The sequence below is a fragment of the Vipera berus genome (assembly GCF_964194415.1).
Source record: "Vipera berus genome assembly, chromosome: 8".
NCBI lineage: Eukaryota > Metazoa > Chordata > Lepidosauria > Squamata > Viperidae > Vipera > Vipera berus.
Genome location: NC_138211.1, coordinates 9586206 through 9655855, shown reverse-complemented (window position 1 = coordinate 9655855; position 69650 = coordinate 9586206). Strand labels below are relative to the sequence as shown.

The following is a 69650-nucleotide window of genomic DNA, read 5'->3' as shown; positions in this document are numbered from 1 at the left end:
TAGCTGTAGTAGGGGTTTCTGAAGTCCATGATTTAGATGGGTTATTTGCTAAATTAGGAAGCAAGTAGGAGGTGTGTCAGAGAATTTCAGTTGTGATTCTAAAAACAAATCCCTAAGTTGAACGTTCATTTAAAATGTTTTCAAGTGCTGTGCCTATATTTTTGAGCCCTTGTATGGCTCTTTTCTTTAACAAATTTAAGAGTTGGAATGAAAACGCACAGTGTTAACATTCCCTATAATTACATGGCTGTTGAGACAGGCAGGGCAAATATGGCAATTTAACTGCAAATGAAAGGATATGGAGTGTTTGCATGTAATATCCATTCTATTTTTAAAAAAAAAACAAGTCATGCTTAATTTAATGGAAATTTTTACCCTAGATAAAAATACCTACTTTAAAATGAAATCTGTAGACAGCAGCAAGATACATGTTTGTCTACATAATCATTCTTTGAAAATGAATCCATAAGCCTCTGGCGGGCATTTCAAATTAATCCTCAAATTTCTATGCAGAACAACTTCCAATGGAAAAAATTATTCATCATTTGAATTCATTCATTCAAAAGTATGCAATTATTCAGCACAGACTTATGTTTAAGTTAATATGCAAGGAGTGATGATTTAATAAATATTTGTATAAATATAATTTATAAATATAAATATTTAGAAATATATATAAAGTATAAATATTTGCCTAGCAGTTAAAATCACATAACATGAGCATTGTCACTTGTCCTGAACTTCCTAGCCATTCGTGTGTGTACCTGGCAGAAAGTATACTGTACAAAAAGTGCCAGACAAAAATTCTTGATTTACAGTTGTTCCTCTTTCATAGTTCCAGAAATCCATGGGTGTTTGGATTGTTGTAGATTGTGTAGGTAAATATTTTGGATAATGGTCTTGTATGATTTAAAAATGAATGAGTTATACTTTCGTTATTGTGTCAGTCAGTGTGTTTTTGTTGTTGTTGAGGAAATGATCTGCAATGTTGTTGTTAGCTGCGAAGTTGTGTCCGACCCATCGCGACCCCATGGACAATGTTACTCCAGGCCTTCCTGTCCTCTACCATCTTCTGGAGTCCATTTAATCTGCAATAGCAAAGTGGAAGTATGATTTCCACCCATGATTTAAAAAGTCCAATTTTTTTTCTGATTTAAGAGGTCTCAATTAAAACAACCCCCTCTTGCCTAGAAAATTGAATGTTCAATCATTCACCCTGGCAGGAATTGTGTAAAGGAATTTAAGACCACTGATTTAAGTTTCAGTCTTTCCTTTAATTATGTGAAGGCTCTAAGAAATAAGAAACATTTTGGATCAGCTTAGTCCAGCATCTTTTTTCTCACAAGATCTAGGTTAAATGCAGATGGCTTCAGAATGCTTCTAGTTAGAGCTACATATTTGCAAAAGAGAAAAGATTCCTGCAGTTAGATACAAGGCTGACAATCCTGACACTGCATTGCCTACTCTGCAGGTTTTTTCCCTTCTCTAAATACACTCATCTTTGTCATAAATAATATTCTTCTGTTTTTTTTTCCTTTTGCATTCTTCTAAGCCCAAGATCTTATTTGGTATATGAAAAAAGAGTAAACAAACCATGGTGAATTTTGTCAGTTGATAATACATTCTTTTGCTTACATCATTTCAGTGTCTTTATGCTGGGGATGTAATTAATACAAGCTCTCAAATGTTGTCAACGTTGGTTTACATTTTGCCTTTCCACTGAGCACTGAAAGCTGTTCGATTTAATTACTAGGAGATTCTATATGGGTTTGCTAGGCCATTGATCTCCCTTGTTAAAAGTTATTTGTGCCTGCTAGAATTCACAATCATTATGTAACAATCTGCATATGTGGCTGTTTATAAAAACAGGAACTATCCATCTAAAACACAGAACAGATGCTGCTACTGAATGCCAAAGCATTAGCTTAATTTGTATTGGATTTCTGTCTTCACTTCTTTCCAGGAACAAACAGTTTAAAAGGCTGGTCTTAAACTTTAAGAAAGCCCATTCTGGGTCACAGTTAAAGGCACTGGGTTAGAAGTTGGGAGATCATGAGTTTTAGCCCCACGTTAGGAACAATGCCAGCTGGGGGGGGGCAGACGGTGTGTGTGTGTACTTTGGACCAGTCGCTTTTTGTGAGACCTGGGAAGAAGACAAAGAGGAAATCACTTCCAAAAACGGGGCAAAGAAAACATTTTCAGGAAGAAGACACTGCAGTCTCCCAAGATTCAAGTCTGACCTGAAGGCACAAACTACAGACTCCCCCAAATCCACAGCCCTTAATTTTTAATTAAAACCATAAATTATTTAAAACCAGAGCATTTTCTTTGAAGACTTTGCTTTTTTTTTTGAGCCTGTTGCTCAGCTCTGAGAAGTCAAGTACTTAAATCATCAAAGTTCAGCTTTGGCTCAGCATGTTTTTAACACTAACCTTTTTTTAAAAAAGGGGAGCTTATCTAGCTGTTTTTAGTTTTACACAGTAAACAATGAATAAGGACCTGTGAACCTACTTACTGGTCTTTATGTTGATCGTGCCAAGTTTAAAGAATTTTTTTTTTAATTCCATTTATATCCCGCCCTTCTCTGAAGACTCAGGGCGGCTTACAAACTTAGCAGTAGCCTTCATTCTATGGATATGCCTGCTTATTAGGGCTTTCACACACACACCCCAAGCAGCATTATTACAAAGTCAGCTTAATTGCCCCCAACAATCTGGGTCCTCATTTTACCTACCTCGGAAGGATGGAAGGCTGAGTCAACCTTGAGCCTGGTGGGATGCGAACCTGCACTAATTGCAGGCAGCTGGTGTTACTTAAGAAGGCATTAGCCCACTGCTCCACCAAGGCTGATTTTAAATCAATTATCCAATTTTTTTTAACGTTGGAAAGATGATCCAGCTTATCAATTTCATCTAGCTTTTAAGCTTCACTTTATTGTGTAAAGCAATTAAGGTGTATTTCGAACTGTCCCCTCCAAGGATTTTGTGCACCCGCTCTTAAAACTGCATGAGGTTTATTTTTTATATATAAACTGCTTAGTGACTTCAAAGTAGAAAATGCGAGGTAACAAAAGTCCACTTTTAAAATGAAGATTTTAAAAGTATCTGATCAAAGCTTAAGGAAAGTGGCAGAGATTTTTAGGGCCAGAAGTGCTGAAGTTACCATAAAGGAAATAACAATCTAGCTTTATAAGAAAGTCAGACTATAAAACAATGCAGAAGTTAGGGTTCAGTTGGAAAACTGGTGCATTTATATTTATTATAAGGGTGAAATCCATGGATGTAACAGCAGAAAACAAAAGTATTAATGGACAAACAGTGGGGTCCAACAAAAAGAAAGAATAAAAATGACCCAAAGTACACAGGGAAAAGTCCTTTTTTGCGTTCAGTGCTCTTCACCAGTTTGAATTTTTCTATTTGGTGCAGTATTGAATCCATCCCTGAGTCAGTTTTCCTTGGCTTCCAAACCAGGTTTCGTTTCTGGTATAAGAAAAAAAAGAACTGTATTAAAAAGATGCAGCAGTTCCTAGATTGGAATTGGCTATTGTAATTCAGATAGCTGAACTATTTTCCTCCTGGAGTTTAAGATGGAATATAATTTATTATTTATTAATCAAATTTATATAGCTTCCTATCTCATGGGAAATGACTCTGGTAGCATATAAAAACCCAATAAAGTAGTACAGCTAGTCCTTGACTTATGGCCAGCCACATAGCAACTGTTCATAGTTATGATCAGGGGTCTTCAAACTTGGCCCTTTTATGACTTGTGGACTTCAAGTCCCAGAATTTCTGAGCCAGGCACTCTGGCTGAGGAATTCTGGGAGTTGAAGTCCACAAGTCATAACAGGGCCAGGTTTGAAGACCCCTGGTTATGATGAATCCCCCACAAAAGGTACTTACGACCCAACTCCAAAGTTCCAACAGCCCCCCCCCCCGCTCCCTGCAGTCACATGACTTCATTTTGGGCACTTGGCAACTGACTGATTCACAACATTTTTGCTGAAAACCAGTGTTTACTTCTGGCTTTTGGCAAAAACTCCCCATAGCAAGCAATTGGTTTGCTTAATGACTGCAGTGATTTGTTTAGCAACCGACACAAAAAAGTCAAAAAATAAGGTCAAGTCGTGGGAAATAAATGATTCCACCCCCAGCCCTCTCGTGGAGTTATAGAAAGTGTAATTGCACAAGATTTTTCCTTCCCACTTCCAAGGAAAGAAAATTCCCAGAGCTTTCCACAAAAGTAGAACTTGTGAGGTCTACTCAGTTACAACAAGTGTTGATTAAAATAACACCTTGGCTTATATATAAAAAAGTGCACAACCTCAGACTACAATAGTTTGGGTTGTATTTGGTTATATTCCAAACAAAGACCCACCACAAAGACTCAGTGGGGATTTTTGGATATCTGGAATGGAGCAGCCAAAGAGGCCGCAGAGTATTGGAGCAACAATTTACATGGTTGCCCTTTGCTCCCTTGTAACGAAAGAGAAGATAACAGATATCAAAAGAATATACCTTGAGCATGAACTAGAGAAACAAGAACTATGTTTTGTGCAGTAAAAAAAAAACCACTCTGGGAAAGCAGCAGATTTCAGCACAGCTTTCAGTGGGAGTTACTTACCAACTTCATTCTCACGATGGAGCAAGTTCTCATTGGCATTGGAATTATGCTTTGGCTTTGCTAGCTGCAGGCCCGCAAGAAGAGTCATAAAATCTACAACTGTGTCTATGCTTTCCTTGTTGGGTGAAATATCCTTGAGAGTACTCAATACGCTCAGTCTACTGAAAGATTTGACCTCCGAGATGTTGGCTCGCAGGAAGAGCAAGATGATGTTGAGATCATTAAACGGGCAAGTCAGCATTTTCTTGCTGAGGAGATCAAATGCCGGCAGCATTTCATAAATGGACAGAAGCCGCTTGTCCCACTGACACAGCTGAAGCAGGTGGTAGAGGACAACTGGGCCCAGAAGGATGTACACAGAGCCAAGAGAGATGCTGGTAACTTGGAAAACGGAGAAGAAAACCAGCTTGCAAGGAATCCAATCTGGAATATCAGATTCTTCTCCCAGGAGCCCTGCCTTGATTGAACATCTGAATTTATCGTGAAAAAAGACCTGCAGGTGACAGTAACCCAAGTAGAGGCAGCTGACAGCCAGAAGAAAGAGGAGGAAGAGGTTCCTCAATACATAAATGATGATCAAATAGTGAGAACGTTGCTTGCAAATCAGGTACCTCTCCAGGAGAGGGAACTCAAAGTATCTCTCACTGCGAGCCCTTGGGAGGGAAAGAAAAAAGAAAAAATAATAATAAACTAGAACTCTTCTTTTCCACCTGCGGGGCTTAAAAACAACCAAACCAGAAGAGGACAGTCCTAGAGATTAAGGAGGAATAGTCCCAAGAATAGCCACTGGTATATATTATGAATGCAGGGAGAAATTTGCAATGCAATGCTTTCCTGTTAACCTGTGATTTTGTAAGTGAAAATTCTGGGAAGAGAGAGAGAGAAATTTAGCACGCAGATCACCTATCCGTCTGCCACTTACAGGTCAAGCTCCTCCCAAAAATCCTCTGGATCCTCTTCAGATTGCTGGAGCTTCACCATGTATTGCACCAAGCGGATGGAACGGTTATAGGATTTATCTAGTTCATCGATGATGAAGAACAGATCACAGTTGAGTGAGGGGACGGCTGCATATTTCCACAGCAGATAAGGCAGGTACATGGCAACTGCAATGACCAGCAAAGAATATGGGAAGATCTAGGAAAAACAGAACAAAAAAAGAGTACTGTGGTCAGTTGAAGGGCAGAACAGTGTTTCTCAACCGTGGCCACTTTAAGAGGGGTGGAGTTGAAGTTGAGAAACACTGGGGTAGAAGACTACAAATTAGACCCTGGGTTCCACATGGTGCGCACCCAAGAGAGAATGGATGGTGTTCTTCTCCACCCCAATACCTTGAAGACCCAGAGGGAATTGGATGTAGCATCTCCTGCAGGTTCAGAATTGTAGCGAAGCAAAGAGTCCCAACATACGGCATCAACAAAATGAGACTGCTCTGCTGTGAAGTTGCTAGGAGAGAAGCAGCTGATCTGGGATCCTATGACAGAGAAAGAGAACCGTATTTATCTCCACCCTTCTTTCCAGCCCTGCAGCATCCATCAGCTTCCTCTACCATAGTAAAAATAGACAGCTGCTCTGTTATGTTTTGAACCATCTCTAGCAAGGATTGTCTTTGTAGTCAAATCAAGATGAGATCTGTGCCCAACCTTAATCCCTCCAAGCCAGCATTCAGGATCAAACTGCTTCCCCACCCCCCAATTTTTTGTTGTTGCTGTTAACTGATTAAGAGATTGGGCCCATTATGCTGTCACGGTGCTATGGCAGTTGTAAACTCTTTCTGTTCATCATCTCTGTAGGCTGGGTGTGCTAAAAAAATTAATAATCATTCCCTAAACATATTTTACAAGATTTTGAGACAAGCTAAAGAGAGAAATAAGTTTTGTTTATTCCATCTGGATCAACTAAAATCTCACACAGGCATCCATTTCCAGAAATAAATTCCTGGGGCAGGCTGTGAATTGCAGCCATGAAACCTCATCTAACCAATGTCAGACTTGTGCAAAGCCACACACAGCTCAGCCTGGTTTTGGTACACTTTATCAAATGAGACACTGTTGCTTCTGGAATGGGTACCTTTGTATCCTCCCTTATTCAGTGTAGTGCTGGCTATGCTGAATTATCCTTTTTGTGGTGTTTCATGGGGCTTGTTTCCAAGGAAAAATACCTAGAATTGCAGCTGCCACACTTAACGGGAATTATTTTGAGAAAACATCTGGATGTATTCCAGTGTCTCTTTTCCAAGATACATATATGGATTCAGCCCTTGCGTCACAAACATCCCACTGGTAGTGACTGTCTGATCATTTGAAGGCCATGAACTTCATGGCTGGGTGAAAATTTGAAGCTGGGTTTGATACTCGAACTCTTGTCATCTCTGAACCTCCCTTTTGTTAGTTGGAGAACGCTACCGACTGCTATGTAATCCTGTATATGGAATAATTTTTAACAGTGTCTGAAACAAAACATCCAATTTTTCCTGTATAGAAGCATCACTCAGTCGGAAGATTGACACGTTTTCTCAATCACCGTCTACTAGAAAAGGTCTAAGGCCACCATTCAGCTCAGGGGAAATTTTGCATTTTATGTGTTAAAATTGTAAGGTGTGGTTTGACTGCACTTTACAGTTCAATGTCATATTTATTGAAGTCCCAGGGAATCCAGAGAGGCTAATTGCAAGGCTTCCGATATGAAAAAACCCCGGATTGATTTTGCAAATGCTAAATTCAATATCAAAGTCTGTTTCAAGTTAGCATACTGGGCTTGCAGTAAATTCATTTTTTAAAAAAGGAACATTTTGTCCTTGCCCCTTCTGCTGGCATCTCCCTATCGGTGGCCACATCTCCTCAGCCCCACGGAAGGCCTCAAGAAACAACGGCCACCCCCAGCCCCCCCTTCAAAGAATAATAAATTGACCTACCGGTGGAAAATTCCTGTGCAAACATGAGAGATACCAAGAAGAGCGGCAGCCCCACTGTGACAAACTTCATGATGCGATCACACGGCAGCTCCAGGTAAAGCCCTTTTGCTCCGGACCGGTTTGGGTCTGGAAGCAGCGCATCAGAGAGCATGTAATTGCCAGCTGTGTGCGCGATCGACATGGTTCCTTTCTGAAGGGGCCAAGCATGCAGGCACAGAAGAGGCGGCTTTTCCAAGGGCTCAGCTACATCTAAAGGGGGAGGTGGCTTGACGATGGATGCCTTTTCTCCGTGGGGAATTAAGCATCAGGCGGTTGTAAATGACCACCTTGGCTGTTTTGCTAAACAGAACGATAATTACAGGGCAACCTGTTCCCTGCAACTACCCTCAGCCCAGAAATAGAGCAGTTGACCCGGGTATGCTGTGATTGGTAAAGGCTCCGCTGTCTTTGGCCAACAGCTGTCTTAACATGGCAAGGCTGGGCCGTGTGGTTTTAGCTCCCTCTTTCATAAGCAGATGTTATTTCTAGCCGCCACTGGTAAGGAGGTAGGCCAGTGTATTTGCTTTTCAGATCCAGGAATCTCCAGGGGTGGATATTAAATGACTGGCCGAGAGTTCACATTTTCAGAGGTGAAGCGGGCAGAAAGAAACCCTCTCAGAACTCCTACGAATTTTATTTCTGTGGTTTAGTGACGTGAGTGTGCGACGCTTTCTTCTGCATTTGCTATTAAAAGCCAGATGAAGAATTTCAAAAATTTCATAGCATTTTCCCCCAACTCCCTCCCCATCAAATTAAATGCAGCCCAGTTCTAAAACATAGCTTTAAGCATCCACAATTTAGATAATCCACAACTTGCATGTGGCCATCAGGCAAATTGCTGCCGCTCCTAGAGCATATTGCTTAAATTGGTGGCAAAACCAAGTCCCAGCTGTGTGATTTTCCTTGCTAAAATAAGAAGCAAAATAACATGTTAAGTCTCCAAAGCTTAACATATGGGAAGATTTCAGGGAACCTCAAAAAGCTTGAGTGGGTTAATGCACATTTTTAGCACACTACAAGTGATAAGGTTACCTATCTCACACATACTGTCTCTCCCCCCCACACACACTATCCCAATTAAAATCCTATGTCAGTTTAGCCATTCCAAGCATCTGAAGAAGTGAGGTGTAATTCACAAAGATTTATGTTTTGATCATAGACTCTCCTCCTGTAAACTACAGTGGCTGAATTCACATATATGTGGCTTTCTAAGGCTACCAAGACCTCCAGTTTTCTTTACACATAAATCAGTGTCCTGTTTTTTCCCCTGAAATACTTTTGATTTGTATACAGTACTAATCCTTTAGCAGTTTCTTTAGTAGGTCTCAAAAATATTTTTGCAGTAAACAGCCAATCAACCCCAACACGTTATTCTAATTTTTGTAAGAACCATTCTAAATTATTTTTAATAACAATGCTTATCTGTAATTTCTACAATGCCTATACTTGCAGCGTTAGGGAAATAATTGAGAAAATTCAGTGGAAGAACACAATTTGCGTGCAAAAAGCATGCTCAATCCGGGCCCTCTCCAGCTACCCATTCAGAGTTGGTAAGACAGCAGTAGTCAGACTTGGGACAAAACAGCCACATGCTGTCAGGACCCACCCCAAACCACGTCTTAGGAAGACAAAATTCTTGGAGTCAAATCTATTCCAAAAAGAATCTTTACTATGACATGCTTGGTTGTAGGAAACGAGACAGGACTTAACATTATTCCACGAAGTAAACCCTTATAAAGAGTTCCCGGTTTAACCCCCCTTAACCCCATTTGGTCAGTCCCCCATCCTTTATCTCGTATCATCCCTCTCGTGGGAAAAAGGAACTTAGGACCCTTCATGTTTATTGCTCTCTTCCGTGACAAAAGCCAGATGCTAGCCCCTCCTTTTGTTTCCCCAGTTCAAAAGGCTTCTCCTTTCCTTTGAAATGCCTAATACCGGTTCAATACACATCTATTCTCTTCTCTTCGGGAGATGGCAGAATCCATGGAATAATGTTTGAAACATTCCATTTATGAATATGATATAAATGGATTCTGACACATGCGCTATCACAGTTGCGAAAGAAAAGTTGAGGCTGACTTTCCTAAGGCTGTTCTGAAAGCTCACGGCAGAAGCAAGATGTGAACCAAGAACTCCCCAATTGATAGCTCCATCAACTATTGTATACCCCAATCATAAGAAACCTCTTGAGAGTTCCTCTCCTCTCCCCAGTGTCCCAGTTACATCACATTCAGCACAGCACAGGCCACATCCTTTATTTAAGTAGAATAGTTCGGCTGAGCGTTCGGCTGAGCGTCAGCCAATACTGAAAAAAATGTGCCCAATTCTTATTCCAGACGTAGCAGCTCATATAAACCACTGAATTCTTCCAAATCTCCCAGTTTCCTCTGAAACCAGCATACAAGGCCCTGGGAGATTTGTGACTGTTCCTCAGTTTGGTTTTCAGCTGCTAGGCAGGAGTTTCCTCTGAAAGGCTGCAAGCTTCCAGAGACGCATATTTGTGATTTCCCAGCTCAGAACGTGAGGTTCCAGGTGCTTCACCTTTCACAAGATCCCCCCGTGGCTTTAGAAAGTCGGGAAAAGGCATTCCATTAACGAAGTAGCATAGCTAATCACTCTGAGTTTCTTTTTGTTCTGATTCTGGAAATTCTAGCTTTAACCGTTTTAAGGAGCGCTTGAAGAAGACGGGTGGCTTGCAAAACAAGTGGATCTTCTGTTCCTCACCACTGTTTATTGGAGGCAGGGTGAGCTCGCAGGCATGTAGGTGGAGAGGGAGGTAACGTACTTTGACTTGTTCCAAACCCAGTTTCTTCAATGTACCTGGAGAGAGTTTCTATGTATGCATAAAAAAAAAGAAAATAAACAATGATCCACTTGCGTTTCTAATTATGTTGAATCCAACAAAATATACGATTTGGCAATCCTAACTACCCTGAAGCCCACCCTACCATTTTCTTGGATTTTAGTTCATGGCCATATCCACCCAGGTTCGTCTTAATACCCCACTTACCTGTGGCGCTAGCTTGCTCCAGTGAGAATACTTGTGATCCCCAAGGACTGGGCAACCTAAACCATAAGCCAAGTGGACTCTGAGTTGATGCTTCACTCCTGCATAATGAACAACGCGTGGGGAAAAAAAAGAGGCGTAACCATTAAATATTGGTGGTTTGGGGCAAGTTATATAGAATCATTTTCATATGCAATTTATCTTGAAGGGAAATTTTAAGCTTTGCTTGATTCAAACAGCTTAATATACACATTTTAGCAGAAAAAAGCAGAAAGGGATATCAATAGCTTAACAGTACAAGAGACATGCCGAGTATAATGCTATTTCTCTTCCACCAGGCACTTTTGCCGAGTATAACGCTATTTCTCTTCCACCAGGCACTTTTGCCTATTAGCTTTGGCCTTAAGTGTTATGTTATACCAGGATAATAGCCTTTACATTTCCTTGTTTTACTGTTCTTCTCAATTCTTTTAATCCTTTCCGCAATAGCTATCCCTTTTATTGTTCTAACGACGCAAATCTTTGGTTATTGCATACATCAAAAAATAATTAAGGTTTCAATCTAGATTCATTTAGATTCAGTGGAAAAAAACCAGGAAGATAAAAAAATGTCATTTTCAGATGCTTGAGAAGGTTTATGGGTATTGACATGATATTTTTTAACCCCAATTGTTAGAGAACAGGAAAGGCAATGAGAAGCATCGAAGAAAGGGGCATGTAATTGCTTACCTGTGATTGGTTCCAATTCAAGGAGAGAACAGGCGGACCAGGTGCTTAGCACACGATACCGGGTCACTGCCAAGTGAGCATCTTTGTTCCGGCGCACTTTGCGCAACTTTTTGTCTTCTAAAGATAGACGATAATTTGGTGCCAGTGTCATCTAAGTCAAAGATACACATGACTCAAAATCAATTCTTCATAACATCCAAAAAGCCAATAGGACAACAGTTGAGAAGATTAATAGGTTACATAGAATGGAGAAAACTGTTGAATTGCTCCACTATTAATCCAGACTTACATCATTTAGGTGCTGCAGCTAGAGAGGAACAGGTAACATAAGAACTTTTAGAGGCCAACACTTGCTCTCAATTTCAAGTGCGCCCACCACTTATAAATATTATAGGTGTAACAAGAGAGCCACTTTGGTGTATGGGGAAGGCATCAGGCTAGAACAGGGATAGGCAACCTTGGCTCTTTTATGACTTGTGGAGTTCAATACCCAGAATTCCTGAACCAGCCATGCTGACTGAAGTCCACAAGTCATAAAAGAGCCAAGGTTGCCTACCCCTGGGCCAAAAACTAGGAGACAGAGAATTCTATTCCTACTTTAGACATGAAGCCAAAGGAGAGATCTTAGATCTGTCATCTCTCTCAGCCCTAGGATAAAGGCCATGGCAAACCACTTTTGAAAATGTTATCTAGAAGACTGCAAGGATTTGTCAAGCCAGTTGCTAAGAATCAAGACTGATTTGAAGGCACTAACACACACACACACCATCCCATAAAGCACCCCACAACTAAGTGCAATTATGATACAGTAGTGATACTTAAGGTAAAAGTTGTTTAGCATTTCTTTCAAGAACTGGTATTCATGTTGGTAAAGATGCTGGCGAGTTTCCTGAATTGAGTGTGCTAATCCTAAATCTGCCTAACTGGTAAGCAATAACTAAAACAGAGGTCTCCAAGTGAAATGCTGTGGCCAGAATCGGCAAATCTCTGCTGCCAGGAATACTCACTTTGAAGTGCGACTGGTGGCTCTCCACTTCTTTCTCCAGAATGGGAATGTCCACCAGCCCCTCTTCCGGCTCTGGTTTTCCAATACAAATCGTCCTATGAAAAGAACGGGGGGATTTCAGTCCTCTCCAATAGTAGTCCACACACTGCGTGAAGACCAAGGGCTGCTGGGTTCTCCTTATACTATAACTCATACTGCAGAAGGGCGGTCCTTAGTAGATTCTTGGCTTACTGAAAGTCAATGTTTCTTATCAAGTCGCAATAACAACTTACTTATCACTTGTAAGATTTCTCCTACCAGTATTTCTTTTCCACCTGACGGGTTTTGAACATCTCTTGGACCCGGTGTGCAATCATCTCATCTTTTGCTAGGACCATCACTCCAGTAGTTTCTTTGTCCAGCCGGTGACATAAATGCAGGGGTTGAGCTTTCATGCCCTCTAACATCTTTGCCAGTATTGGCAGCACATCTGTAATGCATGTCTTCACCCGAGGGCCCCCTTGAAGTAGAGAGAGACTAGATTTATTTATAATGCCAAGGCATAAAACCTGGCTTACAAATAATTGTTAGGTGCATTTATTCAACCAAGCTTAACCAAACTACTTTATGCTTAACACAAAACACCTAATTTCCAAAGCTATGTTTTTTTATTGGTGCTACAGCATTTCCAAATATCAAACTCAAGCTGGACCAGTTTCAGGAAAAATATTTTTATGTTGAGCTACCTGTGAAAACACACATTATTGTAATCTGACAGTTGGGTGTTCTTTTTGCTGCTCCTCCAATATTTACCATCAAGACATACATGCTCAGACATACGATGAAGCCAGTTGATTTTCATCAGTTTTAATACCAGTCTATGCAGTATGCAAAAAGAAAAAAAAACCTGACGGCAGGGTTTGCTTAGAGAATCCACAATATAAAGCATCTGCCACATATTAACTAGGAAGTCTCGTGCTACATTCTGAGAGCAAAATAAGACTTGGTTCCACAGGATGAATTCCTATAAAGCCTCAGAAACCGACGCAAAATCATTTGACTTCTCAGCAAGACTTTTATTACCCATCTAGTCTGAAACATTTTTTATCAACATTGATAGAAAGCCAGCATTGTATTACACTTACCATGGACAGGAAGTCCATAAGGCTTGTTTATTACTACAATATCTTTGTTCGTGTAGAGGATCCCCTGTTTCAGAACCTTGGCTAGGACGTTAGGATGGAGCTGCTGGAAGCATCTGGTCTGTTGAACATATTCTTGCACTCGCCTCTGTACTCGGTCTTTTGGAACCTTTGAACAGTCAGTGAAGAACAAGTCACGTGGTTAGTCTCTTTACTGCACAGCTTTGGCAGCAACAGCATATAACAAAGCAGAAATGCATATCAGACAAGGTGCCAAAGAAGGTGCTACATAGAAAGTACATATGTTAGGGGGATTTTTGCTTTTGGGGCAGGGTGAAAATTGATGCGAAGGTGCTACAGGAAAAATGATAGTATGGCTGAGAGAGATAGAAGGGAGGGGGGAGAAGGAAGGGTGGGGAAGAGAGAGAGCAGTTTTCCCATCTCATTTATTAAAAAGTCTGCTTTTCCAAGTTCGGAGAATCCACTAATTGTTATTCAACGATAGATTCAAATAGATCTGATGGAACAAAACTGAACAGCTAAAGAGAATGTATACTCCAGCCATGCTTCTTTTTTTTTGGAAGATTATTGCAGCTTGCTTTGATGCAAACCTTTTTATTAATTAATTAATTAATTAATTAATTAATTAATTAATTAATTATTGGGACTTATATGCCGCCCTATCTCCCGAAGGACTCAGGGCGGCTAACAACAGTAACATATAATAAATACAGAAGTTAAGATAAAAAATTAAAATTAAAGGCCTCTGTACAATAAATTAAAATTAAAATAAATTAAAAGTTAGAGTTAAAAATTAAAAACATAATTAAAATCCCTGTCAGTCCAGGTCAGCCAGGTGGAAAAGGAGTGTTTTGAGGCTGCGGCGAAAGGACCGGAGATCTTGGGCCATCCGAAGCTCATGGGGGAGCTGGTTCCACAGGGCTGGCGCTCCCACAGAGAAGGCCCTCCCCCTGGGGGTCGCCAGCCAACATTGTCTAGCCGACGGTACCCTGAGGAGGCCTTCTCTGTGTGAGCGTACTGGGCGATGGGAATTTGTTCCTGGCAGCAGATGGTCCTGCAAGTATCCCGGTCCTAAGCCATGTAGGGCTTTAAAGGTAAGTACCAGCACCTTAAATCTCACCCGGAGGGCAACCGGTAACCAATGCAGCTCACGCAGGAGGAGTGTAATATGGGAGTATCGGGGTGCTCCCATCACTACCCGTGCAGCCGCATTCTGCACCAGCTGAAGGCTCCGGGTGGTCTTTAAGGGCAGCCCCATGTAGAGAGCATTGCAGTAATCTATACGGGAGGTAACAAGTGCGTGGGTGACTGTGCGGGGTAGCCTAAAATATAAATATTCATATAAATATAAAATATGAACGATTTTATTGGAAAGCTAACAGGATGGCCGACAAAGAAATGCCATGAATAGGAAGGATAGTCGCATCTGTCCAGAGCCAGGGTCAGATCACTTACTGGTCAAGCTGTGTCTGTAAATTGTCTACCCAATAGAATCCTTCACAATGAACAGGGAGGGTAACACACGTCATTATTCCTGCGTCTAGGATTCTGCACATCACAAAACTTCCATTGCCGCATCATACGTAGCTGGGAGACCCAGCTCGCTTAATTTTCAAAGTTCTAGCCACCAATGCACGCTGGGAAGTGTAGTTTCTCCGTGGTGCATGCTGGGAAAAACCAACAAACCTGCCCCCCTCCTCCAAACTCACGATTCCCAATCAAACCCACAGATTCACCTCCGGGACCACTTTCGGCTTCTTCTGCTCCCGCAGCTTCTCCGCAATCTGCTCAGCTGTCACCGAAGCGGCCGCGGCTGGACTGTGGGAAAAACTCCTCCGAAGAGCGGCGGCTCGCAGAACACAGCAAGGAACATTATGGGCAGCCATTTTCTTTCGGGCCCACGTGACGTCAGAAAGGGGGTGGACTCAACTCTTCCAGGGCACGCCCCTTTCCCTCGCGGGCTATCCTCGCGCCTTGCCCGGAGAAGGCCCACCAATCGCGACGTTCGGGAGAAGCGCACTCTCCATCCAATGAGACGTCGGTGCGACGCTCAATGCCCTCCCTCTCTCTCTCTCCGCCCAATAGCCTACCGCGGGAGGCGGTGCCAAGCTGGGCAGACCAGTGAGAAAGATAAGAAGTGGAACGTTTACAGCCAATAGGAAGGCGCCGGCGGCTGGGTGGGTCTTGGGGTTTCAAGAACGGCAGTTGAGAAGCGGCGTTAACGGTTGTCGGGCAGCCGGGAAGGCAGCGCGAGCGGGGCTGGCCAGGTACTCGCGGTGGGACCGGCTCGGGGAAGCCGGGAGAGCGTCGCGAGGCTCAACCCGCTCAGGAAGAGAAGCGGGTGGATTCGGAGCCGGCCGGAGAGGCGGTTAGAAGAAGGGGAGGCGAGGCTGAGGAGGAAATCCCACCCTTTGGTGGCGTTTAGCCTTTGCTCGCCAGCCTCGGAAAGCAGCGCTTCAACCCTCAGCATGCTGAGCGGGGGGATTCTGGGAGTTGAAGCCCCCACTGAGTTGCTGAGGTTGAGAAACCCCGTCCCTGGGGATGGGAAAGTTACAAAGCAGCAGCCTCGGAAGCCTGCTCGGCTGATGTTCGTTTTTAACACGTATGATTTAGAACTTTTAATAACTAATCCTGTCCCTGATATCAACGGTGTGACCACAAAATAATATTAAATAAATAAATAAATAAATAAATTTTATTCTGAGGGGCTGCTTGCTAGAGATGGGTCAGAGAATTAGACCGAAATGGGTTCTGTCAGGGCTAGAACTTGAAACGCAATATTTTTTGCTATAAATATTAGCAAAACCTCCTTCCGCTACAGAATTTTTTTCATTTGGTGATTCACCCCAATAAGTGTAGGTTTTAATATTTATATTTATTGTTGCTTCTTTTCCAGGTAAATTTCACGAACGTTTTCAACGAATAGTAGTTGCTAGAAGATATCACGGGTATGAGAGCCCTATTTAATTTTTGTAAACAAAATAACATCAGTTTTGTGATATGAAGAGCTTGATTGCTGCATTCAGTTAGGGGTGTAGTTACTAGATTTGAAGACTGCACAATTTCTCTTCATTGGGAACTATTCGCAGACACTAAATCATGATGTACTTTGATTGATTCAAATAACTCATCACTGACTCTCTTGGGTAAAAATGTAAATGCTAAATCATGGTACAATAATTACGTTGTCTAGTTTACATATTAGGCTAAGCCACAAGCCACTTTTGGCTTAGTGTGTCAACCCAACCAAAGTAATGGTGTAGGGATGTACAACTGTTTATAGCTGCATATGAAAAGTATCTAAAGGTTAAACAAATATGTAATAGGATCTGATTCAGGTTTTTTTTAATAATTGGACATCTGCGTGTTAGTTATATAACAAAATATTTATTTCTTGAAGGTTAAAGGCAATGTATGAAAGTCTATGTAATGTAATTACCATTATAATTTTAGATATCTGTTTAAGGTAATTTCATTTGTTTAAAGATAGCAAGATAGCATCAATAAACTTCAGTCTGTACTAATACATATCCTTTTTGCAGCTTGTTCTGGAATTTCCTTGTCGAATTCAATAGAATCCACCTGGTTGCTCATTTCCATTTGCTCATCAAATTCCCTTTCAGGATGCTTTGTTTTGTTCAAATTTGGTTGTTCAATGCGTCCTCTGCGCACAAAATGACTGATACGAGATTCTAGACCTTCACATTTGGGCCGATCCATTAACGGTTTGTAATTGCGGGCTTTCACTCCCTCGATTAAAGCACTAATCTGGTTGTGGACTGGTGGTGTTACCTCTTTCCAAAGTATTGTGCTGTTGCTTGAAGCTGTAACCAACAATTAGTCATCATCAGAACAAAAAAAGAAAAATCATAGCATTTAATTCACTAGTTGCTTCTGACCTTTGGAGTAGTTCTAAATATATTGGAACTTGTTAAAACCACTCCACTTAATACAGTTTTAACATATTGCCAGATGTATTAGTTAAATAAAAGGAAATGGTTCTTTCAAAACAAAATGCTCATTATATATGAAAAGAGTTGTACATGGGTATAAAATGACAAAATTGAATTTTACAGATAGACCAAAGTACACAGTATACCAACAGATTTTATCTACCACATGTTAAATTGAAGGTTCATTTCAATACAGTTTAAAAATATCATTCTTCCTACCTGGCTCTGTAGGTATCTTTGCAAAATCCAGGCCCCATAACATGCTGTACAGCATCTGAGTTTTAATAGCGTGGTTCGTCCAAAGCTGCTGAAAGCGTGTAACGTTAAATTCCTGGACTTGATGATCATAGATCCATTGGATGTTTTCAAACTCGCAGTCATATAAAACTAGAGGAAATTCCACTGCCATGCTGCAAGGTAATCAACTTAAATTAGTACAAATCACGTAATTCCAGCAGAGTGCACATTGCTTTGAAAATGCTATGTATAGCTTTTGACAAGAGATCCAAATTATAAAGTATAATTTTAACAAGGCACGCTCAAATATAGAGAGCCATTGCCAGTGCAGTAAGAGTGTGCATGCTCACAGGAATTCCTACCTGTATTGTGGTTTCCTAGGATTGGCTTCTATATCGAACAATTCATCAATAATCTCAGGCTTCTCCATCCTTTGTCCGATCAGGAAGAGGATGGCCATCATGCAGCGGACTTGGTGATAGAGGAATGCTTGTCCCGTTACTTGAAACTCGTACATTTGGAAAGGGTTTCCTTGTTCCACTTTCCTTTCTTGATCTGCAAGCTTCACTTCTGCAGACAGGATTGTCCTCTGAAAGTTGGTCACACCGTTGGCTACATCCATTTTGCAGAGATTACGAAAATCATGGTTCCCTACAAATCTTTGAGCTGCAGTATTCATAAGAGCGACATCCAGATCAGCACAGGGGAAAAAATAGCGATAGGTCCTCTTCAGGCAACTGAATCTAGCACTGAAGCTAGGATCTACTGGGGCCCATGCTAATACTCTTATGTCAGGAGGGAGCACCTGATTCAAAATATGGGTGTAGCGGATCTCCTCTGAAATAGGACTTTTACCTTCTGTTGCAACCCCAGATTTATTCTCTGAAAGGTTTGACCGGAGATCCAAAGAGATCACCTGAAACATTTGCAAAAAAAGTTGTGATTCTAGAGTTAGATACACATTTTTCAGTTGAATTATCATTGAACAATTCTGTTTATCCAGTGGTGAAGAGCTTTCAACTAAATGGCTGAGGTATAATTTTTTTTTTATATCCTGTTGTTTTCATAATTTTCCTGTTTATAATATATTCAGAAGTGCCTCTTGTGCCAATAAAATATAATTACAACCAGAACCTTAATGCTGAAATACCACTATCATTGGGATTGCACTAGAAATAATTTTGACAGTAGGGCTTTATAAGATTCTGCATGCAATGGACTACAGTTCCATGACAATGTAGGTCATTTGCATAATGGTGTTAGGCACAGAATACATTTTGGCCTAAATGACATTACTGTAATGGAAATGACACCGTTTAGCAAATTATATAAAGTGTTTTTGCATTTAACATGTTAGTTTTGCATTTAACAGACATTTATGTATAACAAAAGTTTCCCATTGTCCACGAAAGCATTTTACTGCATAAATGTTTTGCAGTAGTTTTTCTTGGGGACTCTGGATCTTAATTACTTTGATTAAACAAATGTTTGTTATTTGTAATAATAGATCTTTTCTAAATAGCTAAATATTTGCAGAAATAGATTGTCATCAGTTGCAGATCAATTCTCAGGCTCATCTCCTAATTTCATAATAGATGCACTCTTAACTGTCTACTTACAAATGTTATAATTTAAACCACTCGTCCCAGCTTCTGCCAACCTAGCAGTTCGAAAGCACGTAAAAATGCAAGTAGAAAAATAGGGACCACTCCGGTGGGAAGGTAACAGCGTTCCGTGCGCCTTTGGCGTCTAGTCATGCCGGCCACATGACCACGGAGACGTCCTCGGACAAGCGCTGGCTCTTCGGCTTTGAAACGGAGATGAGCACCGGCCCCTAGAGTCGGAAACGACTAGCACGCATGTGCGGGGGAACCTTTACCTTTACCTTTAATGCATTAATAATAGATCAGTAGTTTTTGTTCTTATGTTCAGAGTTTTCTAACTGTTCAGTTTTCATGCTGTATAACAATATTACTGAGTTCCAACTTGATTGTGCAGTTGACTAAATATTGGCTTATAAGATGGGAAAATAGCCCAAATCTTTAACAAAGCACATTAAATTATATGGGTTGTAGGAAGAGCTCTGTGGTGGCCAAAAAAATCAGGATTTTGAAAGCACCCTTTATTGTTTAAACATGTTATTAACAGTTGTAAGCTTTTACCAGGTGAATATGATCAAATGAGCTGTACTTCACAAAAGCTTATTTTATATTTACTAATTGGAAAAGGCCCTATCATCAAGTTACAGAATAGATTGTTAATGAAGTTCACTGAAGCATTTTTGCACAATTAATGTTGTAGTCTTTTAAAAAGTTGAGGGGGGGAGCATTATTTGTTGCAATAACGCACGGTCTGTGTTCACCCCATCCTCGTTTTAGTGTAAATTAAATATTAGTCTTACTTGTCCAAAAGCGCTGACTCCCTTGTCAGTGCGTCCACAGCGATGATAATTAGAAGTCTGTCTGTTGACCACCAACCGAGTTTTTCCCAGAGCTTCAAACAGTTTCTCTTCTATTGTATTGTGGGTGTTCTCCTGGCTGGCAAAGCCCTGATATCCCCACCCCAGGTAGGCGATCTTTAGTGCCACATGCCTCTGGGCATACGCACTGAAATTGAATGGCCGCTGTGGACGTTTCTTCCCTTTTCCTGATGCCGGGAGGTCATTCCCCTCGCCTGTGCTTTTCCTGTTTTCCAAGATGCCTTGTAGCCTTTGCACCGTCTCTTCCAGCTCCTGGATTCTCTTCAGTAGCCTTTCTGTTTCTTCTGTGCCTTTGGCCATTGGTGGAATGCTATTTAAAAAAAAAAAAGAATCGTGCAATGTGAAAATGCAACAGAAGTGGAAAAATATCTTTCTGGGAATAGCCAAACTTAATGCAATCTGTATATGCTGCTAGAAGCTATTCCGCTGGAGAAAATTAATTTGCTGCTTGCTTGCCAACTGTTGTTTGGTTTCTGTAGAGAAAGCGTGTTGGGATTTTATGATTTTAATTACCGAGAACTGAGTGTCTGCTTTTGTTCACTTACAGAAGAATCGGTTTTAAACCACCTTTCTACTAGCATCCTCCATTTCTAAGTTGGCTAAAGAAGAACAAAAGGTACCTTTCCCAGGTAGGCGTATTAATATATGAACAAATAAACCCCTGCTGGCATCCTGAAGGCATTCAGAGCACGCCGCCTAATGCCATTTATCGGGACCCCCAAAGCATTCCTTCTACATCGTGGTGTTTGCCTTCTGGAATGAGATCCGAGGGGCTTCAATCCTAATGGTGTTCCAGAGAGCTTTAAAGGCCTGATCCTTCTCCTAGTCACTGAGTTAGGCTGGCAGGTATATGACATGTTTAACTTGGAAAATCTTGCCATCTTGTTATTGTTGTCTTTTCTGTATATCTGTTATTTATTTTTATATTGTGAACTGCCCAGAGTTGATTGGAGTCAGGCAGCATGAAGTTAAACAAATAAGATTTTTTTAAGCTGCTCTAAGTTGTTAAGCGAGAAGGTGGTTTAAAAGAAAAAGGAAGCAAATTGGTTTCACTGGAAAGTGCACCGTTTTACTACTAGTATTTAGAAAAGGATTCTAGGTATTGCAAAGTCACAAGTTATTTTAAAGGAAAACTCAAATGCCGATAATTACTGAGTTTGCAGAGGGGGGAAAAGGGACTTAAAGAGCATTGAGAAATAAATAACAAAGCACTACTGTACATTCCTTCTTAGGCTTATATATTCAGAAATAAAACTCCATCCTTGTCCCCTAGAATAATCACAGGCACTAATCAAGCTGTTGCGAGAGTTACTACACTCCCCCAAATCATTTCTAGGAGAGGAAGGGATTGGGTGAATATGCCTTTGCCTGAAAAAGTTGGGATGTGCACTAGGTGTGTCTCAGCCTATCTGTCCAAAGGAGCTGGGGAGGGGCAGCCTTCACAACGGTCACAAAAGCCCCGCTTATTTATAAATCATTAAGATAGGCTGAGAGAAGTGGGGTTGGGCAATACGCACGAGTTGTAAGACTTAGCAGACTGTACAAACCCAGCTTGGCGTTTCTTTTCCAGAACTGCTAACTTACCCCGACTGAGAGAAGCAATGCAAGCCCTGATACGACCCGACCGATGCCGATGGAACTCTATGAGCAGGGAAGAACGGCTCAAAGAAGCCGCCGTGGACTTTATTCGCATGTGTGCAGAACAGGGTGACGGTGATAGCCCGAGGCAGCTTCGAGTGGCCTCTCAGCTGGACCCCTACCCAAGAGCCTCGGTGGCCTCAGTGGCCAGACCAATGCTTCCCACGGTGATCAGGCAAGGTCAGGCAGAATCCAGCTTCCAGTCAGACGGCCCCGAGAATTCCAGAGTTTCCCAGAAACCTGTGATGAAAAGGAAAGTTCTGAGGCGAACGCCTGACGGAGAGGTGCAAGTGACCGACGAATCCATCGCTAGCGAGACCGAATCGAATAATCCAAGCGTCCAACAATCCAGTCCTGAATGTGAGAACTTGAATCAGAGAATGTACCTTCTGAACGCTCAGGAAGAGGAGGAAGAGTGTGTGGAGGGGAACCAGCCCCAAAGTCCCCCCGGGTCAGTCTATTCCTGGAGCCCTTCGGAGGAAAGCCAGCATCGGTGTTGCCGAAGAGGGAGCCAGAGCCTTAGCTCTTCATCCTTTGAGCAGGACTTCATCCTAACTGGCCACCCCAAGTCCTTCATCTTGCCAAAGCTGGAGCAGCACAGTCGGAACAGAACGAAGACCGATCGGGTTGCCCGCTACCTGGAACATAAGCACGACTGGGAATCCCTGCGGCTTCCGGGAGAAGATCCCAGGAAAGATGTGCGCTGGAGCATTCGGGAACAGATGCTCTACAAGTCAGAGTTGCCTCCTAAGGCTCAGTCTGTTTATATCCCCAACAATTACCTGGTGCCTACAGAGAAGAAGAGATCTGCCCTGCGCTGGGGAATCCGCTGCGACTTAGCCAACGGCGTGGTGCCTAGAAAGGTCTATTCCTCCTAAGAACCTGGAATCTTTTAAAACGTCACACGCAGGATGACTTAGTAGATCCCAAAGATGTGCAGCTAAGCTATTTTTATTTCTTTCCAATTCCAAACCCTACTCATTTAATCTTAAAAGCGTATTTTGGATCTGAATGGCTACTTTCTGGCAAAAGATTGTTTTAAAACCTATCGTTGTTTCCGATCATATTATTTGAATGTAAATATTACCTTATAAAAAGGCAGGCAGAAGATGAATCAAAACCTACTGAAGTACAGTCAAGGAAAAGGACCCTTGTTCCCTCCCCTCCCCCCCAAGATACTTCACACACATTCCCTCTTTGAACTCCTGTAATTTTAAAAAGTTTTAACTTCTGGATGTATAGATTAAATTAAATGTATGAAGTGATACGATTATTTTATTCTTTTCAAGGGCAAACCTCATTTCCCCTGCTTTTCATCGTGCATTAGTTCAGTGTTTTTCAACCTTTTTTGGGCAAAGGCACACTTGTTTCATGAAAAAAATCACGAGGCACTCCACCATTAGAAAATGTTAAAAAATTTAACTCTGTGCCTATATTGACTATATATAAAGTAATTCTCTTGAATAGGAATCAAATAAACACAAAGAAAGTATTTTATAATTACTTTTCAATTTTTCCCACGGCACACCAGGCAACATCTCGCGGCACACTAGTGTGCCGCGGAACAGTGGTTGAAAAACACTGCATTAGTTTGCTGTTCAGAGCTACAGAAGCAAACCTTTGGAATGAGACACAGGTTAACAGGTATACTTCCTTGTATATGAAAGTGCTGTTTCACAGAGAGATGTCAGAATATTTTCTTCGCTGATTTAAGCAATACACTTCCTACACGCGGAAGCTTTTATCTTTTGAAAAAAAAAATAATGTAGTTTGCCTACTGAAAAAAATACAAAGAGCCAAGAAATAAATAATTCGGATATGTGGGTTTAAGAAGAAAGAGACGGTACAAAACCATTTCTAATCGGGATGTCTTGCAAGTGTCAGATGAGAGAGTGCAAGTAATTCAGAGGGTGCTTTCCGAGCGCGGTGGTTTCCTTGCAGACCTCAGTGGTAGCGAGGACGTCACCTAGCTTTGATAATGAAGTGTTTGCAAGCAAAGGACCAAGCTCAAGAACACCCGGGGCCCTTCATTTCAACCCTGATCTACGACTATTCTTCGTCAATTCGCATAACTATGAGTAAACAAAACCGTTGCCTACTACAAGGCGCACGTTTTGCGGTGGTGCGTGCTCCACTCTGCGCGCACTGTGGGGAAAACCCTGCACACACAGCACGTTCCTTTATAAGGCAGCGTGCAGGCCGTTAACCGCGCTTAGTCTAGGGCAGGGGTAGGCAACCTCGGCTCTTTTATGACTCGTGGACTTCAACTCCCAGAATTCCTGAGCCAGCTAAGCTATGCTATGCTGACTCAGGAATTCTGGGAGTTGAAGTCCATGAGTCATAAGGCGGACCCAGATTGTTGGGGGCAATAAGCTGACTTTGTAAAAATGCCACTTGGGTGTGAAAGCCCTAATAAGCAGGCATATACATAGAATGAAGGCTACTGCTAAGCTTGTAAGCCGCCCTGAGTCTTCGGAGAAGGGCGGGATATAAATGGAATTAAAATAAAAAAATAAAAGCCAAGGTTGCCTACCCCTGGTATAGGCCCTAGACCAGAGGTAGGCAACCTCGGCTCTTTTATGACTCGTGGACTTCAACTCCCAGAATTCCTGAGCCAGCATGGCTAAGCATGAAAACCTCTCCCTTTCCCCTCAGCATGGCTGGCTCAGGAATTCTGGGAGTTGAAGTCCACGAATCAAAAGAGCCGAGGTTGCCTATCCCTGGCTCAAGTCGATCTCGCGGGTGCCAGCCAGCCCAGCCCACCGTCTCTTAAAAGCGGCCAAGTCGAAGCAGCTGCTTTAAATGAGTTTCCCCTCCCCCAAGAGATCCTCCGGCGCCACCCCCAAGATACCAGGAGCCAAGCGGTCCCTCCGTCAACCCCGCAGAGGCGTGCGGGGAATCCTCGGCCAGGCGCAGCGCCAGAGCCCGCTCCCACCCAGGCGGGCCGGAGGCGAAGAGCACCGAGCGCCCTTCCACGGGCAGCTTCCAGACAGGAAATGACGCGCCCCGTCCCGAGGTTTCTGGGAAGTGGAGTCTTTCTGGTTCCAGAAGAACTGCCGCAGGACGTCAAGAGTTGTTACGTCATCAGCGTTTCCCTCACCCAGCCTAAAACGGCAACTTCGGGGCGGGGCGGGCCACGCGTGAGGAGGCCGCCGAGACCCCGCCCCTCTGCTCGGTTTCCATAGCAACGGTGGTTCCGCCCCATTCCAGCGTTTATAAATAGCGAGTTGTCGGGCCCGCTTCGTTCCCTCAGCGTGTGACTGTCGTTGCCGGTCTGGGTGGCGCTCGGGGAGAGGGGGAGATGTGGGCGAAGCCGCACTGCTTAGCCATGGGGCTTGGGGGGCGGCCCGAGGGAGACGCCGGGCACGTGGAGCACAACGTAAGAGCCAGGCGGGGGACGAGCTCCCTGAGGGGGCTTCTCGTTTCCCCCCACCCCCGTCTCCCTCTCCTCCGAAGGCGCCCCAAACCCCCATCTTGAATAATGGTGGTGGTGGGGGGAATAAAGGGATGTTTGCACATGCCCAGAGGCTCTGCTGCTGCTTCTGTGTGTGCTTTTAACGTTATGCTCCCTGCTGGTGGGGTGAAAGGATAAAAGCAACTGGCTGGATTTGGGCTAAATTTGTTTTTATTATTATTATTATTATTATTATTATTATTATTATTATTATTATTATTATTATTATTATTATTATTATTATTATTATTATTATTAAAGTTGGAAGGGACCTTGGAGGTCGTCTAGTCCAACCCCCTGCTCAGGCAGGAAACCCTATACCATTTCAGACAAATGGCTGTCCAGTCTCTTCTTAAAAACTTCCAGTGTTGGAGCATTCAGCACTTCTGGAGGCAGGTTGTTCCACTGGTTAATTGTTCTAACTGTCAGGAAGTTTCTCCTTAGTTCTAGGTTGCTTCTCTCCTTGACTCGTTTCCCTCCGTTGCTTCTTATCCTACCTTCAGGAGCTTTGGAGAATAGCTTGGATCCCTCTTCTTTGGGGCAGCCCCTGTGGCAGTTTTTTTTTCCAGTTTTTCCATACAAACGTTTGCTGCTGCTCAGCTTCAGTTGCTGGCAGGGGGTTCAAATTGGCCACTTGGAAGACTTTCTCAGTCATTTTATCCATGTATAGTTTTTCACCAAAGCATTCCCAGTGAGGATGATTCTTCCTCTCTTTATATTGCCTCTTCGACTTTAATTCTGCCTTGCTCTATACTTAGCAATTATTTAAAATATAGCATACATTTTCATTATGTTCTGCAGATTGATTACACCAGGGGTCTTCAAACTTGGCCCTTTTATGACTAGTGGACTTCAACTCCCAGAATTCTTCAGCCAGCATGGCTGGCTGAGGAATTCTGGGAGTTGAATTCCACAAGTCATAAAAGGGCCAAGTTTGAAGACCCCTGGATTACAGGTAGTCCTTGTTTAGCTTCGGTTTCGTTGAGCCTCTGTTTACTGTTATGACTGTGATGAAAAAGTAACTTTTCGACCAATCCTCCCGTTTATGACCTTTGTGGGTCTGTAAAGCAAAACTGAAGTCATCATAAGCACACTTAGCAGCTTAATGATGGAGCTGCTGGTCATAATTGTGGTAGCTAAATAAGGACTGCCTGTAATTCTGTGGCTGATGCCTCTGAGGGCAAGTCACTGTTCCTCTTCAAAATCTCTCTATTGGGGCCAATATGTCAACATCCTTGGACAGTTCAGTGCTTACCAATAAAGACCCTAAATGGAATGCAGTGTGTTACAGTAAGAAAAAGCATCAAAAACAATGGTCAATAAATGATGTTTGAATATTAAAAGTCATTGGATTTGTTCATAAAAAAAGGATGAGGATCAAATTGCAAAGCCCATATATGAAGGGACGATTATTAACTTTATTTGAATTTTATTGGCTGCCCATGTCCAGTGGACAATGAATGAATGAGTCAAGAAAAATGGTATTCTTTGTTGTGATATTTGTCTTCTAAAGCAATATCCCCGCAGAGATTCATATGGCCCCAACCCTGATATTATAAAGATCTTGGGATTAAGGCAAATAATAATGAAAAACCTGGCTGTTTTTTTTAAAATCCCATTTATATCCCGCCCTTCTCCGAAGACTCAGGGCGGTTTACAATCTAAAGCACAAATCAATGTGCTTAGCAATAGCCTTCATTCTATGTATATGCCTGCTTATTAGGGCTTTCACACACACACCCCAAGCGGCATTATTACAAAGTCAGCTGAATTGCCCCCAACAATCTGGGTCCTCATTTTACCTACCTCGGAAGGATGGAAGGCTGAGTCAACCTTGAGCTTGGTGGGACTCGAAGCTGTTTTCTGGCCTTGGGGTAGAATAGGCATTGAGCTCTTGTGGGAAGTTCTATAGAGTATCGTGTATGTGATTTCCACACTCCCTGACATACACAAAATCTTTTATTCTGCTTTTTAAAGTGTAAGCCACTCAGAGCTGCTTTCTGAACTCAAATAAATAAACATCAAGAAAATTGTAGTTGATGATCAAATCCTGAACAAAAAAGAGGAGAAAAGTTTAAAAACAAGAGGCGGTGAAGGAAGGTATTGAGAGCGTTACATCATTGGTCCAGTATAAACTAGATTTGGCCGCATTTCTTTCTTTTTCTTATCTCATTCCTTAATTCCTTAACTTTGGTGTAATATTACTTCTCCCTCTCCAAGGCAATTATGTGATGGATATGTATTTATGGAGTAATGTTTATCTGCCTTTTTTGTTATTATATATTTAACTGTTGCGTGTACTATTTTGTTCGTGAATGTATTTTTTGAAAGGACAGCTATTCCAAAGTAGATGTGATCCAACATTTCTTCCCCAGTTGCCCAAACCTTCTTTTGAGCTCTACTTCTCTTTGCTCAGTTTCATGTCCGTCAATACTTGAACTCTCCTTTATCTGCTTCTTTCCGGTCATCTCTCATAATAATAATAATAATAATAATAATAATAATAATAATAATAATAATAATAATAATAATCCTTTATTGTCAAAGTACAACATGTGTACATTGAGATTAGCTGAGCCTCCCCCCCTGCTCTCTCCCTCAACACACAGTGACAACAAACCCTCATCAAGTGCCCACACCTGTTCCTCCATTGTTGGCATAAGTAGATATTTTTCTCTTTGCCTATACCCTCTATTATACACAGCTTGGTACTTTTCCAATCCCTTCATATCATTCCTACTTTTCTTGTATTTTACTTGTGGTTTTTCTTATCTTTACCTCCATTTGATTTCTTGGGCTTAGATGTACAAAACTTTCCATTATTCACCCAATACCTTAACCCCCCTAACCCTGCCAATTCTTTATCTCATCCATGTATTCATCCATCTACACCCACTTACCATCTATTGATTATCTATTGCCCAGATTTGTTGAGAACCGGATAGCATACAGGTTTAATTAAATTATTAACCCTTGTTAGATTACACTGTGGCACATGGGTGTTGGACTGGCTGCGTAGAACTACTGAGTCTCAGATGGTTTGTTGTCTTTTGTGCTCATAGCTTTGCAGGTCAAGTATTGTTGGAAAACCTTCCCCAAATCCTCAGACTTTCTCAGGGACAGGTAAGAGGTGAGCTTTGGTACATTGTTTAAAGACCACAACAGTACTGTTTTCTATGTTTTCTAAGCCCTAATATGCGTACAAGAGATACTTGAATTGCTGAGCTATAAGACATAAATTTATAAATCATCATACCACTATTTGCAAGGAACATTATTCATTCCTTGCGAATATTGGTATGAGGGTCTAAGTTAGTGGTCCCCAATCTTTCTGGCACCAAGGACATGTTTTGGAAGAAAAATTGTCTTCCAAAGAGCCGGGAAGGGATGGAGGTGGGGGAGAGAATGGCTCCATGTGCAACTAGATCCCGCTCATGCACCTGCCACTTGTACAGCCTCGTTCCTAACAGGCCATGGACCGGTACTCGTATCCAGGGTTTTTTTTGTCATAGAACGCTGAGAACGGAGTTCCGGCACCTTTTTTGGATGGAACCTTATAGGGTAGGCAAGGCGGGTTGTATGACGTGTGAGTTCCGCCACCTTTTTCTTTTATAAAAAAAGCACTGCTCGTATCTGTCCACAGATGGTTGGGGACCCCTGTGTATTTATCTGTGATGTGTGTATATCCTATCTCTTGATATCTGGAGCTCATTGCTTATTACTTACAGCAGTCATTCTCAACCTGTGGTCCGCAGACCCCTCGGGACGGCTGTGACATCACGGGTTCCACCAAGGCTTGAAGAAATGTTATGATTTAAATCTTGAATTAGGTCTGGGTGGTCTGTGGCCCTAAAAGGTATTTAAAACAGGGCTGTGTGAAGAAAATGTTGAGAACCACTGATTTACAGTGTTAACAGAAACTTATACTGTATTCATATTTTTTGTATTGATCTGCCTGGTCCAAATCTGTGGGTCTCAGCCTGTGGTCTGGGAACTATTGGTCGTCCATCTAAGTATTATAGATGGTTTCTAATAGGTGTGTATGTGTTTGTATAATTTCAAATGCTGCAGAGCCATAAGCCCCTGAATTGTACTTCAAATGTTTCTTAGTGGTATTTAAGTTTTTTAAAAATAGCACAGACCAATCTAAAAATGTTCGGAAAATCCCTTTTAAGGATGCCAGTTCAGGAAGAACAACGTGAACTTGGAGACACAGGACAAGAAGGATGATGACAGAGGTAGGATTGTGGATGATGTACTTAGCTGTACTTAGCCCTAGCTATGGCTGAAATAATACACCAGGGGTCTTCAAACCTGGCCCTTTTATGACTTGTGGACTTCAACTCCCAGAATTCTGGCTTTAGGAAATAAGTTGAAATGGTTTCAATCCAGTCTTCCCCAATTTAGGCAAAGCCAGTTTTTATTCACCAGGCTGACTTTTCTACTGTGGCACTTAAGGCACCTGCATACATGGCTTAGTGCCGTGGTGATGAACCTATGGCATGCGTGCCACAGGTGGCACGCAGAGCCCTCTCTGTGTACACACGCACCGTTGCCCCAGTCAGCTGGGTTTCATAAAACCTTTTCGCTTTTAGGCCACCACCGTGTGCAAAAAAAAAAAAGGTTCAATCAATCAATCAATTTCAACTTCTCGCTGGAAAAAAAAGAATCTTGCAAAGTTGGAATTGATTGATTGAACTTTTTAATCTCACCCAGTCGGCCATTACCACCACAGCCACGCCCACTCAATGGGCCACACCCACCCAGTGGGCCATGCCCACCCAACACCCAACGATGCATAAGTGGGTTTTGGGTTACAGTTTGGGCACACGGTCTCTAAAACGTTCGCCATCACTGGTGGGAAAGGAGCCTTGGTGGAGCAGTGGGCTAATGCCTCCTTAAGTAACACCAGCTGCCTGCAGTTAGTGCAGGTTCGAGTCCCACCAGGCTCAAGGTTGACTCAGCCTTCCATCCTTCCGAGGTAGGTAAAATGAGGACCCAGATTGTTGGGGGCAATTAAGCTGACTTTGTAATAATGCCGCTTGGGGTGTGTGTGTGTGAAAGCCCTAATAAGCAGGCATATACATAGAATGAAGGCTACTGCTAAGCTTGTAAGCCGCCCTGAGTCTTCGGAGAAGGGCGGGATATAAATGGAATTAAAATAAATAAAATAAATAAATATAAACTGGAGCAGGGCAAGAAATATCAGACACCAGATGTCAAGTTTCCGACGTATGGGCTTTTCAAGTGACTCTGAGGCATTGTTTACCTTAAAAGTCCTTTATTAATAATAATAATAATAATAAACCTTTATTGTCAAAGTACAACATGTGTACATTGAGATTAGCTGAGCCTCCCCCTGTGCTCTCTCCCCCCAACACACAGTGACAACAAACCCTCCATCCCACCACACCGTGTGGACCAACTACACCACACACCGGCCTCCCAAGTCAATTCTGCATAAGATTATGTCCCATTTAAAAGCCTAACAGCCCACGGATAAAAGCTATTTTTCAGCCTGTTGGTACGGCTGGCTATATTCCTATATCTCCTACCGAATGGTAGGAGAGTAAAGAGATACCGTCCAGGGTGTGAGTCATCCCTGAGAATCTTCCTCACTCTTCCAAGGCAACGAGCCCTGGCGATGTCATCCAGTGGTGTCAGGGAACAGCCCACAATGTCTTGTGCTGTGCTCACTACCCTCTGCAATACTTTCCTATCCGCGTGTATTAGCCTATGTTTGCTCGAAAGAAGCTGGAATCTGAAATCTCCACCCCTTGCACAATATATTAAAACACAATTCTCCACCTTTCTAATTTTGTCATTAATCATATTCTCCAGTTAATTTAAAGAATCAGTTTCCCTTCCGTTAGAAGACCCTGAAGGCCTTATCTTCTTAGAGGGAGAAATAGCCTTGAAAGTGCATTCCTACTCATTCCCCCTCCTAACCTTAAACTAAAGCAATACACTAGTCTTAAAGCAATACACAAGTTTAACATATGAAACGGCTACTTCTTCATCTCTTGTCAAGCAATAACATTAGATGTTAGCAGCGTTGACACCAGTACTTTTCTTTGGTACAATCATGCCTATAGCCTGGTGGGGGGGAAAAACCACTGTCCAGGCAGTTTTGAAAAGAAAGGTCTATCAGTATATAGTAGCAGCGCCCTCTTCCATGCCCGTTTCTTCCAGACGGAATGCTTAACTGGTTTATTTTTCTCCCTTTACCCAGTGAGTTTGGCAGAAATGTCTCTCCTGAATAAGCTGATCCGGAAGTCTCTTGTGGAATCGAGTCATCATGTAGAGATTCTACAACGAGATCCCAAGTCACCACTGTTTTCTGTAACAACCTTTGAAAAGCTGCATTTGTGAGTAACCGAATGTCCAAGTCATTCTATTTAGCACGTCGAAAGTCCACAAACGGTTTCCAGTCGCTTATAAAGCTGGCTGTAATATATAATAACAGATGGTTAACAGAGGGATCTGAAGATGAGTGTATTGTTCAGCTTAACCAGTTGACTGCTTTTTCTTCTTTTATGTATATATACTTGTAAAACGAAAGGGACGCGGTGGCTCAGTGGGTTAGGATGCTGAGCTTGTCGATCAGATGGTCGGCAGTTTGGCGGATCGAATCCCGAGTGCCGCGTAACAGAGTGAGCTCCTGTTACTCGTCCCAGCTTCTGCCAACCTAGCAGTTCGAAAGCACGTAAAAAATGCAAGTAGAAAAATAGGGACCAGTATGGTGGGAAGGTAACAGCGTTCCGTGCGCCTTTGGCGTCTAGTCATTCCGGCCACATGACCACGGAGACGTCCTCGGACAAGCGCTGGCTCTTCGGCTTTGAAACGGAGATGAGCACCGGCCCCTAGAGTCAGAAATGACTAGCACGCATGTGCGGGGGAACCTTTACCTTTACCTTACTTGTAAAATGGGGAGAGAATTTTCTGTTTTTTCTTTTCGTTCAACAACCAGGCATAGTAAATTGTAGGATCTATTTTTTTTACCCCTGTTGTGAGGGTTGAATGTATGCTTTTGTTTTGTTTCATTTTGTTTGTTTGCTTTGCCATTTTGTATTTTATTTTTTATGACAAAACAACAAATACCGTATATATACTTGAGTATAAGCCGACTCGAGTATAAGCCGAGACCCCCAATTTCACCCCCAAAAACTGGAAAAAGTTATTGACTCGAGTATAAGCCGATCCGCCGTTCTGCAAGCCTCTGCCGCCAGCAGAGGCTCGATCCGCCATTTTGCAAGCCTGAATACACAGGAATACCCTGTGTGGCCGCGGCTCGTCGGCAGGTCTCCGTTCCTCCTGCCGACCTTTGGGGAGGTTTGGGCGCCTCCCCAAACCTCCCCAAACCTCGGCAGGTCTCCGTTCCTCCTGCCGACCTTTGGGGAGGTTTGGGCGCCTCCCCAAACCTCCCCAAACCTCGGCAGGTCTCCGTTCCTCCTGCCGACCTTTGGGGAGGTTTGGGCGCCTCCCCAAACCTCCCCAAACCTCGGCAGGTCTCCGTTCCTCCTGCCGACCTTTGGGGAGGTTTGGGCGCCTCCCCAAACCTCAGCAGGTCTCCGTTCCTCCTGCCGACCTTTGGGGAGGTTTGGGCGCCTCCCCAAACCTCCCCAAACCTCGGCAGGTCTCCGTTCCTCCTGCCGACCTTTGGGGAGGTTTGGGCGCCTCCCCAAACCTCGGCAGGTCTCCGTTCCTCCTGCCGACCTTTGGGGAGGTTTGGGCGCCTCCCCAAACCTCCCCAAACCTCGGCAGGTCTCCGTTCCTCCTGCCGACCTTTGGGGAGGTTTGGGCGCCTCCCCAAACCTCGGCAGGTCTCCGTTCCTCCTGCCGACCTTTGGGGAGGTTTGGGCGCCTCCCCAAACCTCCCCAAACCTCGGCAGGTCTCCGTTCCTCCTGCCGACCTTTGGGGAGGTTTGGGCGCCTCCCCAAACCTCGGCAGGTCTCCGTTCCTCCTGCCGACCTTTGGGGAGGTTTGGGCGCCTCCCCAAACCTCGGCAGGTCTCCGTTCCTCCTGCCGACCTTTGGGGAGGTTTGGGCGCCTCCCCAAACCTCGGCAGGTCTCCGTTCCTCCTGCCGACCTTTGGGGAGGTTTGGGCGCCTCCCCAAACCTCCCCAAACCTCGGCAGGTCTCCGTTCCTCCTGCCGACCTTTGGGGAGGTTTGGGCGCCTCCCCAAACCTCGGCAGGTCTCCGTTCCTCCGCGCAGACCTGCCGACCTTTGGGGAGGTTTGGGCGCCTCCCCAAACCTCCCCAAACCTCGGCAGGTCTCCGTTCTTCCTGCCGACCTTTGGGGAGGTTTGGGCGCCTCCCCAAACCTCGGCAGGTCTCCGTTCCTCCTGCCGACCTTTGGGGAGGTTTGGGCGCCTCCCCAAACCTCCCCAAACCTCGGCAGGTCTCCGTTCTTCCTGCCGACCTTTGGGGAGGTTTGGGCGCCTCCCCAAACCTCGGCAGGTCTCCGTTCCTCCGCGCAGACCTGCCGACCTTTGGGGAGGTTTGGGCGCCTCCCCAAACCTCCCCAAACCTCGGCAGGTCTCCGTTCCTGTTTGGGGAGGTTTGGGCGCCTCCCCAAACCTCCCCAAACCTCGGCAGGTCTCCGTTCCTCCGCGCAGACCTGCCGACGTTTGGGGAGGTTTGGGGAGGCGCCCAAACCTCCCCAAAGGTCGGCAGGAGGAACGGAGACCTGCCGAGGTTTGGGGACGTTTGGGGAGGCGCCCAAACCTCCCCAAAGGTCGGCAGGTCTGCGCGGAGGAACGGAGACCTGCCGAGGTTTGGGGAGGTTTGGGGAGGCGCCCAAACCTCCCCAAACAGGAACGGAGACCTGCCGAGGTTTGGGGACGTTTGGGGAGGCGCCCAAACCTCCCCAAAGGTCGGCAGGTCTGCGCGGAGGAACGGAGACCTGCCGAGGTTTGGGGAGGTTTGGGGAGGCGCCCAAACCTCCCCAAACAGGAACGGAGACCTGCCGAGGTTTGGGGACGTTTGGGGAGGCGCCCAAACCTCCCCAAAGGTCGGCAGGTCTGCGCGGAGGAACGGAGACCTGCCGAGGTTTGGGGAGGTTTGGGGAGGCGCCCAAACCTCCCCAAACAGGAACGGAGACCTGCCGAGGTTTGGGGACGTTTGGGGAGGCGCCCAAACCTCCCCAAAGGTCGGCAGGTCTGCGCGGAGGAACGGAGACCTGCCGAGGTTTGGGGAGGTTTGGGGAGGCGCCCAAACCTCCCCAAACAGGAACGGAGACCTGCCGAGGTTTGGGGACGTTTGGGGAGGCGCCCAAACCTCCCCAAAGGTCGGCAGGTCTGCGCGGAGGAACGGAGACCTGCCGAGGTTTGGGGAGGTTTGGGGAGGCGCCCAAACCTCCCCAAACAGGAACGGAGACCTGCCGAGGTTTGGGGACGTTTGGGGAGGCGCCCAAACCTCCCCAAAGGTCGGCAGGTCTGCGCGGAGGAACGGAGACCTGCCGAGGTTTGGGGACGTTTGGGGAGGCGCCCAAACCTCCCCAAACAGGAACGGAGACCTGCCGAGGTTTGGGGACGTTTGGGGAGGCGCCCAAACCTCCCCAAAGGTCGGCAGGTCTGCGCGGAGGAACGGAGACCTGCCGAGGTTTGGGGACGTTTGGGGAGGCGCCCAAACCTCCCCAAAGGTCGGCAGGTCTGCGCGGAGGAACGGAGACCTGCCGAGGTTTGGGGAGGTTTGGGGAGGCGCCCAAACCTCCCCAAACGTCGGCAGGTCTGCGCGGAGGAACGGAGACCTGCCGAGGTTTGGGGAGGTTTGGGGAGGCGCCCAAACCTCCCCAAACAGGAACGGAGACCTGCCGAGGTTTGGGGACGTTTGGGGAGGCGCCCAAACCTCCCCAAAGGTCGGCAGGTCTGCGCGGAGGAACGGAGACCTGCCGAGGTTTGGGGAGGCGCCCAAACCTCCCCAAACAGGAACGGAGACCTGCCGAGGTTTGGGGAGGTTTGGGGAGGCGCCCAAACCTCCCCAAACGTCGGCAGGTCTGCGCGGAGGAACGGAGACCTGCCGAGGTTTGGGGAGGCGCCCAAACCTCCCCAAACAGGAACGGAGACCTGCCGAGGTTTGGGGAGGTTTGGGGAGGCGCCCAAACCTCCCCAAAGGTCGGCAGGAAGAACGGAGACCTGCCGAGGTTTGGGGAGGTTTGGGGAGGCGCCCAAACCTCCCCAAACAGGAACGGAGACCTGCCGAGGTTTGGGGAGGCGCCCAAACCTCCCCAAAGGTCGGCAGGAGGAACGGAGACCTGCCGAGGTTTGGGGAGGTTTGGGGAGGCGCCCAAACCTCCCCAAACGTCGGCAGGTCTGCGCGGAGGAACGGAGACCTGCCGAGGTTTGGGGAGGTGCCCAAACCTCCCCAAACGTCGGCAAGTCTCCGTTCCTCCGCGCCCTGCCTGCCTGCTTCTTTCCGCTGCGGAAAGAAGCAGGCAGGCAAGGCGCGGAGTTTGGGGAGGTGCGCGCGCACCTCCCCAAACCTCCCCAAACTTCGGCAGGTCTCGGACGGCGGTGGCTTGGGAGAGGTGCGGGCGATCCCGGAAGCACCAAAGCCTCGGCCGCGCACAAGTCCTCGGTAAGTTTTTTTGTTGACTGGAGTATAAGCCGAAGTGGAATTTTTCAGCCCAAAAAGTGGGCTGAAAAATTCGGCTTATACTCAAGTATATACGGTATTTAAAAAAAAACAATTCCAAATCATTCACCTTGATGCATTTGTTAATTATTGTTTCTAATAACAATAGCAATTGATAGCCATTCTTATAAATGGTTATTAATTGTTCACCAGTACATTTGTACCCTTTGGTGTTTTAACAGAAAGCCAGAACTGCTCCGTGGTATTTACTGCATGGGTTTTAACAGGCCATCCAAGATACAGGAAACCGCACTGCCAATTATGCTTGCTGATCCGTAAGTTGGTTTAAAAGAAATGAGAAGGACCTTGCTTGACTTTGTAGCCCAGGAAAACCCTATATATCAATTAGGCAGTGACTTCTATTAGCTGACTTGAATGTAAGGGAATCTCACTTTCTTTTCTTTTTCCTTTTTTATTTTTTTGCCTTTGAAGCTGAACTTACTGCATTTCTTATTTGGGGTTTCAAAGATGGTAATTGTGGAAAAAAGAATGCTGAACTGGTCCACGGGACTTTGGGGTTCTTGTGACCTAAGATAAAAGCAAAACAGCTTTTTTCTCTTTTTTTTTTGATGGGGCTGAGGTGATAATGGGGTATTGTTCCCAAAACAATTGATGGACTTAGGATACCAGATTTATGTTTGCTTTACATACGACCATCCTGTTGGAGAAATCTTTTTGTTCATCCTTTGGAATTATATATTTTTGTATATTCTTTTTGGGGGTTTTTTTTGGTCTTTCAGGCTTGGTTTTATGGAACGTTCTTCTCCTCAGTTCTCCTTATTTAAATGCCATTTCCACTTTATTTTTTATCTGTTTTATGTTAAAAAAATATCCTCAAATCGTTTTACTGTTTCCCTTTCTCTTGTTAGTCAGTTGCTCTCTCTTTGCACAAATGTTAATAAAGTAATTTTGTATTTCAGACCCCAAAATCTCATAGCACAAAGTCAGTCAGGGACAGGCAAAACAGCTGCATTTGTTCTAGCTATGCTGAGCAGAGCAGACCCAAAGAAGGAATTTCCACAGGTAAAAGTCACTAATTTGCTCATACCTGACTTTCTTCAAGGACAGTTCACCTGTACTGTTTCGTGAGCAGAGCTTTTAGTATCAACTTGAGTAAGACTGTTTCCTTGCCTTTCCTTGACTGAAAAATATGATAGCAAAAGCTTTATAATAATCTGAGGTTTGATGCCTTTGCTTTTTTGGCACATGTTTAATAGCCTAATTTAGGGTTCATGCAGACTGATGCCTTAGTTCTAGCCATTTCTTCTCTATAAGCTATAGGGAATTATTGTACATTTCACTTTTCACACACCTAGGAGACAGCTTACAGATATATTTTGGGAATATATCCTGCTATATTTCATTAATGTTAGTGCGTGTAAGCAATATAGCTGTGTGGGTGGCAATGAAACAATTCACCCAGACACACTATTTTATTGTACCAATTCAGCACACGTGCGTGCACACACACACACACAATATCAAGCATTTTGCAAACTTGACTGCTAAAAAAACAATAGGGTGTGAGTGAGAAACTAATTCAGATATCTGCCTTTTTTATATAACTTGCTCCAGAGTTGTTCATACAGAAAAAGCAGAACTGATTTAGAAGTTCCAAGTACATATTTAGCCAAAGTGTAACTAGTCAGAAAAATACAGATAGTCTTCGACTTATGACCACGATGGAGCCCCAAAATTTTTGTTGCTAAGTGAAACGTTTGTTAAGTGAATTTTGCCCCATTTTTATGACCTTTTGAGCCACAGTTCTTCAGTGAATCCCTGCAGTTGTTAAACTAGTAACATGGTTGTTAAGTGAATCCGGCTTTCCCCATTGACTTTGCTTGTTCAGAAGGTCAAAGGAGGTGATCACGTGACCTCGGGATGCTGTCACCGTCATAAATATGAGTCAGTTGCCAAGCATCTGAATAATTGATCTGGTGACCATGGGGATGCTGCCACGGTCATCAGTGTGAAAAATCATTATAGGTCACTTTTTCCCAGTGCCATCGTAAGTTTGAACGGTCACTAAGCAAGCTGTTATAAGTTGAGGACTACCTATAATGGAGGGGGATCCAGGTGTGTAGTCATACGACTCATTCCAGCCTGCTATTTCATGCATCCACAACCACCTTTCCATCAAGGTTGAATTGCTCAGATGCCTGCTAACCTCTGTCGCTACTCAACTTGCCATAGAAACGGAGGGAGGGAGAGCCTGGGAAAGGAACGGCAGTTTCAAGAAGCCGTCCACGGACTGTGGGACCTAAGGTCACAAAAGCAGGTGTCTGACAGGAGAAGTGGACCGTTCCCATAACAAACCGAAGAGATGTGATTGGGCAACCTCAACACTTGGTGGTTGAGGGTTATGAACAGCTATTGTTAACTCATCAAATTTTTGCGCGGGAAAACTAGAGTTGGTTTTTGCTTCTTCAGTACTGAGATGTGTATTCAGTAAAGTTTTATCTTTTATGGCACCTCAAAGCCGTAAAGATTCCTCAGTGTTGAATTTGCTAGCCAGACGGTTGACACTTTCTTAAAATGCAGGAGACTTGCACCAAAATAATCTGCGTTTATGAATGAAGCTCCTTTTGGAAGGAAGATGGGAACAATTGCCGGGAGATAGCATTTTCATAAAGAGGTTGATTACTTTGTAAGTCATCATTACTCCACAGTCAGGTCATAAATGAAGATCACCCGGAAAGTTGGAGTTGATGAGTGTGAAAACAGCCAATGCCATTGGCATGTATTGTTGAAGACTAAATTTTAAATGTGGCTACAGGTTTATATTGATAATTCATACATTACATTTTTCTTCTCTTGCCTTGAAGTGCCTCTGCCTCTCCCCCACCTTTGAGCTGGCTGTTCAAACTGGACGTGTGATTGAGAAAATGGGGAGATACTGTGTCAACATAAAGGTTAATTATGCTATTCGAGGCAACAGAGGTAAGGATTACTTACATACTGTATAGATTTTTAACCTGCCTTTCCTCCGTCACCTTCTGCAAATACATCTTCTGCCTCTCGAAGTTCTTGGCCCTAATCCAGTCTTTCTCAACCTTGACAACTTCAACACCCAGAATTCTACAGGCAGTATTTAGCTATTTATACCCCACTGTGGCATTTGGTGATGTTGGCTTAACTAACCATACTCCGCAAATGTCAGAATGAGTCTCCAATAGATGCATATATATTGAGAAGAACTTGTCAGCTGCTTATTGCATAGTCTGAGTGCCATGGTGGAAACGCATTCTCTTGGTACTTCTTTTTATGAGGTCCAAAGTAGGTAATGCAGTGCCCTTCATATATTCCATATAGTATTAGCAATCCAAGGGACGCGGTGGCTCAGTGGATTAGGACGCTGAGCTTGTCGATCAGAAGGTCGGCAGTTTGGCGGGTCGAATCCCGAGTGCCGCATAGCAGAGTGAGCGCCTGTTACTCGTCCCAGCTTCTGCCAACCTAGCAGTTCGAAAGCACATAAAAAATGCAAGTAGAAAAATAGGGACCACTCCGGTGGGAAGGTAACAGCGTTCCATGCGCTAGTCATGCTGGCCACATGACCACAGAGACGTCCTCGGACGAGCGCTGGCTCTTTGGCTTTTAAACGGAGATGAGCACCGGCCTCTAGAGTCAGAAACGACTAGCACACATGTGCGGGGGAACCTTTACCTTTATTAGCAATCCAGTGAGTCTCAGCAGCGGACAAGTTGTATCTAATTAGGTGTGGATGACAGTCCAAAATATTTGGATGGCACCAAGAGAGCAACTTTCACACCTTCCTTTTTGAAAAAGAAGAAACAAAATCTCTACACGGCCCTGTTCCTTTTTTCTTTTTGTATTCAAGAAGATGAATAACGTTTATACTCACACTTGTTTTGCCGTCATGGCAATCCTATGGGGTGCTCAACATTCTCTTCAATTTCTTCCTTTGGTATGAAATTGACTTGGAGACCCTAAGGAGAAATTTCCTGACAGCTAGAACAATTAATCAGTGGAATGAGTTGCCTCCAACGCTGGAGGTTTTTAGAAACAGATTGGACAATCATTTGTTTGAAATGGTAGAGCGTTTCCTGCTTGAGCAAAGGGTTGGACTAGAAGATCTCCAAGGGCCCTTCCAACTCTGTTATTCTGTTGATTCGAAGTTCCTAATTATCCAGTCTATTCAATTTCATATTTCCCTCATTCTGACCAAGACCAAAGAAAAACAGCTTTACAAAAATACTACTACGTAGCCTTAAGTTTCCTTATGGCAGACAAATAATGTTTTTTACCTAAATATGTTTTTCTTAGTTCCAAGGGGGACTTCAGTACGAGAACAAATAATAATTGGAACGCCAGGGACCCTGCTAGATTGGTGTTTTAAGCTAAAGCTTTTTAATGTGAAGAAAATCAAAGTGTATGTGCTGGATGAAGCAGATGTCATGATCGATAAACAGAATTTCTTGGATCAGAGTGTTCGTATCCAGAGGTAAAATATGTTTTTCTTCTTTCTGTGTCTGAACAAGAGTTTCTTCTCCACTATTAAAAAATGCTGAATATTTAACTTTTCCCAAGTTGCCTCAATGCCACACATCATCCAGTTTGTAAAAATACAGGACATATAAATAAAAAAAACTTTTATGGCTTTATATAAAAAGGTTGACTCAGCCTTCCATCCTTCCGAGGTAGGTAAAATGAGGACCCAGATTGTTGGGGGCAATTAAGCTGACTTTGTAATAATGCCGCTTGGGGGGTGTATGAAAGCCCTAATAAGCAGGCATATACATAGAATGAAGGCTGCTGCTAAGCTTGTAAGCCGCCCTGAGTCTTCGGAGAAGGGCGGGATATAAATGGAATTAAAATAAAAAATAAAATAAATATTACTTAGAAAGTCTTCTCATCTCTGCCAGGGCAAAAATAGATCTCCGGTTCAACAAATGCTGCTTTACCTGGTATGAAATAAAAACATGGATGTGTTGGCACTTCTGCCTACAAGCTTCGTGGGAAGCAGGGTTGATCAACAACTTTTGATGCACACTGTTTGTCATGGTATCTGCTGTAAAATCACCCAGGTCACTGGTCACCTCAGTTATATGATGCCCCTCTTAAAATTCCTGTATCGGATTTCTTCTCCATGCACCATCTTCCTGTCTCCGATTTGAGAGCTTTCTAGATTCTTGTCTCTTCTGCCCCATGGAGTCAATGGACTATTGCTCTGTTTATCCCATAACCATAAAATCTAGGGCAGGGGTAGGCAACCTTGGCTCTTTTATGACTGGTGGACTTCAACTCCCATAATTCCTGAGCCAGCATGGCTCAGCTTGGAAACCTCTCCCTTTCCCCTCAGCATGGCTGGCTCAGGAATTCTGGGAGTTGAAGTCCACGAGTCATAAAGCGGCCTAGGCCTAGGCCAGGGGTAGGCAACCTTGGCTCTTTTATGACTGGTGGACTTCAACTCCCAGAATTCCTGAGCCAGCATGGCTCAGCTTGGAAACCTCTCACCCCTCAGCATGGCTGGCTCAGGAATTCTGGGAGTTGAAGTCCACGATTCACAAAAGAGCCAAGGTCCCCCACCCCTGGGCTAGACTAAGTCTAACTGCTATTGATTTAGTGCTGTTAGTTGAATAAGGCCAATGCCGGTCTTGCTTGAGCAGCAATTTTCTGTTGCTGGAAGCCCCGAAGATCAAATCTGGAATCCTCGTGCATGTAAAACCTCTGAGCTGCAGGCTCTTTAAAACAGATTCCTTTATGGCCATGTTGGCAAAGGGTCTGGTGCAGAAGGATTCCCTTTGGGTATTTCTTACCGGCTCCTTTGATCCCTTACGTGTTGGAACTCTTTTTTCTTTAAAAAAAAATTTAAAAAAATCTCCGTAGATCTTTATCTTCAGATTGCCAGCTGCTTCTCTTCTCGGCAACCTTTGAGCCGCCGGTCCTCAGGTTTGCCCAGCGCATCATCCCTGACCCCAACATCATCGCCCTCCGCCGGGAGGAGCTGACCCTCAGCAATATCAGGCAGTATTACTTTGAGTGTGAGAATAAGGAAGACAAATTCAGAGCCCTGTGCAACCTCTACGGCAGCATCACCATCGGCCAGGCCATCATTTTCTGCCAGGTAAGGTGCTCTCCTGTTTCCCCACCCCCTCCCCCCGTCAAGGTAAAAACCATACTAGGAATCCAAAGTCAAGCAAGCCCGGGATGGCTTGTAATGACAAAGTTACGGTAATAAAATCTCGCAGGTCTGAAAGGTGTTTTTTTCCATCCCCTTCCCTCCCTTCATAGGATCTGTTGTTGTTAGTTGCGAAGTCGTGTCCGACCCATCGCGACCCCACGGACAACGTTCCTCCAGGCTTTCTTATCGTCTACCATCTTCTGGAGTCCCTTTAAGTTCAGCTTCAGTGACTCCATCCAGCCACCTCCTTCTCTGTCGTCCCGTTCTTCTCTTGCCCTCAACCTTTCCCACCTTTAGGCTCTTCTCCAGCGAGTCCTTCCTTCTCATTAGGTGGCCAATTCGTAGAATCTGGGAGGGTTTTATCTGAGATTTTTATACAGGCAGTCCTCCGACGTAACGACCACAGCGAAGCCCGAAATTGTACGTTGCCGAGAAATTTGTTAAGTGAGTTTTGCCCCATTTTTATGACTTTTCTCGCCACGGTTGTTAAGTGGATCCAGTGCCGTTGTTCAGTTGGTAACATAGTGGTTAAGGGAAGCTGGCTTCCCCGTTCACTTTGCTTGTCAGAAGGTCGCAAAAGGGGGAAATCACGTGACCCCGGGACACTGCAGCCGTCGTAAATCTGAGTCAGGTGTCAAGCGTCCAGATATAAATCACGTGACCGTGGGGACGCTGCAGCAGTCATAAGTGTGAAGAACAGTCCCATGTCTCGCTTTTTTAGGGCTGTTGTAACTTTGAGCGGTCACTAAATGACCTGTGGTAAGTCGAGGACTACATGTACACATTATAGTTCTGTTCCTGACTCAGGTTTCTGTTATCCAAGCGTTGTCTTCGTAGCAGCTTTTCTTCCACTAAATCTGGGACATAGGCATGCATTGCCAAGCACCCAAAGAGGAAATAGCATTTTCAGTTTGGTTTACATTGATGCAGAAATGTCATTATTGTTAACAATGGCCAGTAGATGAAGAATGAAGTGTGAATTGCCATGGTAAGTTGCTCCCTGGCTTCCTTCTTTTTTTTATTGCCTCTCATCCTGAAGCCTATCTCTATCGGGCGGGTTATAAAGGAATACGTGACGGGACATCAAAAACGCAGCCGGCCGACTGTCTATTCCAGGGCCTCCCTCTGTGGCATGCTCTTTTCTTGTATACTTTTGACAGACTCGCTACAATGCTAAATGGCTGTACCACGCCCTAACAAAAGATGGGCACCAAGTGGCCCTCCTGTCCGGGGAACTGACAGTTGAAAAGCGGGCAGAGGTGATCCAGCAGTTCCGCGATGGGAAATACAAAGTTCTCATCACAACCAACATCTGCGCCAGAGGTACAGTTCTAGTAGCTGAAGCTCCCCCTGTGTTACAGTCCCGGGTCGTCTAGGCAGAGGCAGCCACCGATATAAGAGTCCTTTATTGCTTTGTGAAATGCCACAACAGATGGCCCTACAAGGGCCAGTATGGCTCCACCCCACACTTCCCTGAAGGCAGCCGCCCACAAACAAAAACCAGTAAACCACAAAACCAGTTTGCAAAGGCAGAGAGGAGGTCCCAAGAGAAGGTGCAAGTTCACGGGGCCAGATCCCGAGACAAGGTTCAAAGGCCAAAGGCAAGTCCACCAGGCCAAAGGTAAGTCACCAGGCCAAAGGCAAGTCCATGGGGCAAAGCCAGTCCGTGAGGCAAAAGGCAGGGGCAAATGGAATTAAAATAAAATAAATAAATAAAACCACTCGAGTCAAGGCTGAGTTTTTCCGAAGCCAGGGGAGCGTAAGCCAAAGCAAACCATTGTTCCTGATAGAGACAAAATCTCTCCTCCCGTCCCCAACTTCTCCTTAAGTCAACCCACATCAAATGTTGCTTTTGAGGAGGGGCAGGGTGGCTTTGTCTCGAGTAGCCCCACTGACCTCCTTTGAGCTGCCTTAGCTCTGTTCTCCGTGTCCTTGGATCGAGTGGGGGAGGCAGCTGTTCCTCGTCAGAGGGGATCGGCTGCCTCTCAGCACCACTGCCTGTCAGCAGCCAATCCTCCCCTGTGTCTGTGAGGGCAGATAGCTCTCTGTCCGGTCAACCACCTCCCCCAATGCCTGAAAGGCCTGGGACAGCATCATCCTCAGCCTCTCCAAGCATTCCAAGGGAGAGGTGCCATGCCTGTCGGATGGTTGCGGTTCCAACCTCCTCCAAACTGGGTTCCGATGGGGCCATGACACCCTCGTTTTTGCTGCTGTTCACCAGGCAGGTCAGCTGTGGAGATCCTCTCTGTTTATATTTCTCCCCAGGCATTGATGTGATGCAGGTCACCATCGTGGTGAACTTTACCATGCCTACCACAGTGTTCCATGCGCCTGACTTTGAGACCTACCTCCACCGCATCGGTCGAACAGGCCGATTTGGAAAGAAGGGTCTGGCGTTCAACATGGTGGAGAAGCAGAACTTACCTCTTCTGTTCAGAATCCAGGATCACTTCAGTGAGTGTGATAGGTCCCCTGGGCCAATGAAAGCACAAATGTGGGGAATCCGACGTATAAACCTAGAAGGTTCGTCAGCTTTTAGTTTGCACCCGAGCCGTCAAGTGGGGAAACTCTGAAGGCTGCAGTGCCTGGTGGGTCAGAGGCACCAAGAGATAGAATTGCCTCCCTTTAATCTGACGATAATTCTTAATCTCATTCACTTTAAACCGAGTGGCCATTTTTCTGAGCAGGTGGACCTCTTCCAAACACATCACTGTCTACAGCCGTGCACAGTCTTGAGTTTCTGAGAATGCCTACAGAGGACCCATACCTCACCTCCCACTGGACCCTCACCAGGCCCTCACCAGGTGTGACCCTCCCATCACAAGATCCATCCCAAGACCCTGACACAACCCACACCTGACCCATTACTAGACCATCACAACCCTCACCTGACCCCTCATAACATCCATAGCAAGACTCATACCTGACCCACAAAACCCTTCACTAGATCCATCACAGGACCCTCACCTGACGTGACCCTCTCATCACAAGACTTACTGACCACACAAACAGAAGAACATCAACACTGACATTCTCTAAAAATTCAGCTGAAGAGATTACTTAGCCTGGTAACGAAATGTTTGGAAACCAACCCACAAGCTCGGAGAACAAACCTCCACCTTCAGCCTACAGGGTTCTTGCTGGGGGTGGATGGAGGCATTCTTGAAAGTAATTCATCTTAGCCACAGGCGTTTTTCTTTTGCAGTTTCTTTTAATCAGAAGGGTGTCAAAATAGAATGTGGAAACTGCCAGGCAGAAAGGGTAGCGTACGAAGTGCTGGGTCACAAACTTCAGAAGATGTACAGTCCTCAAGATACGACCACAATTGAGCCCAACAGTTCTGTTGCCGAATGATAAATTTGCTGAGTGAATTTTGCCCCATTTTACAACTTTTCTTGCCACATTTCTTAAGTGAATCACTGAAGTTGTTCAATTGCTAACACGGTTGTTAAGTGAATCTGGCTTCCCCCATTGGCTTTGCTTGTCAGAAGGTCGCAAAAAGGGGATCACGTGCCCTGTCCCCCCCAGGACACGGCGACCGTCATAAATGTGAATCAGTTGTCAAGCATCCGAATGTAAATCATGTGACCATGGGGGGGATGCTGGAGTGGTTGTAAGTGTGAAAAATGGTCATTGGTCCCTTTTTTCCCGTGCCGTTGTAACTTCGAACGTCACTAAATGAAATGTTAAGCCGAGGACTGCCTGTGTCTACTGCAATTCAGCGGCTTAGCTGCCTTTCCCAAAAAAAGTCGGCTGCAAATTTATTTCTTCTTTTCAGAGACCTTGATCCAACGCCTGGATCCAGAGGACATGGAAGCACTAGAAAAAATAGAAGACTGAAGCCTTGCGATCTTGTATAAGAACACCTTTTGCCTAGATATATTTCGCTTTGTCAAATTAAAAGAGAATTATTTTGTTCCTGTATTTTTATTTTTATTTTTTTGCTTCTGCAACCTGCTATTGGTGGTGCATGGAATGGCTGACACGATTTAGCAGGAAGAGCCCGGAGCTTAACAAACCATTGATCTTAAATGTCTGTGGAGATTCTCAGTCATCCAGGTCCTGGTTGTCCCAAAGGTGCTTTTTTTCAGGAGGCAACTGGACTTGCTTTTTTTTTTCCTTTTGAAGACGTTTCACTTCTCATCCAAGAAGCTTCTTCAGCTCTGACTGGATGGTGGGGGAATGGAAGGATTTATACTCTGGGCAGAGACAACTGGTCGTGTGCATCCTTTTAGAGCAGGGGGCCACATCAGCATTGCGGTTGCCCTCATTGAGGGCCGCATCAGCATTGCGGTTGCCCTCAGGGGGCCAGGTGGGTGTGGCCAGGCTGGGCGTGGCCTACTGGGTGGGCGTGGCTAGAGTGCATATGGCCTACTGGGTGGGCGTGGCCAGCTCTACATCGTTCGCCTCAAGGGTGCCTATGGGGGCCTGGGCAGGAGTGGGACAGATCTGAGGGTCTCTGGCAGAAGGAGGGTCTCTGGGCCAAGGCAGTGGGGGCCATTCCCTCACTGTTTCCAGGATGGCTTTGCGGGCCGGATCCAGCCCCCGGGCCTTGTGTTTGACATGTCTGTTTTAGAGGATTGTTGAGGGTTGTCTGTGTCCCCAGGATCACCTGAGTGGTGCAAATGGGTGTGAAGCCTTCTTGGAACTGTCGAAAGGACTGTGTTGTAGACTGGAGATAGATGATGTCCTATCCCTCCCCTTCTGTTGAGAGAGGGCTGTTCAGTTTTGACCTAAATGGCCTCTTTTCAAAGAAAAACAAGAAAGCCTCTTGAAAAAGCAGCTTTGAGACATGATCTCAGAAATCCCTTGTTATCTACCTAGATGCACTGTGTCATATTTTTTTTACACCGACGTGAGTATGAGCATACAATAATTTGGGTTTTTTTTCCTGAGAAAATTGAGGAACTCGGTAATTCACACTATAAAGTTTTTAGCTTAAATGTGTTAGTTCCACGTGTCAGATATTTCCATTACACCTTTGGATAGTATTCCACAATCAGTTGATCGTGCCTATCCTCAGATCCAAATCGATATGATATTTGACTTTGAGGGTGCTAAATCTGTATCATTTGAGCTAAAGTTCAGGTTAATAATGTTACGACTGTTAGTAGAGAGCTTAAGAAGAGGTGATTAATCTACTTGCCTCTAGGTGTCAGTAGCTGCTTGTATTAAAAGCTGAGTTACAGGCAAGTTTGATTTAAGGAGATTATGTAGGTATGTATGTTTTTTTTTAAAAAAAATCCCTTCTCCAATTTGTGGTTTATCTTTCCTATTTCTGGTCATAAGTCACTTTAGTGCCATTGTAACTTCAAACTATCACTAAAAGAACTGTTGTAAGTTGAGGACTACCTATATTAATTATTTGTGGTTCCCAGATGTCCATGCAGAGGTTTTTCAGGCTGCATTTGCAGATAACCGACATTGAATTCTCTGTTCAAACCCTGTTTTTTCCCCTCTTCCTTGATCTTGTACTTTGCTTTCTGAAAAGGAAATTTAAAATATTTCACGGCCTCCGGGATGGTTTCCTGGAGATTTTAGGAAGCAGCCAAGATGCTATTTAAATACTCAAAACTATGCATTTACTCCTTGCATTCTCTCTCCGCTATTTTTAACAGAAGCGCCTCGTGAAACATCTGAACTCTCTTTGCTGGTGCGTTCCGATCAGCACTCTAGTTTAAGAAATGTGTGTTAGTTCCCTTTAAAGCAAAATTGGAAAAAGATTCTTTGAGCATGCCTTTTTCCCAAGGTCAGAATTTGTGTTCCTGCTTGTTTTTAATCACATCGATAACAGCAGGCAGAAAACTGAAACCTTTCTCCCTTTATATTTTTTTCCACTTTTCCCACAAACGTTCCGCTTTGAGCGACGCTTTTCTCGGCAGACTTAGCGGAGCTGGCACTCGGATCCATGCCAAGTTTGATTCCATTGGCTCCGCCGGACGTAGTCGTCCTTCCTAGGCGGTGGCTAGAGCCTTGAGTTGCATCATGCAAGTTCTGCCGCAGTGAAGCCAGAGCTGGCACAAAGAAAGAGAACAGTTTGAAAGTCTTGCAGAGACAAGTCTGCATAACCCTTACACGCACCATCCACCCAGCCCCAGGGAATAGGATCGTTGGCACCGGGGCACACAGCTGATACAGCCAATTGCCTGCTACATTGGTGGCCTGTGAATAAACATGGCACGGGAGACTGAAAAACACAAACCCCAGGACATTCTCCCCCCCCCTTTCTTTTTTTTCTTTTCTTGCGCAGAAAAAAATGTTGAGCAATAACAGGATCACTAGTAAGCGTTCGGTTTGGTGCAACCCTGTCTCCCGCAGTGTGAAAAAAAATAGAAGGAAGTAATTGTCCGGAAGAAAAAGAGTAGCTAAGGGAATCACGAAATGGTCTGCACTTTTGCTTCTACTAGGCTGCGTTCACTTGCTGTGCTAAGTCACGCCTTTGAAGAAGCTGCCACTGGTTGAGTTTACACCTCTTTCCAAGTCATAACGCAAAGCAGGACCATTGTGCTTAAACCCATCTTCTCCACTGGATGATTTCCACCGACAGACTTTCTCAGCCCGAGTGCCCGTTGCTGAGAATTTGGGCAGCTCAAGCGAACTACACCCATTTCCACTGCCCAAGTTTGGGAAAGCTGCTGGAAATTCAGACCGGACAAGCAGCAAAATTAATCTCCATCCACAATCTGCCTTCTTCCATCTTACTCTTTGGCACTGCACCAGAAGAACGGTGTTAGAAGGCAAATTTCACAACTAGTCCCATTATTAGGTGAGACCTTGATTCATACTCTGTGCACAGTTAATTCTTTCAGAATCATAAAACGACTGGGTTTGTCCAGTACAGGGGTGTCTTACAAAGGAAGTAAAATAGTCAAAATGGCGGCCACAGTCCTGCATTCAAAGGCCCAATCTTCCTTACCTGCATTGCAAAGTGTCCAAAGTGGTTAAAAAAAAAACTCAACATGGGGGCAATCACCATGCAATCAAATCTCCACCCTTGATTGTACATTGTGACCCATGTAAAGCGGGTGGAGTTTTGATTGCATATTAGCCACCAACGCAATGAGGTTTTTGAGACACCCCCCCCTTGCTTGCAGATATCTCGTCCAGCTGCACATGTATACAATGAGAAAGCTAGTTTTACACCATCCAAGCTGAGCACACAGTATGAATGCAACTGACCTGGTTGAGTGTATGGTTCAAAGGGAAGAAGAGCTGAGTGCAAAAAAGAAATAGTTAAATATTGTGAAGGCAAAATTGAATGTCTCCAGAGCCACTAGAATAGATCTTGGGATTCCACATTCAGCAGCTGTTAGCTTTGTCGCTGAAAGTAAGTTGGGCGACCATATAAATTGTCTTAAACAGCACCTGATAATGATCTGATAATGATGGTCTTCTATTTCCATTCATTGGTTTAAATAAAGCATTTTCATCTTGCTAACTAGCCCCAAAGGATGCCCAATGCATTTTGTAGAAGTGCGTACTAAGTTGATCCCAGTACCAAGTTGATTCAAAGGCCGTAGTGTCACTGGGATAGCAGAGCTAACTCTGGGTTTTGTCCCACACAGCAGGGCAGGAAGCAAGCTGAGGCAGACATTTTTAGGGATATGACCAGCTGGACAAGACCAGCTTCTGCCACCTGGAATGAAAACAGGATCCTGAACTTGAATGAACAGCAGCTAGGAGTTAGCTCAGAGATCTGGCAAATATTTTGCGTTTGCCCTTTGTACATGAGTTGTGCACCCATTGCGCTAAACACAGCTGGCTTAGCCATATTTGATTGAATAAACCACAATCAGCTGGGTTCAGTGGTGGGATTCAGCTGGTTTGCACCGCTTCGGCAGAACCGGTAGCAAATTTTGTGTTGCCCAGGCCCAGAATGGACTTCCGGAAGTGGCATGCACACAGAGCACTGGCTGTTCACATATTTGAATCCCACCACTGGCTGGGCTGACATAACACACTAAAAAAAACCCGACCAGCAACATTTAGGCTTAGAGCTTTGGATGAATCCATTTGTCCCCGAATAGTGTTGTTTTCTGTCGCTAAGTCTCTCCCCAGAAATCAAAGCCATAATGGGCCATGTTTTAAACAGCGCTTAAAAGATATTGCAGAGACCTGCTCAAAAACTCACCCTCTTTAAGTCAAGCTTATGCTCTTCCTACAAATTCCCTTCCCACCCCCTCCTCCATATTACTCAAACAATTCCTGCCTTTATATTGTCAGCATCTCCGTTTCCACAACTGCCCCGTGTCATATGTAGCTAATCGGCAGGCCTGTGGCAAAGCGGGAATGATAAAATGTTTTTTTTTAAAAAAAAAATCAATAAAGTTAGTCAGGGCTTTTTTTTCCATAGAACGCTCAGAACGGAGTTCCGGCACCTTTTTTGGATGGAACCTTGTAGAGTAGGCAAGGCGGGTTGTATGACATGTGTGAGTTCTGGCACCTTTTTCTTTTACAAAAAAAGCACTGAAGTTAGTAGAGAACATTTGAACCAGCTGTAGGGTCGAGTCTGCAATTCCGGCTGGAATGGACAAGATATTGCTAAGCTTATTCCATACAGACATTTCCTTTGGATGATTGAATGAGCAGCAGGATAGCCAAGAAACTTATTAATAGGTGAGGAAGTCTCAGATTCAGACCTTGTCACTGCTGTCAATTAAGAAGGTGGCTTCAGGCAAGCCGATTCCAGGGCCTGTCTCACCTTCCCAAAACCATCTGCATAAAAAGGAAAAAAATATTTCTTTTTGAAGGCGCTACAAAGCATAGCATGGCACCTGAAAGATGAAAACTGTTATTAAATGTCTGTTATTGGTCATGAAACGTTAAGAAATGATAAAGGGAGTTCAAGAGGAAAAAATAAAGAGGCGAAAATAACATAGAGGGGTTTGGCCATGAGCAGTTATGAAACAATATTTGGGTGCAACGCCGACATTTTAACAGAATTGAAAGATTGACCCATGGCACGGAAGGATTAAAGGAATAAAAGGATTAAAGGAATTAAAGGGAAGATTTGTCCCAGTTCAAGATGCAAAAGCAAGGAGAGTGGATACTTAATGTTACATGTATTGACAGCAGTGAGAATTATATATGCCCAATATTGGAAAAATGAAAAGTTACCGACTGAAGAAGTATTAATCAAGAAAATATTGGATTGTGCAGAAATGGATAGATTAACTTTAGAGATTAAAGAGAAAGAGGATTCAGTTTACTGGAGAACTTGGAATAAACTCTATCAGTGGCTAGATAAGCGAGTTAGAGAGAAAGGAAGGTGATATGCAATTTTGAATTTATTTGAGTAAGAAAAATACTATACATTGAAAACTTAGCATTGTTTATGATAATCTATTATACCTATCATTGTTATCAATTATTAGCTTGATTACTTTTATTTATATATATTTACGCAGACAATATGCTGTTAGCCAAATATTGAACGTTATTGGGGGAAACCCCAACCCTCACCCCCAACCTTTCCTGTACCCTAACCCTAATTCCCATCCCCTTACCCCTCTCCTTAACCCTGTAAAAACTAATAAAAAATCTTAAAAAAAACCCAAAAGCAAAACAGTCCACGAAAACTGATGTTTTTTTAAACAAGATTTATTAGTTGGAAAAGGTGCTGCTGTATCAGATTCCTCCTAATTTTTTTGCTGCCGTAGACTAACGGGGCTTGTCTCCTGTCTGTTTATAGGAGTGTCCCTGAAATGAGCATTTTTCAGGAAAAAAGTCAACATGTATGTTTTAAAATTGGATATTAAAGAAAAGCACCCTTCTTGTCTTCGAATTGCTGTGGGCTCTCTGATAAGCTTGGTGGAGCAGTGGGCTAATGCCTCCTTAAGTAACACCAGCTGCCTGCAATTAGTGCAGGTTCGAGTCCCACCAGGCTCAAGGTTGACTCAGCCTTCCATCCTTCCGAGGTAGGTAAAATGAGGACCCATTTTTTTAAGAGGATAAGATTATTTGGAAGTAATATTAACTTTCAAGTAATTCATACTTGTAGTTCAGCCTCTACGTCAAGTGAATAGAGCCTTGGTGGAGCAGTGGGCTAATGCCTCCTTAAGTAACACCAGCTGCCTGCAATTAGTGCAGGTTCGAGTCCCACCAGGCTCAAGGTTGACTCAGCCTTCCATCCTTCCGAGGTAGGTAAAATGAGGACCCAGATTGTTGGGGGCAATAAGCTGACTTTGTAATAATGCTGCTTGGGGGGGGGGGCAAAAGCCCTAATAAGCAGGCATATACATAGAATGAAGGCCATTGCTAAGCACATTGATTTGTGCTTTAGATTGTAAGCCGCCCTGAGTCTTCGGAGAAGGGCGGGATATAAATGGGATTTAAAAAATAAAAGCTAGCACTGTTTATACACAATGCAGTAGGTAGTTCTAGCTGAAATTGGCACTTTGGATCCTCAGATTGTACCATTATCAACATCGTCATCATTAACCTCATCATCAACAAACACACCAGATGACCCACCAGCATCCTGTTTACATTCTGCTTGATAGATATTTTTTTTACTAAAAACCAGGGGTTCCCAAGCTGGAACTTTCTGCTGTTGAGGGAAAGGCACAATTTATGTGATTGCATTCTTCCAGGCAGCTAGGAATGACAGTGCCTTAGTCTCAACTTGCGCAACGCTTCTTCATCCTGCATCCACCTTGAACAGATGTTCTTAACAACTGGTGATAAATGGACAGACATTTGTGTCTTTCTCCATATTCTCACCTAGTGACCTTTAAAGGAGGGAGAGAGAAAGAGAGAGAGAGTGCTCATCTGTAGGAGAACATTTGAGTCCCAACTCCTATTTCAATGTCAGCATGATTTGACCCTTGAGGGTGATCTCCCCTTTCATGCCTGCATTTTCATTCTGTCCCTGGACGTGTTTCCCTCATGATATTTTGCACTTTTATCTTCTGAAAAACCTTGAAGGCTTTGGTGGATGGCAAGGAAACTCCTGCTGCTTTTTAAATGCCCTTGTGATTTCAATCAAGGGGTTGGATTCCACCCACCCCCCAATCTGTTCTCACGGGGAGTGCTTGTGTCTGGAAAAAAATAAAAAGTCACTTCTGGTCTTCTGTTTACTCCAAGTGCCTAAATAAGATCTGTGCTGTGTGATTGATACTTTAACTTTTTAATATGTTGGATGGGGTTTTTGCTTTCGATGACTGACTAAACAAGCCGATTAAGACAGTCAAAAGAAGATGAGGAGAAGAAGCTATTGGGAAAGAGCTGGATTCCAAATTCCTAGGTGTTATTTACCCAAAAGAGTGAAGAAAGAAGGCATGTCATCATCGCAAATCTGCCTTGGCGCGGCCCTCTTCTTACCGCAGACTTTCTATCTGCTCAATCTGTGCCAAAGTTCCCACTAAAGACAAGACAACCATTAGTCTCCAGGCACTGACAGAAGTACCTTTAGGGGAACCAACGGGGGTGGCGGTGCAGCTGGTTGTTTTTTTTTTTTAAAAAAAACTTAATTAATTCCCTGCATATTGATCTGCTGAGATCTGATGTCATTATTTCCAGGAGACGTTGACTGTGCTTGCAAGCCCCACAGAGTCTCTACCAGATTCTTGACAGAAAAGCAAATTATCTCTTCTTCTTCTTTTTTTTGGCCAATTAATTCTGCTAGCTATGAGCCTCTTCTCACTTTGGATTCACTCCAGTTCAACAGACATAATTAACAACTGTTGATTTGGGAAGCAGGAGGAAGTATGCTTCAGCTGGCATGGTTATGGTCTGGTATGCCTCAGAGTGGTAACAGAGCTCGACAGGTATTTCTTCCCTATGAATTTCAGTCAGACATTATTAGTAATAATTGGGGGGGGGGAGAAATCACAGACTGTTTTTCTGAAGAGAAAGAAGAATGCTGAATCCTTGCGTTGTATCCCACACAAAGATACAGTAGTATATCAAGTTTCCCTTGTGGGTATTTGCAAATACTGTGATGAGCATTTTATAAAGCAGAGGCCCCCATCCTTTGAGGCACCAGGGACCAGTTCTGTGCAGAGAAGTTTTTCTGCGGACCGGAGGGTGCCTGCATCCCACGGATGGGGCTTTGCTTGTTTGTGTGGCTCGGTTGCTGGCATGATGCGGCCTGGTACCGGTCCACAGACCAGGGTTTGGGGACCCCTGTTATAAAGTGTACCAGTGCTATTGGCTATGCAATTTCAGCCTCCAGAAACAACAAACACCCCTATAGAGTCTCCACTTCCAAGGAATGGTTTGGGTCTGCAAAGAAAGACCTCGTTATATATCTGGCCTGACTGATACCACTATGGGATTCTTGGCTATCTCCCACATGGCAGTTAGAATCAGAGCTACTACACACTTACAGCAGAGTAGACTCACTCGATGGGCTGATCTTGTGTGTGGGAGTAACTGTGTCGACTTCTGTGACACTAATGGTGCCCATTGTTCTCAGTGACTTCTGCGGTCAGAAGGCGAATAAATTGAAATTTTGTGTTGGGCGTGTTCCTTAGGCTGGAAACTCAGCCTAAAATGTAATTTCTATCTTGAATGACTCCTTGATATCTATTCTGTGTAATTCAAAAAAAAAATGGAATAAATACTAAGACAGCCTTGGCTGTAAGCTGGTAAGGTCATTGTGGTTTAGTGCAAAAACATTTGGCAATCTTAGACCAAACGACTTGTTCAAGTTACTCCAAGTCTGTGTTTTCTTAAGCCAAAGTGGTACTAATTTTACCCCCTGCAACTCCTGAATCCACCACAAGAAATGGGCTCTGGCCTTACTTTTGGAGTGTGGATAAAATGTGCCATAGAACATGTGGTATAGCTCCTGACAGAGAGAATATTGACAACCTCATGCTACGTCTTTGGGTTGTTTTGATTTAGCATCGGGGGGTTCACGTCATCTTTTGAATCTGAAAATCTCTTGACTCTGAAATTAGAATAGAATAGAGCTGTAAGGGACCTTGGAGGTTTTCTAGTCCAGCCCCCTGCTCAAGCAGGAGAACCTATACCATTTCAGAGAAATGACTGTCTAGTCTCTTCTTAAAAAACCTCCAGGGATGGAGCACCCACGACTTCTGGAGGCAAGCTGTTCCACTGGTTAATTGTCCTCACTGTCAGGAAGTTTCTTCTTAATTCCAACTTGCTTCTCTCTTTGGTCATTTTCCAACCATTGTTTCTTGTCCTGCCCTCTGGTGCTTTGGAGAATAGTTTGACCCCCTCTTCTTTGTGGCAGCCCCTCAAATACTGGAATACTGCTATCATGTCATCCCTGTTTCTTCTTTTCTTTAGACTAGCCAAACCCAAGTCCTGCAGTCATTCTTCATATGTTTTAGTCTCCAGGCCTTTGATCATTTTAGTTGATCTTTGCTGAACTTTTTCCAGAGTCTCAACATCTTTTTTGTAGTATGGGGAACAAAACTGGTTGCAGTATTCCAGGTGTGGTCTCACTAGGCTTTTATAAAGCAGTACTACTACTTCGTGTGATTCTCAGTGAAAAGTTTCCTTACTGTCTGTCTTGCTCTGTGGAAGCAAGTCCCACAGAGTTTCAAGGTTGGGTGTTACTCTCAAGACCACAGTAACATTTGGGAGTTATTTGTGCAAAGTGCAATATGCAAACTTTGAAGGTTTGTTCCAGGATGTTACAGATGTGTTCATTCAACTCTGGTTCCAATTGCACAAGAGCCCATCTGTGGTTGATATCAGATTCCCCAAGGTGGATACCTTCCAGATTTATTCACATGGCTGTGTTCTTGCTAGGCATGATGTAAGGTGTAGTCTCACCCAACTAGAGGTCATCAGATTGGGGACAGTCCACTTGCAAAGGATGACCTTGACAAGAACCTTCTGCCATCTGGGGGAACTTGGATTATCTTGGGTGGAGAAAAGACAATTTCATTGCAGTTGTCCCAACGTGGAGCGAGACTTGTTGATTAGTTGATCAAACTAATTAAACTAAGCTGGAGGTTGATTCTCTTTTTTGTCCAACCTGTCTCAGAAGACTCACTGGAGAAGCAATGGCCTCTCCCAGCTGTTTTTCCAGGTGTGGCGTGACCAGGCCAAAGTCAGAGGTGAACTTCTTGTAAGACACTGGGGTTACTGTCTGGCTTAGCTGTTGCTTTACCTGGACAAGATCCTTGACAGGTAGACTCACACGTTGCTCTGTATTCCTCTGGATTATTATTTTATTGGGGGTAGTTAAGGTAACAAGCAATTCATTTTAATTAAAAGATTGGTTGTTTTGGAAGGGGCCTGATGTGTAAATGCTGGAGATGAAGAATTTGCAGGTAATTTTGTATTGTTTGCTTTGGCCCCTGCTCCCTGTGCAGTACAGCTAATTGTCATTATTTAGTTGTTTGTTACTATGGGAACAGTGGATGGCTTCAGGCTGCCAGATCTCCCCAACAAGCTCAAACAAGGCAGCTTTGAGAGGAATAATTCTTTCCCTTCCTGCTTGCCAAGGAAACCTGAGGCATGTTGTAGTGGGAGGCTGTCCAGGCTTCTCTCCTGGAGAGCTCACCCTTCTCCTTGACGGAACTGAGAAGTTACAAACGCCAGGAAGGGGATTAAAAATAACCCTCCAGGCAGGCGAAAGGGGAACATCAATCTGCCCTGCTTTAATTGCAGATGGGATTCTCATTTTAGGATATGTCTTAACCAACTTTCCTCAAACTGGCACCCTTCAGATGAATGGGGCCACAAGTCCTGCTATTCTGAAGCCAGATGTAGCCTCCGAATGGCTAATCTAACTAATTTGCCAGCTCCTCCCTGCTGCAAGCACACCTTTGGTGTGGTGTCTTTTAAAAAGCAGGGTACAACGCACCACTCTAGGCTAGAACAGTATTTGTAGAGTTGATTGATCAGAGATATTTTTTTGGCAGGCGACGCAAAGTGGCTCTTCCGCAAATGAAAATTTCTTCCAGATATTTGTTCTGGTTAGCAAAACTAATAATGTGTACCATGATAATGTAGATTAGGCACACCAAATGGAGTGGCGGGACCTTCACTAAGCAAACGAATCAGAGCTAAAAGTAGTTGTGTAGCCTTCCAGGAGAAGTGAGGGCTGAAAGAAATTAAAGCCCCCTCAGTTAATCCACACCAGTACCTTTTTGGATGGATGCCCTTACTGTTAGCCAGGAGAGTCATCTACTAATGCTAGATAATTGGCTGTGTAAAATAACAACAGCACTTAGACTTATATACCGCTTCCCAGTGCTTTACAGCCTCTCTGGTTTACAGAGACAACATGTTCCCCCACAACAATCTGGATCCTCGTTTTACCGACCTCGGAAGGTTGGAAGGCTGAGCCAACCTTGAACCTCTCAGAATCAAACTCCTGGAGTGAGCAGTGAGTTAGCTTGGAGTACTGCATTCTAACCACAGCTGATTGGTTCCCTGTGTAGTACTTATGAAAACACCCATCTATTTAGAACATAGAGTAGGGCTGGAAGGATCTTGGAGATCTTATAATCCAAGGCCCTGCTCAGGCAGAAGACCCTATGCCATTCCAGACAAACGGCTGTCCAATTTCTTCTTTAAAACCTCCGGTGATGGAGCACCCAAAACTTCTGAAGGCAAGCCACTGATTAACTGTTCTCACTGTTAGGAAGTTTCTCCTTAGTTCTTAGCGTGGAGCTCTCTTTAATTTCCACCCATTACTTTTTGTCCTGTCCTTGGGTCCCTTGGAGAACAAGTTGGTCCCTCTTTTCTGGAAGACTGCTATCGTCTCACCCCTGTGATGTGGCTGTTGTAATGTGCTGTTTGGCTGCAATGGGTGGAAAGAGATAATTTAATAGAAATATAATTTATCAGTGAAAATCACATAGCTTAATGAGTTCCTAAAGAGACCATTAAGAATGAACCTTTGTCTTTATTTCATGGCAGTGAGCCTGTTAGACCACAATGAGAATATAAATTTTTGCTTCAGTCCAAAATACATTGTTCTTGAATTAGAAAACCTTTCCACTCTCCCTATTTCTGGATTTACACAAGTAGGCCGAAAATACTTGCACTTTTGGAGCTAATTTGTTCCTGTTCAGAGACTTGTGGACAAAACACTGTTTCTAAGACTACAGACAATCAAAAACCTTCCAAGCCAAGTGACAATGTGTGATAATCTTGGAGATGTGGTGGTGACGAGTGCATTTTTTTCCTTTTTATTTCCAAAGGAAAATGACAGCTTTTAGTAAAGCACTATTCTAAATGGAAAAAAGAATCCCTGAGAGTTATAATTAGCATCTGCTTGTTTTAGCAGCAGTAAAGCTTTTGATTTTTTTAAAAAAAGAAATAGAATATATAAAAGACATCTGGGCTGTAAAATTAATAATATTTTACCTTCTGTTATACTGGCAATCCAAACATCACCCCAACTACATTTGACAGTTCTCAAAATGGGTAGGGTTTTTTTATTATTATTCAGTCATTCTTTGTGGTTTAGTCGCCAGGCTAGAAACCAGGAGATTGGGAGTTCTAGTCCTGCCTTAGGCATGAAGCCTGCTAGTTGACTTTAGGCCAGTCCCTCTCTCTCATCCCAGAAAAGGAGGCAATGATAGATAACTTTTATTGTCATTTTTTTTTACTGTGTCACATTGGCCCACATTAAAAATGAAATTTTGTTGCTTGAAAATTGTGTTTTAAAATAATAAATCCCTTTCGAAATCTTGCCAAGAAAGTTGCCAGGACTTGACCACGCGGTCGCCAGGAATCAACACGGACTGGAAGGACCAAAAAAAACCAAAACTCTGAACACCATCCCTGAATCTTTGATGTTGACTGTATCCCTCCTTGCCAACCGTTTGTTGGGTGAACAGTCACACCCGCTTGCTTCAGCCTTAAACATTCAAGGAACACTGTTGTAGCTGCTTAGTGTCTCAAGCTTTGTGAGGTGCTATGGAATGCTATATATCTTGAGAATGGGAGGAGATCCTGTCTGAGTAGCTTTGCTATCCTTGAGATCTCCTAAGAAATTCCTCCAAGCCTCCCCTTCTTCTCAACTTCTTTCTCCAATCTGTTGACAAGGGCTGAGGAGGACTTTGCCTAACTCACCAAATCCAGCTTTTTTTTCCCTCAACTGCTCTTTCAGTTTTGGCACTGAACACCAAGTGACTTCATGTCCTGTCCACCTTGGCACCATGACATCTTCTCTGAGGTTAGCAACCAGCATTACAAACAAGAGCAGACAAATGATGCAAATTCACAACCCCATACTTGCCGAGTTTGGCCCAAAAAAAAAAGATGCCTTAAACTGTAAGTCTTGAATATTTTTGAAAAGTGCTGCTGCAAGCCCTCTATCCTAGTTTAGCATTTTTCCAGGTAACTATGGTAACTATGGCTCTCTGTTTCTTTAAATATGGACAAACCTATTACTCATAAATATAACTATTGCTGCAGAGTAGCAAATTTACCGATATTTCCAGAGTATGCCTTTGTAGATTGAAGCATCCTTCTTCCAACCTGGGTCAACTCTATATGTTACATGATGTTCCTGCTGGGACCAACTTTGGAATCCAGCCTTCCAACTTAACCATCCTGCAAACATGCAAACTTCAGCTCCTAGAAATCTTATCTCATAGGGATTTGGGGAGATTGAAGTCTGATACATTTGGAGGGTAACAGATTAAACCCACCTTAGGTAAAAAAAAACTCAGTGACCTTGGGCTGGTCATTCTCTCTTAGCCCTAGGATGGAGGCAATGGCAAACCACTTCTGAATTCTGGCTACAAGAAAACTGTGTGGATTTGTCCAGGCAATCACTAGGAATCAATGCTGACTCAAAATAAAAAAAATGAAGTTCAGGAATCCTAAATCCAGGATAAAGAAGAACTACATTGCTGAAAGGCTAACACAGATCAGGGAAGCGATGTTATAAGGGAATGACTTTTGCACATGCTCCCTTGACAGGGCTAGCAGCAATTTGTCGAAACCAGAGATTGCATTTCTGGAGAAGGCAGACCATAAATTAGGATTTGTGCAGATAACACAGGAAACATTTAATTGGTAAGGGGTCAGAGGCTCTTAAAACTGACATAGCAACTAAGGACAGGAACATATATTTACATCCACACAGGAGGATGAGGATGGAAGCCAAGGGGAATTTAGGAGATATTTCCAAGGTCTAGTTTGTTATGAAATGATCCCCAAGGATAGAGGAGTAACTAACTCAATTCCCTTACTCTATCCAACGATGTCTGGGAATGCCAGCGGAAATCACAAACCAATATGGTTTGACAGCAAGAGCTACATTTAAGTCCTTGAGTTAGGAAACTTTTTAGGAGTTAAGCCTTTCGGGATCTCAAGAAAAGCACCTAACATTGCGCAAGGGGTTGCAGGAATATCAACAGCACATGAGTATCCAGAGAGTATTCTGCAGGCACCTAGGACAAATGGAAATTTGTACAGAGCAAAGAAAGCAAAAAGAACAACTAAGATGATTAAAGGCCTGGAGACTAAAACATACGAAGAACGGTTGCAGGATTTCAGTTTGACTAGTCTAGAGAAAAGAAGGACCAGGGGTGACATGATAGCAGCATTCCAGTATTTGAGGGGCTGCCACAAAGAAGAGGGGGGGTCAGCTTATTCTCCAAAGCACCAGAAGGCAGGACAAGAAATAATGGATGGCAATTAATCAAGGAGAGAAGCAACCTGGAATTAAGGAGAAACTTCCTAACAGTGAGAATAATTAACCAATCGCCTTCAGAAGTTGCGAGGTCTTTAAGAGACTGGACAGCCACTTGTCTGAAATGATATAGGGTCTCTTGCTTGAGCAGGGGGTTGGACTAGAAGACCTCCAAAGTCCCTTCCAGCTCCATTCAAAGTTCAAGGGATGCTTAGAACAAAGCTCTAATTAGACCACTTTCAGCCATATAGCATTGCAAACTGTTCCCCAATTACTCAAAGGGTTTCCTCTTCCATGGAGACTTTTCTCATTTCTTACACTGCCAATTGTGAAAGTCCAATAAAATTGCTAGGTGGCAGTAGTGTGATCTAGAGCAAGGCCCCCCCAACCTTGGTAACTTTAAGACTTGTGGACTTCAACTTCCAGAATTCCTCAGCAAGCTGCCTGAGGAATTCTGGGAGTTGAAGTCCACAAGTCTTAAAGTTGGCCAAGGTTGAGGACCCCTGATCTAGAGGGCTCTTTCCCTCAGTTTTGTTCTGGAGGGTGCCAGGATTCTTCCTCAGAGAGTGAGAGAATTAATCAAGCTCAACTTTAATTTCTCTCACTTTCAACTTAATAAACTTGGCTCTCTTAAAAAACACACACGTGGAAACGTTGTATGTACTTTTTGTGCTTTATTTCTCAAAGCCTGCCAACTATGGTTAGCCATCTGAGTGAATATTCACAATTTTTATCCTTAATAATAATTATAATAATTAGTAGTAGTGCGTAGTTTTATAATTTCACATTCTGATCTTGTAAACCGTCTGGAGTAGCCCCAAGGTGAAATGGGCAGCAAATAATAAAATAAATAATAATAAAATAAATAAAACAAAATAATAAATAAAATAATAAAATAAAACAATAATAAAATAAACAAAACAAAATAAAATAATTACAAGAATAGAATAGAATAGAATAGAATAGAATAGAATAGAATAGAATAGAATAGAATAGAATAGAATAGAATAGAATAATAGAATATTTTTAATAAGACATTGAATAGCCATTTGTCTGAAAGGGTATAGGATTTTCTGCTAGGGGCAGGCTAGATTAGAAAACTTCCAGAATCTCTTCCAACTCCATTGTTCTGTTATTCTGTTAAATAAATATATTTCTCTGATGAAATCCATTTATTGCAAAATATATATTGTAGCAAGGACAGCTTGGTTTTAGTATAGATGATGTACTGTAAATCTGACACACACACCACCCCCCAAAAAAAGGATTTTTCCTATCTCCATAATTTCCAGCAGCTTACACTCCAGTAAGAATACAGTACCCTAATCATTTAAAAATGCTGAAACTTCAGGCTGTTTATGCTATCAGTATATACAGGTAGTTGATAGGTTTGGAGAAAGAATTAACCCCGCTCATGAAATTCACTTAGGGACAAATTGTAACAGCAGAATTCCCCACTCCCAGCATGAATGAATGAGCTTCCTCTGGACATCAGATGTTTATAACATTCTCTGCATCTTGGATTGACTGAAAGTTAGTTCTTCTTTTACAACTTTAGTCACTTCTTTCGGATTGAAAGCCTTGGAGAGATCCCAAGTGATCTTTCTGATTCGGCAGGCATTGACTTTTCAGAACTTTAACTTTTTTGTGGCTTTATTTCCACCTTTTGTTTTCTTCACTTCCTTCTCTCCCTCCCTCACCGCAGCCTATGTTACACTAAATGATGACTTATTGAGGAAGATGGGCCATTTTAGATTTGCAATATTATACCCCTCCAAAACACAGAGGGGAATATTTCACTTCAATAATCCTTACATTAATGTTTGTGTTGAATCACAACTCTTCTACTTGTATGCATGCACTTTGTGCCTTTTTTTTTTTTGGAGAAAGCCGTCAGCTGTCTAATTCACCATCTGAATCCCAAAGTAGTTCTGTTGTCTAAATCTGCCAGATGCATATTTCAAAATTAACTTGGTCAGCCACTGGAGACCGAACGATTCATAGAGGTAAGTGCGTGATATTTCCTTCGTAGCTCTAAGGAACAACACTTATCATTCCATGTTTTCAGCATGGAATTTGAACCAGCTAGTGTGCCATAAATAGGTTGGCCTGTCTCTCAAACAATTCCCTGGATAGGAGGCATTTTTACAAAGTAGCTTGTAGGACACGATCATTTTGTATTTCCAGCGCTGCCTGAAGAGATGTATGAAGATTAAAAAAAAAACAAAACAAATTATTTTTGCAGCCAAGACTAGGAAAGCCCAGTAATTTACTGCCTTTGGTTTGTTCCAAAGCTGTTCTGAAATATAAGTCTCTAAATAATAATAATAATAATAATAATAATAATAATAATAATAATAATAATAATAATAATAATAATAATAATAATAATAATAATAATAATAAGAAGAAGAAGAAGAAGAAGAAGAAGAAGAAGAAGAAGAAGAAGAAGAAGAAGAAGAAGAAGAAGAAGAAGAAGAAGAAGAAGATGGGAGGGACTTTGGAGGTCATCTAGTCCAACCCCCTGCTCAGGCAGGAAACCCTATACCATTTCAGACAAATGGCTGTCCAGTCTCTTCTTAAAAACTTCCAGTGTTGGAGCATTCAGCACTTCTGGAGGCAGGTTGTTCCACTGGTTAATTGTTCTGTCAGGAAGTTTCTCCTTAGTTCTAGGTTGCTTCTCTCCTTGACTAGTTTCCATCCGTTGCTTCTTGTCCTGCCTTCAGGTGCTTTGGAGAATAGCTTGACTCCCTCTTCTTTGTGGCAGCCCCTGAGATATTGGAAGACTGCTATCATGTTCCCCCTCGTCTTTGGTTTCATGGCACTTTGCTCTTCAATTTATTTATTTATTTATTTATTTATTTATTTATTTATTTATTTATTTATTTATTTATTTATTTATTTATTTGCACTTAATAAGGATGCAATTTCCCTGTCACGGATCATGTGATGCAAGAATGAATAGACAAATTCAGCTTGGAAGAATCTCTACGTTGACATCATTCTCATCTCGCAGGCAGTGGCATTTTAGTTACATTACAAGCCCTCATCTATATTGAATGGCTCAAGCTAAGTGGAGAAGGAGGGATGAAATAACAAACCAAGAAGAATGCCGAAGGCATGAATGATCACCAGCAGACGTCAACTCAGAAAGTTAAGCTTGTGACAAATTTGAAGACAACCAACATTAATTATCATGGGAAAAACACCACTGCTGAGCTCTGAACAAAGGGCCCCTAGAGCAGAATATTGACAAATAGGCAGCAGAATATCAATCTGCAGAATATATATTGTGGTAGGCCATTCTGAGAAAGAATGTTTGACCGAAGCTTGCCCAGCAAACGTAAATTGGATAAGAGTGGATATTCAGCAGATCCTCCTAGTCAAAGCCTAATTGCATTTTACTAATTTTACTGAAAATTTATTTGCTTTTCACTTAAAAAAGCAAGACAGGAAGAAAAGCAACTTGTTTGAGTTGTGGTGCTGGAGAAGACTCCTGCATACTCCTTGGACAGCAAAGGTGACTAAGAAGCACGTTTTGGAGTGCATAGCACCAGACATGTCACTAGAAGGCAAAATCACAAAACTGTGTCTCACTTGACTTTGGCCATGTCATGCGGGGAATTTCACTGGAGAAAGCAATAATGTTTGGAAGAGTTCGCGGTAAAAGGAAACCAGGCTGCCAAAGAACACGGTGGCTGGACATAATCAAAACTGACACCAGCCAGAGCACAGAACGACTCAAAGAAGAAGTGCCATATTGGAAGATGTGGAGAGACCTGGCCTGTCAGATCACCAAGAACCGGACATGACTGAATGGATAATATCAGCATCAACATTACTGAAATCTGCATGTTTCCATCTGCTATTGAAACTGCATTAGCTGGTGTTTTGGGGGGTTGTTGTTGTTGTTTTGGAAAATCAGGATTAGCGTATGTGGCATGTGCCAAAACAGTCAAACTTCCAGACCTTACTATTCTCCTGCTTCCCTTGAGGATGTCTGCATTTAAATGTATTTCTTGGAAAAGCCACGTAGATTCAGCGTGCTGCCAGAGGAGTGTGTATTCTGGAACAGTTAATCAAAGAAAACAGAACCAGCCCATTTCCCAGAAGAAGTTTGTCACTGCTGGAGTTGCCTCCCTGCTGAATAATATGTGTGTGGCTAAAATGCCTCTTTTGTACCTGTTTGGTGCTGTATTTTGCAAAAGTTCACCCTTTAGGGCAGGAATGTAGAGTGTTTCTAGAGGCTAAAACATATGAAGAACGGTTGTAGGAATTGGGTATAGCTAGTCTATGAAAAGAAGGACTGGGGTAACATGATAACAGTGTTCCAATGTCTAGAGCAGGGGTCTTCAAACTCGGCCCTTTTATGACACATGGACTTCAACTCCCAGAATTCCTCAGCCAAGGATGTTAGCCGAGGAATTCTGGGAGTTGAAGTCCATGAGTCATAAAAGGGCCGAGTTTGAAGACCCCTGCTCTAGAGGGCTGCCACAAACAAGTGGGGGTCATCCTATTCTCTGAAGCACCTGAAGGCAGGACAAGAAGCAACGGATGGAAACTAATCAAGGAGAGACGCAACCTGGAACTAAGAAATTTCCTGACAGTGTGAACATTTAATCAGTGGAACAACTTGCCTCCAGATGTTGTGAAGGCTTCATCACTGGAGGCTTTTAAGAAGAGACTGGATAGCCACTTGTCTGAAATGGCATAGGTTTCTGGCTCAAGCAGGGGGTTGCACTAGAAGACCTCTAAGGGTCCCTTCCAGTTCTATTATTCTGTTATTCCATTTTTCCTAAGCAAAAAGCTGTGCCAGATCTTCAAAAGGGCTGTGTGTTGGCAGGCACATGACTTCGCCAAAGTGGGGTGGAGCTGGAGGACCAAAATATTAGTGTGGCATCTTGTGACTCTGGACATGTAGAAACAACAGAACATATACTTCTCCAGTGCCTACACTATAGAAATAGTTGAATTCTCCTTATTTCACCATTATTAAATAAATATCCAGGGTGCACAGAATAAGTTTATACTTTCTGTTGCTTTTAGACAGCAATTCTGCTCTAACATACAACGTTGCCAGGTTCTGCACAGCAGCATCTAAAATATGTCAGTAGGTGAGCTGTGTCACAAATCAGTTTTAATGAGTACCGGGACCATTATCATAGAGAGTTTAGTATAAGATTTATTGGATTGTTTGTATTTGATTTTCTTTCCCATGTTTTTTATATCCCTTTATTTTTTTGGCCCCTCCTTTTAGACTTTTTTTAGATTTTTGTTTTTACCCTTTTAGGGGTTTTTTTTAATGCGGTTTAATTTTATTACTCTTTATTGCTTTTAAATTTCTTGTGCCCCACCCTCCCTATGCTGGTGTTTGATTGTAATAAAAGTTGATTTGATGTAGTTTGGCATCACTTAAATTGAACAAATTTAATCGTGGTGTTTCTCCAAGTCTGTTTTTAATCTTTCTTTCCCATTACCCTGCACTCATGTTACAATTTGTTCCTAATTTTTCAAGGACTTGCATCTCACTCAAAGCACCTGGCCCCCAGGTTATAGACCTCTGTTTTATTGATGGCAGGAGATATTTGCTTTTTTGGCTGCCAGGATAGCTGGAAAGCACAGCAATGTCTTAATAAGGAGCTTCAGTAGGCAAAGAATGTGAAACAGCACCCAGACAAACATGGCTGTGTCCTGAATTTTCTGGAATTGTAGTCCCAACACATCTGGCAGGCAGCTATCTAGGAAAAGTCACCATACATGGTCAGTTAATGTCTAAATCTATTGGCACATTAATAAAGAGTATGGAGTCAACACATCAATCCTTAAGTAACTTGGTAGATGCATTTTGGGTTTAGAACAAAAAAGGAGAGTAATAACGTTGCTGGAGACGCATCTTCTCTGTTCCTTGGATTAATGTTTATATTCCATTGGAGCACAGAATGGATTCTGCTAAAAATAGCTGTTTTTAAAGTCATATTCTGAGCTCATTAATCAGCGGGTCAAGAGAAGCCCTAGAAGAATATGCTCTCATTGTTTCATCCAAAATTGTTTTCCTAATGATTACATTCTCTTTGCACTGGCTGGACAGTCATTGTGGAAAAATGCCATGCAGGAAATAACAGTTGAACATTGCAATTCCTTACCATCAAAGAGAAGGATCAATAATACCACCAGTTATCTCAAACATGCCAGAGAATGGCTCAGCTTAGAAATTTGATCATGGCATTCTTTTATATAGAGGGAATGCCTTCAAATGGGCTTTTGTGATCTGCATCCCATCTGTCAAATTATATTTATGTTATATAATTATAACCCTAATAATCATAAATAAGGTAAAGGTAAAGGTTCCCCCGCACATGTGTGCTAGTCATTTCCAACTCTAGGGGCCGGTGCTCATCTCCGTTTCAAAGCCAAAGAGCCAGCGCTTGTCCGAGGACGTCTCCGTGGTCATGTGGCCGGCATGACTAGACATTAAAGGTGCACGGAACGCTTCCCACCGTAGTGGTCCCTATTTTTCTACTTGCATTTTTATGTGCTTTTGAACTGCTAGGTTGGCAGAAGCTGGGACGAGTAACAGGCGCTCACTCTGTTACGCGGCACTCGGGATTCGACCCGCCAAACTGCCGACCTTCTGATCGACAAGCTCAGCGTCCTAACCCACTGAGCCACCGCGTCCCTAATCATAAATACACCCATCTTAAACTGATTGGTTATGTTGCCATCAAGTCAGTGCTAACACTTGTAGATTTTTCTCTGGGTGATGATTTGAACTTAACCTGGTCCTTCAGGCCTGCCACCCCTTTCAGGTAGATCAGACTAGAAACCAAATGTATGAATATTTATGCTAGTTTTATTATAGGGTTACAGGAACAGAATCTTGCAAGTCTGAAAGCCCTACCTTTATCTGCAAGAATTAGGGAGGGTCTAGTCTGAGTCTCAAATTACATTCCTGATTTGGACTCAAATTCCTATTCTCTGACCATTATCTTGGTTGTGTCTCTTCCTCCTGTTCCCCAGGGTTATTCTCACAGTTCGTTACATCGGTTCACCTGTCTCTGGTGTGACTGAGTCCATTTACTTTGCTTCTGGTCAGTGTCTTCTCTTTCCTTCTGCCTTCCCTAGCATCAGAGCCTTCTCCAAAGAGGTAGGTCTTTGCATAATGTGCCTGAAGTAGAACAATTTGAGTCTGAGGACATCGAACAAGTCAGCCCGTGAGTGAGAATTTTGGGTTGACTTGTTCCATGTCCCCCTGGATTGTTTTCATGGCTTCTCAAGAGTTTTCTCGCACACCAAGGTTCAAAAGGGTCAAATACTCTTCCTTTTCTGCTTCTGAGCGAAGACCATCTATCTTAAATAGATCATGGGTTGTTTTTTTTACTAGCATTTGGACAAAATCCTTGTGCTACTCTACAATCAGAGTCAATCTGGATTTGAAATTCTCATGAAGTGTAGCATCGGAGCAGGAAGCCAAATTTGCTTTAAAATTGAGCTATTTGTGTGTGTGTGGGGGGGCTTCCCTCTATTTCGCCATGAAACCAAAGGTTAACCATGGCAAAATCAATACCAGTAACTCCCCCACCTGTTTCCTGACCTAAAAGGCCTCTAACCTCCATCTCGACCAAGTCATGATTTTCTTTTCACTTGGGATCTGCAAGAGGGAACAGCCGCCGCCAAAGAATCCATCAGGGCTGGGCGTGTAATGTGTAACGAGGAGAAAGCTAATAATCCAGCGTGTGTTTTTCTGTTCTCGCTGTGTGTGGTCTGTACCCTACGTAGTAATAGTATCTGTCCTTTGGGGACTCACGTGCCTTCATACTGGAAAGAAAGAACTTGTGGAGACATTGAAATTCGTTTGCCCATCGTGGTAAACAGTAATAAACACAATTCACTGAGGAGGACTTTCTTTTGATTTTTCTCTGCCCTCCTATTTTTTTTCTCTCCCCTCAATTTAGATTCTGCTTTGCTTTTGGGGGAAAGGTGTTCTTGTTTTTTTCTGACTCAAGTGACTTCATTCCATCCCATTTTGTTTTCACTAGGAAGGACAGGAGCACCACTTTGCAGAGGGGTCTTTCTAAAGCCTAGGAGGAAAAGTATCTGAGAAGCGGCCATCGTGTTTATGAAGCAGTGAGCTCTTGGAGAGAGCAGGAATGGGTGATGGAAAATCCCAAGAGAGTGGCAAACAAACAAGGGGTCAGTCTCACATGGAACATCATTCCACCTGCAAAATCCAGATGTGGAATCCTGCGTGGTCAAAATAAAAGAAGACTTGTTAATTTTGATGGAAAATAGTATGATCTTGTCCTAGTAAAATGGCCTTGAATACTTTGAGGCTTCATATGTTGAGGCAACTCGGCCATAGTTTCTCGGAGTCAGAGACTTTCATTCTGTACATGTTCTAAAGTACCAAGGAGAATACCTCCTCCATCCATCCATCTGTCTGCTTGCTCACCTCTCCAGCTGTCTGTCCATTTGTTAGTCTATCTGTCCATCTATTCATCCTTCCATCTATTTGCCCGTCAGTCCATCCATCTGTTTGTCCATCAGTCCATCCATCCATCCATCCATCCATCCATCCATCCATCCATCCATCCATCCATCAATTCATCCATCCATCCATCCATCCATCTGACCATATTTCCAATATAACTCCTGGTGTTCATAATTATAAATATCCATGCCCTATATATAAATGTTCTCTACAATACCAGCCTTAGCTGAAGTTTGCCAGGTTTCCACTATTTCCAGAAAATAGAGGAGAACCAATATGGTCCCGGTAATTATTGATCAGCAGAGACATCACCCTGTCAACAAAAGTGTGTATAGTCAAGGCTATGGTCTTCCCAGTTGCAATGTATGGCAGTGAAAGTTGGACCATAAGAAAGGCTGAGCGCCAAAGAATTGAGGCCTTTGAACTATGGTGCTGGAGAAGACTCCTGCGAGTCCCTTGGACTGCAAGGCGATCAAACCGGTCAGTCCTAGAGGAGATCAATCCTGACTGCTCTTTAGAAGGCCAGATCCTGAAGCTAAAACTCAAATACTTTGGCCACCTCATGAGAAGGAAGGACTCACT

At 43.5% G+C, this 69650-nt stretch overlaps 6 protein-coding genes across 9 annotated transcripts in view; 3 read left to right on the top strand and 3 right to left on the bottom strand.

The window, feature by feature from the left end:
- The window catches only part of SIAE (sialic acid acetylesterase), a 14183-nt gene extending 12440 nt beyond the window's left edge, over nt 1-1743 (top strand). For both annotated transcript variants that reach the window (XM_081333370.1, XM_081333371.1), the window contains exon 10: nt 1-1743. This exon is cut by the window's left edge and continues 2062 nt beyond it. The gene's annotated coding sequence lies outside the window, so the exon portion shown is untranslated.
- Nucleotides 1744-3227: 1484 nt separating this feature from the next.
- PANX3 (pannexin 3) lies at nt 3228-8317 on the bottom strand. Its single transcript, XM_081334199.1, has 5 exons — nt 7538-8317; nt 5955-6097; nt 5546-5760; nt 4624-5276; nt 3228-3479 (listed from the first exon to the last, which is right to left on the bottom strand). Exons 1-5 carry the CDS (start codon nt 7716-7718, stop codon nt 3445-3447), a joined length of 1227 nt encoding a protein of 408 aa, XP_081190325.1. The 5' UTR covers nt 7719-8317; the 3' UTR covers nt 3228-3444.
- A 1497-nt stretch (nt 8318-9814) lies between these two features.
- On the bottom strand, nt 9815-15373 carry RPUSD4 (RNA pseudouridine synthase D4). Its single transcript, XM_081334090.1, has 7 exons — nt 15197-15373; nt 13443-13608; nt 12616-12817; nt 12320-12413; nt 11313-11463; nt 10587-10684; nt 9815-10409 (listed from the first exon to the last, which is right to left on the bottom strand). Exons 1-7 carry the CDS (start codon nt 15344-15346, stop codon nt 10185-10187), a joined length of 1086 nt encoding a protein of 361 aa, XP_081190216.1. The 5' UTR covers nt 15347-15373; the 3' UTR covers nt 9815-10184.
- Nucleotides 15374-16831: 1458 nt separating this feature from the next.
- Nucleotides 16832-24734, bottom strand: PUS3 (pseudouridine synthase 3). Of its 2 annotated transcripts, none has more exons than XM_081333464.1 (5): nt 24619-24734; nt 20052-20439; nt 18013-18566; nt 17633-17823; nt 16832-17284 (listed from the first exon to the last, which is right to left on the bottom strand). In XM_081333464.1, exons 2-5 carry the CDS (start codon nt 20427-20429, stop codon nt 16971-16973), a joined length of 1437 nt encoding a protein of 478 aa, XP_081189590.1. In that variant the 5' UTR covers nt 20430-20439; nt 24619-24734; the 3' UTR covers nt 16832-16970. The 2 variants fall into 2 exon arrangements, with proteins under 2 accessions (XP_081189590.1, XP_081189591.1); XM_081333465.1 differs by lacking the exon at nt 24619-24734 and adding an exon at nt 21714-21848.
- HYLS1 (HYLS1 centriolar and ciliogenesis associated) lies at nt 21731-23942 on the top strand (the record flags this gene model as incomplete). The annotated part of the gene is made up of 1 exon (XM_081333466.1): nt 21731-23942. One exon carries the CDS (start codon nt 21731-21733, stop codon nt 22643-22645), a length of 915 nt encoding a protein of 304 aa, XP_081189592.1. The 3' UTR covers nt 22646-23942.
- A 3294-nt stretch (nt 24735-28028) lies between the features above and the next one.
- Nucleotides 28029-45924, top strand: DDX25 (DEAD-box helicase 25). Of its 2 annotated transcripts, XM_081333796.1 has the most exons (11): nt 28029-28344; nt 29397-29459; nt 31454-31589; nt 36041-36133; nt 36779-36881; nt 38684-38798; nt 40143-40320; nt 41706-41943; nt 43161-43323; nt 44266-44454; nt 45779-45924. In XM_081333796.1, the coding sequence occupies exons 3-11, from the start codon at nt 31468-31470 to the stop codon at nt 45838-45840; spliced, it is 1263 nt and encodes a 420-aa protein (XP_081189922.1). In that variant the 5' UTR covers nt 28029-28344; nt 29397-29459; nt 31454-31467; the 3' UTR covers nt 45841-45924. The 2 variants fall into 2 exon arrangements, with proteins under 2 accessions (XP_081189922.1, XP_081189921.1); XM_081333795.1 differs by lacking the exons at nt 28029-28344; nt 29397-29459; nt 31454-31589 and having other exon boundaries at nt 36089-36881.
- Nucleotides 45925-69650: the final 23726 nt, after the last annotated feature.

Bases quoted from the DNA above. Each gene is read 5' to 3' on its own strand.
- PANX3 (XM_081334199.1), bottom strand. From the start codon at position 7,718: ATGTCGATCGCGCACACAGCTGGCAATTACATGCTCTCTGATGCGCTG. The intron at 6,098-7,537 runs GTAGGTCAATTT...TCTCTGTCATAG, and splicing joins TGCACAGGAATTTTCCACCG to GATCCCAGATCAGCTGCTTC. The intron at 3,480-4,623 runs GTAAGTAACTCC...TTCTTATACCAG, and splicing joins CCATCGTGAGAATGAAGTTG to AAACGAAACCTGGTTTGGAA.
- DDX25 (XM_081333795.1), top strand. From the start codon at position 36,471: ATGGACTTAGGATACCAGATTTATGTTTGCTTTACATACGACCATCCT. The intron at 38,799-40,142 runs GTAAGGATTACT...TGTTTTTCTTAG, and splicing joins TGCTATTCGAGGCAACAGAG to TTCCAAGGGGGACTTCAGTA. The intron at 40,321-41,705 runs GTAAAATATGTT...AAATCTCCGTAG, and splicing joins CAGAGTGTTCGTATCCAGAG to ATCTTTATCTTCAGATTGCC.
- RPUSD4 (XM_081334090.1), bottom strand. From the start codon at position 15,346: ATGGCTGCCCATAATGTTCCTTGCTGTGTTCTGCGAGCCGCCGCTCTT. The intron at 12,818-13,442 runs GTAAGTGTAATA...CTCTACTTCAAG, and splicing joins TTATGGACTTCCTGTCCATG to GGGGCCCTCGGGTGAAGACA. The intron at 10,685-11,312 runs GTAAGCAATTAC...TTCATTATGCAG, and splicing joins TGAATTGGAACCAATCACAG to GAGTGAAGCATCAACTCAGA.
- PUS3 (XM_081333464.1), bottom strand. From the start codon at position 20,429: ATGGCCAAAGGCACAGAAGAAACAGAAAGGCTACTGAAGAGAATCCAG. The intron at 18,567-20,051 runs GTAAGACTAATA...CAAATGTTTCAG, and splicing joins GAGTCAGCGCTTTTGGACAA to GTGATCTCTTTGGATCTCCG. The intron at 17,824-18,012 runs GTAGGAATTCCT...ATTACCTTGCAG, and splicing joins CCTAGGAAACCACAATACAG to CATGGCAGTGGAATTTCCTC.